The sequence below is a fragment of the Tursiops truncatus genome, chromosome 5 (genome assembly GCF_011762595.2).
Source record: "Tursiops truncatus isolate mTurTru1 chromosome 5, mTurTru1.mat.Y, whole genome shotgun sequence".
Classification (NCBI taxonomy): domain Eukaryota; kingdom Metazoa; phylum Chordata; class Mammalia; order Artiodactyla; family Delphinidae; genus Tursiops; species Tursiops truncatus.
This window is the reverse complement of record NC_047038.1, coordinates 120,183,354-120,244,301: the sequence shown is the minus strand read 5'-3', so window position 1 is coordinate 120,244,301 and position 60,948 is coordinate 120,183,354. Positions and strand designations below refer to the sequence as shown.

The 60,948-nt window shown below is 37.2% G+C and overlaps 2 protein-coding genes across 6 annotated transcripts; both read right to left on the bottom strand.

Annotated features, from left to right (window-relative positions):
* Positions 1-686: 686 nt before the first annotated feature.
* Positions 687-42,328, bottom strand: DNAJB14 (DnaJ heat shock protein family (Hsp40) member B14). Of its 4 annotated transcripts, XM_019926466.3 has the most exons (9): positions 42,043-42,174; positions 26,799-26,874; positions 26,376-26,547; positions 20,625-20,770; positions 7,908-8,093; positions 6,054-6,148; positions 5,127-5,236; positions 4,071-4,243; positions 687-1,265 (listed from the first exon to the last, which is right to left on the bottom strand). In XM_019926466.3, the coding sequence occupies exons 3-9, from the start codon at positions 26,528-26,530 to the stop codon at positions 1,141-1,143; spliced, it is 990 nt and encodes a 329-aa protein (XP_019782025.1). In that variant the 5' UTR covers positions 26,531-26,547; positions 26,799-26,874; positions 42,043-42,174; the 3' UTR covers positions 687-1,140. The 4 variants fall into 4 exon arrangements, with proteins under 4 accessions (XP_019782025.1, XP_019782026.1, XP_073661670.1 ...); XM_019926467.3 differs by lacking the exon at positions 26,799-26,874 and having other exon boundaries at positions 42,043-42,284; XM_073805569.1 differs by lacking the exons at positions 26,799-26,874; positions 42,043-42,174 and adding an exon at positions 25,056-25,173 and having other exon boundaries at positions 26,376-26,530.
* Positions 42,329-43,761: 1,433 nt separating this feature from the next.
* H2AZ1 (H2A.Z variant histone 1) lies at positions 43,762-46,026 on the bottom strand. Of its 2 annotated transcripts, XM_019926470.2 has the most exons (5): positions 45,844-46,026; positions 45,323-45,400; positions 44,921-45,034; positions 44,441-44,570; positions 43,762-44,198 (listed from the first exon to the last, which is right to left on the bottom strand). In XM_019926470.2, exons 1-5 carry the CDS (start codon positions 45,844-45,846, stop codon positions 44,137-44,139), a joined length of 387 nt encoding a protein of 128 aa, XP_019782029.1. In that variant the 5' UTR covers positions 45,847-46,026; the 3' UTR covers positions 43,762-44,136. The 2 variants fall into 2 exon arrangements, with proteins under 2 accessions (XP_019782029.1, XP_019782030.1); XM_019926471.3 differs by lacking the exon at positions 45,323-45,400 and having other exon boundaries at positions 45,844-45,988.
* Between the last annotated feature and the right edge of the window lie 14,922 nt (positions 46,027-60,948).

The window sequence follows — 60,948 nt, the reverse complement described above, 5'->3', positions numbered from 1 at the left end:
AAATCACTATTCTACCTACTGCTATGTTTCTGCTCACTGCTGTATATGGCCAAACAGATCATGCTCTGATCAAGTAAGTCTCATGTTAATCTACCTATATGTTTACGAGTTGGCAATCAGGTTAAAAGGCACAAAGCTTCATTTCAGTAGTAATTTTTCCTATTACTTAGACAATATTAAGAACTCATTTAGTTTCGGATCCTGTTTACTAAGGATCCTGATCACTAAGAAGAAACTGCAAATTTCCATGGGGGGTAAAACAGGTAGGCCCTTTTCTTCATAAATTTTAGCAGCCTTCAAAGATGTATATATATGAGCATTTGGGGGCCTTTTAGTTACTGGAATTGCAAATGACATAACTGCAATTTACTGTTGAAGACCCTTTTTGGTTAATGTTTATATAGCCATTTCCTCATATTTTCTTTAAAATCTATCAGTATAGCATTTCATTTCTATGCATGGCTTAGCAATTCATAAAACTAAATAAATAGCAAACTGATACTTTACACCAGTTCATTTATCTCAATATATAATTTAGAATATAATGGCAATATTAAAAATATCGATTCCCTCTACGCTGATAATGCTACAAGATTTTACACGAAGTTAAACAACTTTTGTTTTTTCTTTTCTTTTTGATAAAGTTTCATTGCAACCTCCACACACTGGACACCTGACAAGGAAAATGTAATTTCGTCATAAAACATTTATTCCATCACTTTAAACTAAAGTGTCTCATGGAGCTAAACACCAAAAGAATTTAAATAAAAAGGCAATAACCTGTATATACAGAAAATGATCATTCCATAAATATTTACATGACAAGGGAAAAAAATTGAGAATCTAAAACCAGAAATGGCTACAGGTGTGATAATCCTTTCTCAAGACATTTTTAGTTAGGAATCATATAAGCTTTTAAAGTGAAAATAATTGCAGAAGCATAACTAAAATATTAATTTTAGTTTTCAGTTTCTTACTATTTAAAGGAGCCAGTAGGTCATAAACAGTCCAAGATTTCAGGGACCAACTATTCAGTTTAGTTTTCAACATCAAATCTTTTTCTTTAGCTCTCATGATGAAACTAAACTTACTTACAGAAAAAATAGAGAGTACTCTAAAAGGTATAAATAAAATTCCAGTTCATCCTCCTTTATAAATACTGGTCAGCCGCTCCAATTCTTTACAGTTGTCCATGCTCAAGGCATCTGCCTTCCTTCGGAGTCGTTCATCATGGTATACTTTTGCTGCATACTGCATATCTGTTTCTGTTAACAACAACCAAAAAATTTTCTAAGTAAATAGTAATTAGATCAACTAGTTGTTTAAACTCAAAGATGTTTTCATATAAGTCCTTCAATATATTTCTATTAACTGTTTGTTTGTTTTAAAGAAATCCAAGTACTAGACCTAAAAGCCATTTGGAATCCTACCACGTGAAACAAACACAGAGGGACTTCCGTGGTGGTGCAGTGGTTAAGAATCCACCTGCCAATGCAGGGTTCACAAGTTCGAGCCCTGGTCTGGGAAGATCCCATGTGCTGCAGAGCAACTAAGCCTGTGCGCCACAACTACAGAGCCCATGTGCCACAACTACTGAAGCCCTCGTGCGCTAGGGCCCACGTGCCGCAACTACTAAGCCCAAGTGCTGCAACTACTGAAGCCAGCATGCCTGGAGCCGGTGCTCCGCAACAAGAAGCCCGCGCACTGCAACAAAAGAGTAAGCCCCGCTCCACTGAATTTGTTGAACTGTATATTGAAAATTTTAAACATACACAAGTTGAGTACCACAATAAACACTCTAAAACCCCTCACCTTGATTGACCAATTCTTCACATTTTGTGAAACTATTGATATTGATCTTGTCGGATTGTTAAAAGATTAATCTAAATTATGCCAGAAAAACTACTTGGCTTATGCTAGGGATGGAGTAAAAAAAAATAATAATAAAAAATAATAATATAGAATACTTATGTACTTATGGGTACAAGACATTACGCTAAGTGTTACCATATATTATCTGTTATGGTCCATATTTTAATGACAAGATAACTAAGATTTAGAGAGGTTAAGTAACTAGGTAATGTGTTGGTGAAGACAGGATCTTGCAAGGCAGTCCCAGAGCCGGCACTTTAAACATAACATTACACTCCTTCATAAACATGAATATCTTTCCTTCTTTCTTTCTGTTTATGCAGTCAATTCCCAATTTTTATTTAAGGTAATAGAATGTAAGTATGCATAACCCCCAAATCACCCGTATTTGGCTGGGGACTAGGACTTGTATTTGAAAATGAGATATCTAATGTGCTCATCATTCTCTTAGCACAAAATAAGCAGGTCTTTCATACATTCATTCATATGAATTCATTAATCATTCATCCAACTGTTCATATATCCATCAAAAATTTACTCTGCCTATGTTGTACCAACAATTGTGCAAGGTGCTACAGATCAAAAAATTAGGTGAAATAAAATTAAATAAGTAAAATTTGGGAAATACTTCCCTTAAGACCTTTGGCTAATGCACGGTTGCCCCAACCTCAACAATACTGGCATTTGGGGCTAGATAATTCTTGGTGTGGAGGTTGTCCTGTGCATCCTAGAATGTTAGGCAGCATCCCTGGCCTTAACCCATCAGATGCCAGTAGCAATCCCTTCCACTCCAACCCCGTGTTGACGCTCACAGTTTCCAGACATTACCAAATGTCCCCTGGGAGGCAGGGGCAAATCATTCCCAGCTAAAAAACCACTGGTCTTATGTAACCTTCTCCACTTTGAGAACATACTGATTCACAGACTCAGAGACTTAGAAACCAAGGAGGTTTCTCCTCTAACTATCAGTATATAGATGAAGAAACCAATGCCAGAGATAAGAACTCTCTTAGAAGTATACAATGGTTATGTTTTATCAAATTTTCTCTAGTGGATAAGAGGTGATAATTGCTCCCATTTTCTGAGTATTTACTACATGTGAAACACTTCAACTATTGCCTGATTTAATTTTCACAACAAGCCCATAAAGTTAGGTATTAGAGAGAAGACTGTGAAGCACAGTGCCTAGATTATGAAAGCAAATTGGTTTTGAATCACAGATCACCTCAATGACCTTGGGCAAGTTACTAATTAATCTCTCTATGCCTCAGTTTCCTCATATGTAGAGTGGGTATAATCGCCTCACAGTGTCATTGTGGAGCTTAAATGAGTTAATATATATAAAGGGCTTGGGACAATGACTGAAAAAATAGGCATTATATAAATTATAGTTACTTCCTGTACCCACTCATCATCATCATCATCCATTTTATACACGAGGGAATAAATTCATAGAGGTTAGAATATTCGGCCTTAATCACTCAGCTAAAAATTTCAGACCTAGGATTCAACTTTAGCCTGTTTAATTCCAATGTCTACACTATATGGTCTATATTATTATCTGGAACAGTAAGAAAAACAAAAAACTATAATAACAGTTCACATGGAGCATCTCAGCAGATTCTTATGGTCAATAGTCAATCTTTTTATAGATATAACTGCTTAAATTAAGGAAGCTGAGGCTGGAAGAGGCTAAACAAATTAAGTGTTCACAAGAACTTCTCTACCTACAAAATAACTAAAGGAAAGTGGAATGTCAACAAAACTCATTGTACATTAAGTGTTACCTGTTGAAGCTAAATTGATGAAGAGTTTCAAATTTAATTCTGAAACAGGATACATATTAAAACTGATGACATAGTTTATACCAGGATTTTTTTCTTTCTTAGTGGTACATAAAATAATGTTGCATGTTACAACTGACAACATCTTAAATACAATGAAATTTGATATTATCTACTTATTCCATCAAATGTTTATTAAGAACAATAACATAAATACCATTTATTAAGTTCTTGCCATGTGCCAAATATTCTTATAAGACCACATGTACATTAAAACATATTGTCTCATTTAAGTACTGGGCTCCGAGTATGTGCCAGGCAATTCTAGAACATTCCTTGAGTAGGGAAATCTACAGTAATCAATTCCAAAGACTCTGAATAAGTTTTTAAATGTTAAATATTTGATAAACTTACTTTGTTGTCTTTCTTTCCAGCAATTATTTCGAATATTAGTCACATAATCTTCTTCCACACTCTTTTCTACCTTTTGTAATAACATTCCTTTATATTCATTTTTAAAGTCTTTGTTGACATAATAAACGACACCCAAGTTTTCTGTCTGCATTTTAATCGTTTGCCCTGATCCACTGTAAAAGAAATGCTTGATCATTATTTTTTAATTAAAATTGTACATTCTGATCTGCTTCTACAAATCAAGCTAATAAAAATTATTAAAAAGTCAATATTGGTAATCAAATATTTAATATCTCAAATTACCTAAAACCACCATTTATGTCATAAAAAAGTAATCATATTTTAATACATTATGTTCCTATAAGTTCTCTCAATTTTTAGTTAATAAAAAACTTATTTGGAAAAAATAAATCACTTCTTATTTTTAGACCAATCTGTTTTTAATACTATATAATCACTAGCAATATGATTTTACAAAGTTTCCATTATATTCATTGTATTACCACTAAAGTTTTTTGGAAGGTATGCTGCATTAAATTTGCTATATGTCCTGATCGCTTATATATAAAGTATATTGTGGAAAAATACCTCACATAACAAAAAAGTAATATTTGCTTTTATTTAATCAATATTTTATAAACAGAAGAGTGAAGTCATATCCTCTTTAACGACACAAATCCTATGTGAGATCAATCACAACTCTATTTTTGTCTTTAAAGTCGTTTTGTCTTCTAAAGCTTTTTGTCTTTGATGTCAACACATTACCTATTACATTAAATTGCCATCAAGTTCGACAGATGTAACACTTCTGTGTTTTGTCTATTCAACAAAGTAACACTTCTGTCTTTATCCACAATAGAACAGAAATGTAAACTAACATAATACAAACTTATTGCATAAGTAAACTACCTTTAAAACTAGACATTTTAAAATCAGGTACACATGTAGTAATAGAATATTTGGCACTTCAAAGTTTAAAAGAGCACAAGGCCCTTTAAAGTTAGTTAGGTAAGAAACAAGAGTTCTTTTTTTGTAAAACTTCACTGAGCTACTTACGATCTGGGATATAAGGAATAAGGAGGATTAGAGACCATCAATTGGCTTAATAATGACACGAGGATCAATACAATAATGGGCATCAGCTGGATAAACACAGAAAAACCTCCCTACAAAAAAATCATCAAAGAATAACAAATTGTAATATAACTTTAGTTGTCAATAATCCAACAATTGTCAAACATTTTTAGAGGAAGAAAGGACATTTGAGATAATTGGTTCAGTGCTTCCAAATCCGCCTGATCATACCAACGTCCTGGGGTGATTCTTAAAAATACAACTTTTTAGGTGCTTCACCTAGAGATCCTGATCATGATTTGGAAAACATTGGTATAACCTGATCTCATTTTACAGATGAGGAAGTTCTCTGTCTCCCTCTTTTTCTTCGTACAGAGACTCTATCAATACGCAGCAGGTTGCAAAACTATTTTTATCATGGATTTGAGGGTGGAACATGGACACTGATGAGAGTGGCACAGCTGGGGACCAGACCTTTTAATTTCTGGTCCAGTGCCCTTTCCATTTACCTTTCTCCTTCACGTAATTTAACAGCTATATGCAATTAGGTATAACTGCATTAGAATAAGGCAAGTTACTTCTAATTTAATTTTTTCAGTATTAATTCTAAATTATTTAGAACCAACAATAAGAATTTACGTTCAGAACATGCACACTGCAAGTTTACCTTCATTAGAATCATAGAATACCAAATGTGAAGGTGTCATATTGCCCAACCACCCCTCACCTTGACTTCTACTCCTGCTCCCACAATATCCCTAAGGATTCTCTAGTCTCTATTGAACACCTCTGGTAAAAGAAAACTCATCACTTCCTTTTAAAACAACTTGCCCTATTTTCAGACAACTCTATGCTCTTCCTGAGCTGAAATTTGCCATTTTCTGATTTCTAATCATATCATAAACATACATCTCCTCTTTCTTCTTCTCTTTCATGTCCACTATGTTGATGCTGATGTTGACTGCTATAGCCAGCTCGTCCATTTGAAAATGAATGTACACTACCTAGAAAATTAAAAGCAAGGTTAAATTAGGGAGAACAATTATCATCAGAAAAATCATATTTTCCTTTATATTTTTATTTATTTTTAATTACTAAAACAATGCATGTTTGAGTAATGAATGCTTATTGCCCTCTCCTCTTGTGAGTGAAGGGTGGACAAAACCAGGAATGATTCTTCTTTGCTTCCCTTAAACTAAGGAGAAGCTCTTTCTTGATGAAAACTTGAATGAGAGGTCCTTCCTAATACTGCATACAGAGAGGACTTTTGCTGTGGTTGGTTGATTTTACAAACCTTGGATCATTAATCTGAAACTCTGCTTTCTGCATTTATCAATGAATCACAAGTACTTCTAGAAATCAAAAGCTCGTGCTCTAATTCATTTTTTAAAAAACAGCTGTATAATATACTATGGTACAGGTGGACCACAATTTTCAAACATTTTCTTGTTGATGGATATTCAAGTTGTTTTCAAAAAAGGTGACCAGGGGCTTCCCTGGTGGCGCAGTGGTTGAGAGTCCGCCTGCCGATGCAGGGGACACGGGTTCGTGCCCCGGTCCGGGAGGATCCCACGTGCCGCGGAGCGTCTGGGCCCGTGAGCCATGGCCGCTGAGCCTGCGCGTCCGGAGCCTGTGCTCCGCAGCGGGAGAGGCCACAACAGTTAGAGGCCCGCGTACCGCAAAAAATAAAAAGGTGACCAACCAGAAATGGCTATCACTGATAAAGTAAACTGTGTTATAACAAGCAAAAGAACTGCAAATCAACTATCAGAAAAATTCACTATTGTCTGAAAGATTTCTAATTGTTCCCAGCATATTTTTAGTCAAAATTATTAGTCTGAATAATTTTTTTGTGAGAGGTAATTATGTATCCTAGTATGTCAAAATGCAGGTTATATTTTCAGTCATTAATTTGTATTTACACATCCTCTTTCTTTCAAGGATGCTTTACAAAATGCCTTATCAATGATCACAATCTTTCTAAATAATATCCAGACAGGACTACCAGGCCAAATTATATTGCTACATTCATAAAGACTATCCTAATTTTGAATGGGATGTTAAACTTAGCACCTTTTGTTACTGCTGTAAACAAGACTGGAGCTATAATTTTAAACACCTTAGAGAAGCTACTCTTAAAGAAAATTAATTTCCACACAAGCAACTTACAGTAAATGTAAGTAAAACACAGTACTACTTATGCTGGTACTAAAAATCTATTCATTTAGTAGTACTTCTACAGTATTTCACTTTGATAGCGTAGTTCAAGAAATTATTTCTATCTTAATGTAATTTTTTAAAACCCACTTACTTTATATGTAACTTATGATTCAGACATTTCAATGGACAGTACCTCCACATACATCCATATTAACAATCTACAATATTATTAATGAAATCTATAAAGATCTTCAAAGAACCAATGTCAAATAGTCTTTCAAGGTACAGGTTACTTCCTACAATTGTATTGGCACTTAACTAATGCATTGCCACTGGATTTCCTACTTACAGATCCTTTCTTCAGCTCTATGTAAAATACACAACATCTTTTAAAAAATAAAGTATGTTCTAGGAAAAAGACAGACTTACAATAAAGGTAATAAGTCTAACAATTTTCTCCTATCTTTATGAAAAACCATCACAGGATCATAATACTATAAGAAAATGTCAGGGAGAAGGTACATAAATCTCTAAATAGCCTAACTGGAGGTGATGATCTCTAGCTTCATAAAGTACAAATATTTATAACTAACATTAAAATACCTGAAGGAAATCCACCACCAAAGAATATATTAAACAAGTCTTCTGGAGTTATATCAGCTTCACAACCTCTATGGAAATTAAATCTACCATTGTTCTGCTGATTACATGCTTGTTCTTCATTGCCTGTGAGGTCATACTGCTTTCGTTTTTCTGGATTGCTTAAAACTGCATAAGCATTTCCAATCTCTGAAAAAGTAATGAGCAAAAGTTGATAAGCAAAGCTTTTATATTATAAAAGACTGCCCCATATAAAGGCTACTTGTCAAACAACAACAAAAAATGACTTGAGGTTAATCAAAAAAATAATAAGACAGTAACAATTTCTTTTAAAGGTATTATACATTGCTTACAATTACACATATTACCTCCCAGTACAATTTTTTATATTATCCAGGCAAGTCTCCCTACTGCCTTGAACATAAAGGAATGCTCATCTTGCTTTCTTACCATTGTGCTCCCCTAACTTCCTGCTTCTTTTCTTGAGTATCTCAATCTAGTCATTCATTACTGCCCTTCAAACCAATAATAATAGCAGTAGCCACCAACTACCAGGCTCTGACCCCAATATCTTATTACTTTATCCATTAGTATCTCAACTTTACAGATGAGCACCCTGAGGTTCAAAAAGGTTAGGAAACTTGTTCAAGATCAAACTTATTTTAGGATAGTAAGTAAACTCTATGCAACCTACACCATAAACCTTTTTTTGCACACTCCAGCCCAGAGTAAGCTATTCTTCGTTTTATTCCTGAACAATTTTATTTCTCTTAAACTGTCAACTCCATGAGGGTAGGGACTGTATCTAAGTTTTCACTGCAATATCCCCATGGTAGAGCATAGAGACTGAATTTGTTTTGAATGAATCCATATATCCGTATCTCTAGTCCTCCTATCTCACTTTGCTACTTTCATGATATTCATAAAGAATTCTATTGCCTACCTCATACTCCCATGTCCAAAAGAGTACATTAATTACCAAAATGTCTTCTCGAGGTAATTTACAAAAGCTGTAATGCTTTAATCTAAATGCAAGAATTACTCTATTCACATTCTGAAACATCTAATAATTAATCATTTTATAAGAACAGCTTACTTCTTAAACTGGATCATAAACCTCTTGCATATGGGATTATTTTAAAAATACGTTTGAGATCCCATGTGGTGGCTGCCATAGGCACTGTGCAAGCAAATACATGCTCATTAGGTAGCTGTTTCTGGAGGACTACATAGCACACTGAAATTAATCATATACAGATACTCTAGACCCTTTCTTCTGAACGAGAGATAGCTTTCAGGTGGTCTGTGAACCCTATGGTATGAAAAATTAGGAGGATGGTCCATTTATCTCAGGAGATGGTCCAAAACCTTCTTCAGATTTGCAAATAGATCCGTGACTCAGAAATATAGCAATCATTTATAATGCTGCTCCAATGGAGGAGCATAATCAGAGATCCCAGCAATGTACTTACAAACACCATCGAGGTATTAACACATACCTAAAAAAGAAGTATATCTTTCAATATCTGCCAAAGTTGTACTTCCAGTAATAATATCAGTTTTGGGATTTAACCTCTATGCACTAAAAGGACTATTTCAGGTTCATAATGCTATTACTTTTTATATTAATAATATATTGGCAACCCAATTCTATCTTTAAAGCTTTGCTTTTTAAAAAAATGACTTCCAAACATTATGATGTTTTAGAAAATATTTGTGAAAGATTGTCATAATTCATAATTGTATATGTAAGACAATTTATTCTATCTACTGTGACTAATTTTCTATTCACTTACTTTGTGCTATACCTATAATCAAGATTTTTTTTTCAGGTCCTTATTATCTTACAAATTAAAACCAAAATTTATTTTGGTATTCAAAAGCCTCACAAAATACATTTCCATCTCAGTGTTATTTACTTCACTAAAAGATACCTTCTGCTTTATTCATTTTTCCTTAATCACACTTTTTATATCTTGAGGTTAACTTTAGATTCACATGAAGTTGTAAAAAATATTACAAAGAGATCCCTTCTACCTGTTACCTAATTTCCCCAATGATAATATCTTATAAAATTATATATAAAATATCACAGATAGGATACTGACATTGATATAATCAGGATATAGAACATTTCCATCACCGTCTCAGGTTGCCTTTTAAACCACACCCACTTCCTTCCCCTCCATCCCCTCTTCAAATCCCCACAACAACTAACCACTCTATTCTCTATTTCTAAAATCTTGGCATTTCAAGAATGTTATATCAATGGAATAATACAGTATATAAATAGAATGACACCTCCCAGATTGGCTTTTTTCAATCAGCATAATTCTTTGGAGATGGATCCAAGCTGTTATGTAAGCCATTCATTCCTTTTTTATTGTTTTCCATGGTATGGATGTTTGTTTCACTAATAACCCAGTGAACATCATCTGGGCTGTTTCTAGTTTGGGGTTATTACAAATAAAACTGCTACATAGGGACTTCCCTGGTGGTGCAGTGGTTAAGAATCCGCCTGCCAATGCAGGGGACTCGGGTTCAAGCCCTGGTCTGGGAAGATCCCACATGCCGTGGAGCAACTAAGCCTGTGTGCCACAGCTACTGAGCCTGCCCTCTAGAGCCCGTGAGCCACAACTATTGAGCCCATGTGCTGCAACTACTGAAGCCCACACACCTAGAGCCCATGCTCCGCAACAAAAGAAGCCACCGCAATGAAGAGTAGCCCCTGCTCGCCACAACTAGAGAACGCCTGCGCACAACAACGAGGACCCAACGCAGCCAAAAATAAATAAATTAAAAAAAAAAAAAAAAACTGCGGGCCCCCCTGGTGGCGCAGTGGTTGAGAGTCCGCCTGCCGATGCAGGGGACACAGGTTCGTGCCCCAGTCCGGGAAAATCCCACATGCCGCAGAGCGGCTGGGTCCGTGAGCCATGGCCGCTGAGCCTGCGCGTCCGGAGCCTATGCTCCACAACGGGAGAGGCCACAACAGTGAGAGGTCCACATACCGCAAAAAACAACAACAACAACAAAAAACTGCTACGTACATTCATGTACGTGTAAACATAAATTTTTATTTCTGGGATAAATTCCCAGAAATGCAATTGCTGGGCTGTCTATTAGTTGAATACTTAGTTTTGTGAGAAACTGCTAAACTGTTTTACAGAGTGACTGTGTCATTTCATATTCCATCAGCAACGTATAAGTGATCCAGTTACTCTGCATCCATACCAGTATTTGGTGTTCTTACTAATTTTTACTTTAACCATTCTGATAGGTGTGTAGTGATATCTCATTTTGGTTTTACTTTGCATTATCCCTAATGGCTAATGAATGTATTAAAAAACCTTTTCACATGCTTATTTACCATGTGTATATAATCTTTTGTGGAATGTCTCTTCATGTCTCTTAACCAATTTCTAATCGGGTTGTCTGCTTTTTTAATTTGGGGTTTGGGGAGTTCTTTATATAACCTAGACACTAGTCCTTTGTCAGATATGTGCTTGGCAAATATTTTCTCCTATCTTGTTGCTTGTCTTTTCTGTTACTTCATAGCATCTTTGCAGAGCAAACAAAAAATTTTTTGATGAAGTCCAACTTATCCACTTTTTGTTTTATAAACTGTCTAGGTTAAGTCTAAGAAGTCACTGCATAGCCTAAGATTCTAAAGTTTTGCTTCCATGATTTTTTGCTAAAAGTTAAAGTGTTGTTTTATATTTATATTCAAGATTCATGTCAAATTCATTCTTATATAAAGCATGAGATTTAGGTCAAGGTTAAATTTTGTTGTTGTTGTTTTACCTATGAATGTCCAATTGCTCCAAAACCATTTGCTGAAAAGGCTATCTCTTCTCCACTGAATTATTTTGCACCTTTGTCATACTGTATGGGTTCCCTGCCCTGTTCCATTGATCTATGTGTCTATCCCTCTCCCAATATTACACTGTTTTGCTAACTGTAGCTATAAAGTAAGCCCTAAAATCAGGTACACTAATTACTCCTACTCCTTACCTTTAATGAACCATTTTTATTTATTCAGGTTCTTTGTATTTCCATATGAGTTTTAGAATAAACTTGCTCTTATCTACAAAGTCTTGTTAGGATTTTGACAGGAACTGTATTAAATGTGTTTATCAACTTGGGGAGTCTTGACATCTTTACTACCATGTCCTTCAATCCATGAACATGATATATAGTTCCATTTATTTAGATACTCTGATTTCTTTCATTAGTATTGTATAGCTTTCAACATACAAATCTTATACAAGTTTTGTTAAATTTACAGCTAAGTATTTCTTGTGTGTGTGTGATTGTAAACAGTAATGTATTTTTAATTTCAGTGTCTACATGTTCACTACTAGTATATAGAAATATGCTAAATAGAAATTGATTTTTGTATGTTTATCTTGTACCCTGAAATCTTGCAGGATTCACTTATTAGTTCTAGGAGTTTTTTTTTTTTTTTTGGTACATTCCATGGGTATTTTATACATGATCATGTTATTTGCAAATAGGGACAGTTTGATCTCTTCCTTTCCAATCTGTGTGCCTTTTATTTCCTTCTCTCACCTTAATGCACTGACTAGAATTTCCAACACTATGTTGATTAAGAGTGGTGAAAGGGGACATTCTTGTTTGTTCCCAGTGTTAGGGGGAAAGCATTAAGTCTTTCACTGTTAAGTATACTGTTAACTGTAGGTTTTCCATAGTTGCTCTTTTATCAATTTGAGGCAGTTTCCTTTGGAATTACTATTTTTCTATCAGTGTTTTATTTCCTGTCAGTTTTACCATGAATGAGTGGAGAAATTTTTCAAATGCTTTTACTGCACTGACTGATAAAATAAGATTTTTCTTATTTAGCCTATTAACACAGTGGATCACACTGATTGATATTCAAATAGTGAACCAGCTTTGCATCCTTGGAATAAACTCTACTTGGTCAGGATGTATAATTTTTTTAAAAGATTGTTTGTTTTGTTTTTTTAATAAATTTATTTATTTTTGGCTGCATTGGGTCTTTGTTGCTGTGTGCGGTCTTTCTCTAGTTGCGGCAAGCGGGGGCTACTCTTCGTTGCGGTGCGCGGGCTTCTCACTGCAGTGGCTTCTCTTGTTGTGCAGCACGGGCTCTAGGCGCGCAGGCTCAGTAGCTGTGGCTCGCGGGCTCTAGAGCACAGGCTCGGTAGTTGTGACGCACGGGCTTAGTTGCTCCGCGGCATGTGGGATCCTCCCAGACCAGGGTTTGAACCCGTGTCCCCTGCATTGGCAGGCAGATTCTTACCCACTGCACCACCAGGGAAGCCCTTAAAAGATTGTTGAATTCTGATATTTTATTAAGGATATTTGGGTTTATTCCATGAAGGATATTAGCCTGTAGTTTTCTTTTTTTGCAGTGTCTTTGACTAGTTTTGATAGCAGCGTAATAATTATTTTGTGAAATGGACTGGGAAATATTTCCTTCTCTTCTATTTTCAGGAAGAGACTGTAGAATTGGTTTTAACTCTTCTTGAAAAGTTTCATAGAATTCTCCAATAAAGACATCTGAGCCTGGAGATTTCCTTTTGGGAGTTTCCTAATTACAAGTTTACTTAACAGTTATAGGGCTGTTCATATTACCTACTTCAAAGTGAGTGAGTTCTGATCATTTTCAATTTTCAAAAAATTGGTTGTAAATTTATGTGTGTGGAGCTGTTCATAGTATTCTCTTACCCTTTTGATGTTTGCTGAGTTTGTATCCTTGTTTCTGATACTATTTTTGATAATAGTAAATTGTCTTCTTTTTTCCCTTTGTCTGTCTGTCAATTTTATTGATCTTTTCAAACAACTAGTTCTTTTGTTTCACTGTTTTCAATTTTACTGATTTTCACTATTGTTTTTCTGTTTTCAATTTTATTGATCTCCACTCTCACCTTTATTTCCTTCCTTCTTCTTGCTTTAGGTTTACTTTGCTTTTCTTTTTCTAGTTTCATGAGGAGAAGCCTAGATGACTAAGGCTGTTCCTCTCTTCTAACACGTGCACTAAGTGTTATGTTTCCTCTTAGTGTTGCTTTAGCTGGTTCCCTCGAATTTTTGATATGTTGAATTTTTATTCAGTTTAATGTATTTTTTAGAAATTCTCTTTGAGATTTCTTTTACCCATAGATTATTTGGAAGTGTGGTGTTCAGTTTCCAAGTGATTGAACATTTTCCAATTATCTTTCTGTTATTGACTCTATTTTGATTTCATTGTGGTCAAAGAACACACTCTGTATGATTTCAGTTTTTTAACTTGGTAGAAATTTATTTTATGATCCAGGACATGGTCTAACTTGGAGTATGTTCTGAGCACTTGAAAAGATTTTAGAGTCTGCTGTTGGGTGGAGTGTTCTATAAATGTTGATTAAATCTTCTTGGGTAATAGTGGTGTTTAATTCTTTTATATTCTTGCTGATTTTCTGTCTTTTTGTTCTATCAAGTGTTGAGAGAGAGCTGCTAAGGTTTCCAACTACAATTGTGAATTTGCCTATTTCTCTTTCCAGTCATATTAGTTTTTGACTTACATATTTTGCATCTGTTTTTTGGTGCATACACATTTATATTGTTATATCCCCTTGAAGGATTGTCCCTTTATCATAACATAATATCTGTGGTAATTTTTTTAGTCTAAATTCTACTTTTTCTAGTATTAATACAGCCATTCCACTTTCTTTTGATTAATGTTTACATGATATATCATTTTTCATTTCTTTACTTTCAGCCTGTCTATATTGTTATAAATGCAGTGAGTTTCTTATAGGTAACATATAGTCAAGTCATATATTTTTAATTCACTCGGCCGATCTGTCTTTTAATTGCTATATTCAGATCATTTACATTTATATGTAACTACTGATAAGTTAGAGCTTATGTCTACCATTTTATTTTTTGTTTTCTGTTCTGTTTTCTTTTCCCTGACTTCCTGGGAGTTATGTGAACATGCTTTTTGGAATTCCATTTTGATTTATCTAGTGTTTTCTGACTCTATCTCTTTGTACAGTTTTTCAGTGGTTGTTCTAGATATTACATTATATATACATAACTTACCACAGCCTACTAATATCATCACTTTGCTAATTCAAGTGTACTGTGAAATCCTTACTTCTACTTCTCTTTACTTTCCTTTGTTCTTCCCCATTTATAATGTAACTGCCTTATGTATTTTCTCTACATACATTGAGAACCACATCAGATTAAAATTTTTGCTTCAAATGTCAAACATAATTTAGAAATTCAAGAGAAGCAAAGTATATTGCATTTACCCATATTTTTGCTTATGCTGTCCTTTCTTCCTTCTTGATATTTCAGATTCCTTTTTTTTATTATTTCCTTTTGTTTAGAAATTTTCCTTTAGCTATTCTTTGTCTGCTAATGACAAATTCTATTACTTTTCCTTCATCTGAAAATATCTTGATTTCCCCTTCATTCCTGAAAGATATTTTTGCTGGGTATAGAATTCTGGGTTGATAGTTTCTTTTCTTTCAGTATTGAAAACTGTGCCACTTCTTCCTGGCCTGCATGATTTCAGATGTGAAATCCACTGTCATTTGAATTGCTTTGCCCCTATAGGTAAGGTGTCACTTCTCTTTTGCTGCTTTCAAGGTTTTTTCTTTATCTTCAGTTTTCAGAAATTTGACTATGATGTGTCTTGGTGTGGATTTCACTGGGCTTATCTTTTTGGAGTTCACTCAACTTCTTAAATTATGGAAGTTTATATCTTTTGTCAAGTATTTGAAGTTTTCAACCTTTATTTTTTTTTAGTACTTTTTCAGCTATGCCCTCTTTCTCCTCTTCTTCTAGGAAACATATAAGAATGTGAAATCTTTTGTTATAGTCTCACTTGTACGTGAGGTTATGTTCCTTTTTTCTCTTTCAGTCTATTTTCTCCACTGTTCAGACTGAATAATGTCCATTTTTCTATTTTCCAGTTCACTGATTTTTTTTCCTCTGTTATTCTGCTGTTTATGCTATTCATTGCTAGTTTCATTTTGGTTTTGCAGTTTTAATTTACAGAATTTCTATTTGATTCTTTATACCTTTTGTTTATTTGCTCTGACTTTCTATTTCTTTGCTGAGACTTTTATTCTAAATGTTTCAAGCATATCTGTAATTGCTCATTGAAGCATTTTTATGATGGATGCTTTAAAGCCTTTGTTAGGCAATTCTAACTCTTCTGTCTTCTTCATGTGCATTTCTGTTGATTGACTTTTTAAATTTGATTTGAAGTGTTCCTAATGTTTAGTATGGTAAGTGATTTTCAATTGATTTGTGATCATTTGAGGTATTATCTTATAAAGCTGTCGACCTTTCTAAAGCTTCTGTTTTAATTGTCCTGTTTGGTACAGGAAGTGAGGATACCATCTTGTTACTCCAAGGTGGGAGCAGAAGTTGAGGTTTCCCCCTTGGCCTCTGATGACGTCTGAAAGAAGAGGCTCCTCATCACTGATGGGCAGGGATGGGATTTCCAGTCCCCAATCAAGCCTCCACTGATATCTCTTTGGCTGGAAAGAGGAGGGGTGCCTCATTATTGCTCCCCAGGTGGCTTTAATGACACCACAATGATATGGCTTTGCTTACCTCTGGATGGCAGTGAAATTCCAGGCCACTTATAACACTACCCCGGGTGGTGGGGGAGAGGAAGGGATACCTTGTTACTGCTGGTAGCAGTGGAAGTAACAGCTCCCTACTCAATCTTCTATGTTACCACCCCAGTTGGGAGGGTAGAGCATCTCATTACAGCCTGGAGAGGGTGACAGTATAGGTTCTCAGCCTCCGCTGGTGTGGGTGTGGGTGGGGCCACAGTTTTTTCTGTGGTATTTGGCTGCGGTAGAACGGCTACTGCTTAAAAGTTTTCTGTCTTGCTATGTTGCCCCTTTCCGGGTTGTCTGGCTAGAGACAGCAGGCCTTTCTTGGGAATTGTTTGTCTGTGCTCATTGGTGTTTCTGGGTTATCTGCTTCTCCCGCACCCAGTCTAAGACATAAAAGGCAAAATGCAACCCAAGCAACACACTGCCATGTTGTTCTTTGGGTCCCAAGGTCCTTAGCTGGTCTACCTTCTTCCCTCTATGTTTCAGTTTTCTTATGTTTGTTTTATTTTATAACTAATATCCAATTGCACTTTAGTGTGAGGAAGAGGGAAAAGTATATCTCTTCCATCTTCCTGAAAGTGGACGTTGTCACTGACTTTTTTTTTTTTTTTTTTTTTTTGCGGTACACGGGCCTCTCACTGCTGTGGCCTCTCCCATTGCGGAGCACAGGCTCCGGACGCGCAGGCTCAGCGGCCATGGCTCACGGGCCCAGCCGCTCCACGGCATGTGGGATCTTCCCGGACCGGGGCACGAACCCGTGTCCCCTGCATTGGCAGGCGGACTCTCAACCACTGCGCCACCAGGGAAGCCCGTCACTGACTTTTAAATCACTTCCCTCATTCTCATATCCAAGTTTCTGTCATCTTCTCTCTTCACTAACCATAGAAATCATACACATCTTGTGTAAACTCTTAATTCTCACCAATTATATGACGGCTTCTCCAATTACTCATTATAATTCTACTTTATCTTTCTGACTTTTCTTCAGACATCTTTATTCTATGTTTTGAATTTAATTACATTCAGTCTTCTGGGAGATCCTGGGTAAATCAGTTAATCTCTCTGAGCCTCAATTTTCTTATTTGTGAAAGAATGACACTGGTTCCCATCTATTTCAGAAGATTGTTAATAAGCATTAAATTTTTAAAAATAAGAATGAAAAAACTATAAAATGCTTGTCAAATGTTAGGTATTACCATTATTCCAAATGTTCTGTGTGAGTCTTGTCTCCTCTTCAAAAATTACACATTCTTTGAGTAAGAGGATATCTCATATTTTCTTACTGTATATCTCTCAGAATTAGCCCACAGGGTAGAACTGATATCTCTGTTCTTATAGATTCACTCTAGATGTTAAGAATATTGAACTACCAAACCTAACACAGGCAGTAGCATCTGATCCATTATTATTTATCAAGCAAACATATAAACAGCTAATCAATGCCCTTGTCATTATATTCAAGTATATGTAAACAGGCACATGTACTATTCAAATAGACTGTGAAATACTTGGGAGTCTTTGAAGGTCAAGGTAGACTGGACATGTTTTGAAGATATCCACATCAGACAGAAGAAAAGGGATCCATTTGATTCAAATATTTTTTTAAGGTACGTTTATATATACTATGCAAGTCACTGTCTATATGTAAATAAAATATTCTCTGCTTTGAGAAACTCACAAACCTAACTAAAGAACAAAGAAAGAGCTACATGAAGTTAAGAGTTCATTTAGTCTACTCTCTTTTTTTTTTTTTTTGTGGTACGCGGGCCTCTCACTGCTGTGGCCTCTCCCACTGCGGAGCACAGGCTCCGGACGCGCAGGCTCAGCGGCCATGGCTCACGGGCCCAGCTGCTCCGCAGCATGTGGGATCCTCCTGGGCCGGAGCACGAACCTGTGTCCCCCGCATTGGCAGGCGGACTCTCAACCACTGCACCACCAGGGAAGCCCCTAGTCTACTCTCTTTAATAGTAAACTTTTATTTTTAAAGTTTTACAAAACACACAAATGAAAATATCTCTTCTATCTAATTTAATTCCGTAACCAATTATCTCCTCTTTTTCTATTCTTGAAAGATATAAAAAACAAGTGGTTTCCATTTTCTGTAAAAAGTATTTTGGCAATTACAGAGCAATAAATCTATACTTACCTCTCATATAAACAAAAAACTATAGTCTTTACTTAGAATAAACAGCTTGGTATCCCAAACACAGAAATTTAGATCAAATGCTTAAAAATAAAATAAGACGATTCAGAAGGTAATGAAAAGGTCCTATGTGTTGAATGAATGAAACCTGCCATTTCTGTGTGCTGACACACTAACAGTAATATTTTCTAATTAACTACCTTTGCTCACCAAGCATCTCTGGCTTACAATTTGGGTTTTCTTTTCTTTATTTTTTTTAGCCATGCCACGCGGCACGTGGAATTCACAGACCAGGGATCAAACCCGGGCCCCCTGCAGTGGAAGCGTGGAGTCTTAACCACTGGACTGCCAGGGAAGTCCCAACAATCTTGGTTTTCTATGTCGTTTCCACTCAATGAAATATGGGTTCATCAACCACCACCCTATTATGATCCTCTTTGGAGTTAATAAATTGGCATTCTGACTTACAAATAACCCCCTATGTATTGAATAATGTGCGCCTTTCCTCTAGAGATGAATCACCGCCAAGCATGTTGATAAATATTAAGTTTCTAGTTTTGCAAAGTGTAGTATTAGACTCTGAAATGTACCACACCAAAGAACAATCACCTTTGTTAAACTCCTCTAAGTGTCTGTGTGGGGTGACATATATGTTGCTCACCTCTTCAAAACACAACACAGGCTGTAAAATATTGGTAGGTTCACTTACTGTTATTCTAAGACCGATAATGCTAACATGACTTCAGTACAGAAATGGGAGAAAGAAGCAGTTAAATGTCCTTGACATTAATGAAGAATTAATACTGAAATCATCTAACAGATCACAAACATGCAAATAACTCACTGCCAAATGTGTTTAGACATCTTAAAAACACAAAAAATTTTAAATTAAACGATTTTAATTCAGAAAGTGAAAAAAAGGTGTTTAACTTTGGGGGGGAATATGTGCTAAAGTTAGTGTTTTTGAGTAAAGCAGCTTTTCCTATGCTTTCAACACACCACTTCTAATCTAAGGAGACAGAGAAGGCTCTCACTGTCACAGGGATAGTCTACTTTCACCAGCACCACTTTGGCAGCTGCTTCTGCTGGAAACTATTAATAATCCCCAAATGTATTTTGCTTGCCAACTTCTTTTAAAAAATAAAACTGTTTTGCAAACAATGTTAACAGTATTTTTATGAATGACAATTGAGTCGTCTATCTTTTAGGAACATTTAAAATGATTATCTCCTTCCTGTTATTCCAAGACCCCAGCATTTCACTGTAAACATCATACATTGGTTTTATGAATGCCAAATTCACGAGAACAAATAATCGCAAATTTAAGCATTTTCCTATGAATCAGAAATTAACTATTATGAATAAATTGTAATAAACATGAATTATAAAATCAGTTCTCTCACACTTATTTACTAAATTGGCAAAAAAACTGAAATAATAAGAAAGAAAATGAAGAAAATATTAGCCAAGAGAAAAGAAACATTCTTGAAAAAAAAATCACAGTAGTTAGAACTACATATAAAATATGCAAAAATTGGCCAGAGTTAACAGAAATAGAAGAATACTGGACAAATAGTGATTCCAAGTAATTTCTCAATTCTAGACAGTCTCTAATATCTTAAAAACTCATAAAAAATATATTGCTTTTAGTTCTTTTAGAACCAGCTGGTAACATGCTAGAAGCTCATGCATAATCATCACACGACTTGTGTGTAGTAAACTAGAAGGCATGCACGGGTATCTAGAAAAGTTACTTAGAACTTTGCCAAAGCTGACATGTTGCTTTTGTGAAGCCAAACAGCATTTGTTTGGCTCTTGGTATAACAAGTTAACAGTGAAGTTTTAAAGGATTTTGAGGAGGCTTGCTTATGCTGGCCTCTAAATGCACCAGTCTAAAGGCAGAATTTAATATTCTAAAACACTGTAAAACGGATTCTGAAAAGGGCTTAGAAAATCGCTTTAAAAGGTTTACTTTACTTTTAAAAGCATCTGTTGCTCCAGGTGCATGGTTTTTGTCTGGATGAAACTTCAAAGCAAGCTTTCTATAAGCTTTTTTCAAATCTTCATCACCAGCATCTTTGGTAACTCCAAGTACTTCATAGTAATTTTTACACTTGTTTATGCTGTGAACAAGAGAATGTGTTACATTGTAAGTAAACTTCAACGAAGAGCTTCGAGTAATACCTCTATTTTTTAATTTACTAGAATAGTATAAAGAACTGTCTGTGGACTGTTTTCTCGACATCAAGTTATAGTTTATCCATTAAGGGTTATTGCTCCATTCTCTTTTTCAATCACAGACCATTTTTCCAACCTCTCCCAATCTAAGAAGAATTGACCATAAGAATGTCCTTGGTGCAATTTATCACAACTACAGAGAAGTAAAGCAAAGCTCATAATAAATGTGGATGAAGGACAGAGCACACACTGTAACTAAAAGGAGAGAGTAAGAACAATTTTATAGTACTCTTAAGTGCATAAATAAATTCCAAAACTCCTCGCAAGTATGTCACAGCTAAAGATTAATGTGCATTGCATTCCAAGAGTTTTATTGTTGCATAATGTAACCTAACCAAATATCAAAGCAACAGTTTAGTGCATGTAGGCAATTACAGTACCCTATGGCTTCAATGTCAAGGCAAGTTAATTCAGCTAGGCAATGATAAAGAAAATTCATTTGTGTCAGTCTCTATGAAAGATAAAATCTCATAATAAAATACATCATGGACTCAAAAATATTTGTTACACCTGATTTTCATTATGATGAACATACTCTTAATGATTACTTACATGTTTATAACCCTAAATATGGGTTTATAACCCTAAAAACATGTTTATAATCCTAAATATATTTAAGCCCAGAGTCTTTGAAGTATGTTAGGAAAAGAAATACTCTGAATGGAGCAGAGAATACTAATCCTTTTGTATGCTAACACTGTCCCATGGCCTAAAAATTTTTCTTCACTAAAATACAGCTACATTTTAAATATTTTTTGTTGAGTACTATATAACTTTAAATGTGTTCCATGTATGAGAGCCCTGATGACAGAAGTAGTAAGAAGTAAAAGGATCTGAGGCACAATTGTTCCCTGACAGCTAAAGAACTGCAAAGGCTGACTTGAAATTTTCAGAGAAAAGAGACAAGATTGATCTTATTTCGCTACTAAACCTATTAGCCATCACAGTGCTTGGTACATGATGGGTTCTCAGTAAATATTTATGGAGTAAATGAACCTTAGCTCTCCTTTCATAATGAAAGCATTCATCATTTGTTATATGAACAAGGGGAAAAAAAGAACACACTGAAAATATTATAGAATTTTTTAATAATCACAACAAAAATCTGTTAGGCAGTCTTCTTCAGAGTAATAATTAAAATTAGATTTTTCTACTTTAGATACTTAATAAATATGAACACAAGTCAATATTATTTCATAAACATGACATTTCCTTTATTTAGTCAATAATATTTATTGAGCATGAACTACGTCCCAGGGCACTTGAGATCTGTTAGAGAACAAAACAGAGAACGATCACTGCCTGTGTAGAGACTCATTCTCCTAGATATGTTAAGAAACTATGTGATAGAAAAAAAGAGAAGAACGACATGTACAGAACACCTACTGTGTGTCAGGCACATATCCACAACCCCATATCCATGTTCCAACATCCATAAAGTTCTGAAAAATGGAAGTTATTCTATAACTAACTTGACTGCAAAAACCTGACTTGGAAACTGTCAGAAGCAAAATTTCAAAGGCAAAACTGAACTGATGTGAAGCTGCTATAGAGTCTTCATTTATCACATTTAAGTGTAATATTTGTACCTTTTGCTGCAGGAATGGCACTATTAGGTTAGGGCTGCTTACCAGACCCTGCTAAGACATTATGTAATCTATAACATATGCTCCTTATTACTTTTCGAAAATATGAAGATCTCGAGTTCCAAACTACATCTGGTCCACAAAAATTTCACGTAAAGAATCGTAGAATCTTATTATGCTGATTATTTTATACAAATTATCTCATTTACTCATTAGGTAGATACTATTCCTATTTAACCAATGAGGAAATCAAGGCTTCGAGTGGTTATGTAAATTGCCAAATGTCATATAACCAAGTAACAGATGGAAACCAGAATTTATTTCTTCAACAAAAATTTACTGAATATCCACTTTCTGCTAGATGCTGTTTCAGACACTATAGTGGTAAATAAAGCAGTCAAAAATTCCCTCCTCACATTAAATTTACAATTGGGAGAGAGACAAGCAATTAACAAATATAGAAGTAAAATACGAAGTACATCATATGACATCATATGGTGATAATATATTTAGAGAAAAATGAAGTGGCAAAGGGAAAGAGTGAATGGAAAGAGAGGCCTGCTATTTTAAATAGGGTGATTAGGAAAGGCCTCACAAGTGAAGCTTCAATCCTCAGTTTGTCTGACTTGAAAATCCTGCTGTCTCAGAATCAGAATGAAGAAGAAAAGGAGCCCATTCAGACTCCAGACCAACCACTTCCTTCTATTTGCTCTTCTAATCAGTGTTTAAACAGATTCTCTGTTGGTTTTGGTGCCCCAAACATGCCTTCTCTGCCTCTCTTCTTGTTTAGTTAGTTTCTACAATGTCTTCAGACCTCAGCTGAGCTCTTCCGTTTCTCAAGAACTCAGATTCCTCAAGACTAAGTTTGGTGACCCTCTTATATTCTCCCAAAGCTCTCTGAACTTAGCCCTATCCCAGCAATTATCTTAAATGTACCACAGCTATCAGTTTACAGGTTCGCCTACTTTTCCAGACTATTAGGCCCCTTGAAGGCAGGGATTGTGTCTTGTTCACTGTATGTGTTGAATGGATGGATGACTAGTACAATTTGAGGGCAGAAATGGTGAAGATCTAAAAGTCATTTTTGGACCAAAGATAGTAAGTGCTGTAAGAAAAATATAGTTGGCACCAAAAAATCAATTTGGAATAGAAGACTGTGGGACAAGGACCAGAGCTAAAAATATGACAGACACTATCTGAACACAAAAGACAAAAGGCAGTGATAAACAAAACACTGAACAATCCTGAAGTCATTACTACTTGCTTTGAATGTGTAAGATGTTTCCTTATGTACCAGATTAATCCTATAAAATTATTTTGTTGATTATTTCCTGAGCACAAAAGGCTAGGCAATAGAAAAAGGCAGTCTAGGAGAGGGCTGCTGGATAGTATAGGGAAATTAGGTTGGAATTCACCTTCTAGAGATTCACCAGTCTTCTAGAGATGGGTCATAAAGCTAAGTACTGTCACAAAGAGAAAAAAGGTAGGAAAAACAATTATTTCACTAACTCTTAGCTGTATCTAGCTCTACCATATCTTCCTTGCACTGAATTTTTCATCTGTAATTTTCATCTGTAATTTTCAACTGTAATTAAAATAATATTAGAGAAGAAATTCTTTGAGAAGCTAGCAGAGAGGTATAAAGTCAACATTACCAATGGACAAGCTGTAGAGTACGTATCTCAAGTAACGCTACAAATATACTCATTTACTTAATTTTTCACACCTAAATGAGAAATTACCATTCACAAATTAATTTTATTCTATATATTGTTCATTATACTCCTGTTCACCAACTAACTGCTTTGTCACATTTTTTTATAGTTCGCTCCTTACTGAAAGATTCAAACCTTCTTCACCATCCTCACCAAAGAATAAAAAAAGAAGGAAGGAAGGAAGGAAGGAAGGAAAGAAGGAAGGAAGGAAGGAAGGAGGAAAGAAAAAAGAAAAGAAAAAAGAGGTAATCTATTACCTGCCCTGGAAGAAAATACTGTGTAAAAAGGCCAGAAAGATATGTCTGGGAGCTCAACAGGGGAGATGTATGCATGGCTCAACTTTTATGTCTTCCTTTATGTGTGAGAAAGCATTCTGGCCGTGGAAGGAGGGGTCTCTTTCTATTCTTTTTTTCATATATTATAGATGATTTTTAAATAAACTTCAAATTTAATTGGTGTTTAGGAAAATAATTCTTTACTCCTGAGACAAAGGATTATTTATTTTATAAATTTAGCACAATGGTTTATTTTCTTTTCATTTAAAGAACTACAGCTTAAATCCAACCCTAAGGAAATCCCCATAATTCAAATAATTTTAACAGTTATACAGAAGTGTTCCTAATTGATAAATATAATGACGGCCAGTTAATGATTTCTCACTGATCTTGTAAATTTTTAAAATAAAAGATGGGCTTTTTTTCTATGAGATATTAAAAGTCTCTTTAAATTAGATCCAGTAATTTAATTTGCTCTGTAATTTTTCAATATATTTCAATGTAAAGACAACAAACAGTGCTTAGTTTCACAGAATATGAGTTTTTACAAAGTTACACACTTTTTCTTCAGTCTTACTGTAACCTAGCTCTTACTTATGCAATGGATGCAGTATTATTGCATGGCTTCTCCCATTGAGCCAAACTGTCACTGGGCAACTTGTTTGCATAATCGTGCTAACCAAGATAACATGGCTTTCTTCAGAAAAATCCCCTGTGTATAGGTAAAACAAAAACAAAAACATACAGCATGTAAGTGTTTGCTGGTGATCTGTTACCTCACTAAAGTGACACTTACAAAGGCTAATATAACGAGTAAGTGTTACATGATTAGCTAAGCAACTCTTATTCAGTATAAGGTACCAAGAGAAATACTGTGAATAACTTAGGGGTTCTATTAAAGAATGTTCTGATCATATTTATCCCCAAAGGACAAAAACTTCATTTATTTAATTTAAAAAAGGTATGCTAAAATTATTGATTAGATAAGATTAATAAGATTAAAAGAGAAATAGGTAAGAAAGGGCAAAAGAGAAAGAAAACTAGCTTTACCTACTTTTCACTTAAGCTAGTTCACTGTACTATTCACTCTCTATGTTGAATTATCCGATTAATCACTGTTCAGAGTCCTTCATCCTTATACTTTAGTTTCCTTAGAGAGCAATTTCAGTACAACATCAATACAGTTTCCTTAAGCTACAGCAGGAGACCATAACAGTATTTTCTCTAGTGTTTCATATTCAGAAGTTCATTTTCTTTCCAGAAAATCTTTTCTTAATTATAAAATTAATAAAGTCAATCTCCAAAACCCAGTTCATAATTTTCCAATTCTACCTAATTCTTCTGCTTTAAGTAGAAGTGTATCATGAAGTAAAACTAAAACACTGAGACAGAATGATCAGAGTAAGAAAAATATTAAAAGGAGAGGACGTTATAGTGTTTGCATATGTATAAAGATAGCCTTAAAGAAAGAATATAAACAGAAAAAAAAACTATCCTTCATTAATATAAGTAGGAAATTGAAAATGCTGCTGCAGTTGCCCTCAATCTTCTTCTCATATGAAATTCTCCTGCTTTCATATATATACATATATATATCACAAAACAATTCTTTATCCTCTTTCAATATTGTTATCTAAACACTGTACTGTGTCAAAAATTGAAACAATTTGCCTCAAAAATTTTCTTTCTGTAAGTAGCTTTGTGGCTTATAGTTACTTTAAAAGATGGAAACTTCCAGAGTTGGTAATTTACAGACTGATTTTATAAAGAATATAAAGCATAAGACACCCAGAGTTCAATTCCTCAATGTCTGTTCTGCTACTGAATTATAATCCAAACCCATTTTTTAGGTGTTACGACATTAAACTTATATTAGTATCAGTTATAATGGACACATAAGTTATTTATTCCTACCTGAGAACTCCATCTACTTGGTCTTTGGTGTAGCCTTTTCCACTTTCACCACTACCAGAGTAGCTGTCCTTTGTGCAGTTAGGCTTGCTTTGATCACTACTACCTGACGGTTTTCGGCAATGAGGGCTATTTCCAGCAGTGCTTCCATTTTTCATAATTATTTCCAATAGCGCTGTGGAAAGATACAGAAAGCATACTATCTCTATCTCTGTTTACATACACATGGTCTTGAGAAAAAAGTTTTAAAGCTGACAAATTGTGTACTTCAGAAAGATACACCATAGGGTCTTTTAAAATAAATAGCAAGCATTCCCTTATGTACTTAGCTGTTGACAGACTACTGATCACCATTTAGAAGTAGAATATTAAGAAGTTTAATGTTAGTAACTCAAAATTACTATCATCCAATAACTTATGACATACTTTTATTTGTCACATCATGGTGAAACTGCAGAATACCAAAGAAAAAGATAGTCCTTAAAGTAGCCAATGAGATTACCTAAAAAGAAACAGAAATTAGACTTCCTATTTATTTCTCAGCAGCAACAATGGCAGCTAAGTGAGTAATATCTTCAAAATACTTAGGGAGAATAACTATCAACTTGAGTTCTGCATTAATTTTCTGAAAATTAGATAAGATTAAAATAAAAACATTTTCAAACAAACAAAAACTGAGAAAATTTACCACTAAGATTTCACTAGAAGATACTTAAAATACTAAATACTAAAATATTTTGAACAAAAGGAAAATGCTTGCAGACAGGCTGAGATGTAAAAGGGAATGGACATAATGAGGTCCAAATACTGTGGAGCAAACACTGTGGTAATGTGTGAGTAAATCTAAACTGAGTCCATAAAGCAACAGTATATGTCTAGGATCTCCTAGAAAATACTGGAGAGGCACAGAAGAGGGTAGAGAGAATATATGAAATAAGAATGGCCATGTATATTCATAATGATTAAAGATGGGAGGGTGGGAGGGATTGATTAAACTATTTTCTCTCCTTTTGGGTATGCTTGAAACTTCCCACAATGAGTTAAAACTAAACATTGAAAAAATAAAATCAACAGAACTAAAAGGAAAAAACAGAGAAACCCACCTTGACAGTAAAAGATTTTAACACACTTTTAATCCAAAACTGACACTGGGTCGATTAAATAATTACTAAGGATACAAATGAGATAAACTTCTAATTTATCAAGTTTGATCTAAGAAACATAAAGTAATTATATACAACAAATGTGAATATTCATTCTTTACAGGCACACAAGGAATGAAAATTGACTACATTATAACTAGACCATAATATTATCCTCTTCAAATCTCAAATAATTAGTATTATAATATACTACAATCTCTGAGCAAAATGCATTTAAGTGAGAAATCAATTACAAAAATGTAACTAGATCACAAATGGGTTGGAAAGGAGAAGAGTCTAGAAAAACTCATGTATCAGAGAAACAATCATAATATAAACAAGAAAGTGGAATTGAAGAAAAATGAACATACTACATATCAGATTTTGTGGGTCATCAAATGGTGCTGGCACAACTGGAGAGCTAAATGAAAAACAATGAATCTGGACCCCTTCTTCACACCATACACAAAAATTAACTCAAAATAGATCACACACCTATATGTAAGAGCTAAAACTATAAAACTCTTAGAAGAAACTATAGGAGTAGATCTTTGTGACTTTGATTTAGTCCAAAATTCTTAGATTTGACAAATTAAGTAAAGTGGCAAAAGAAAAAACAGAGAAACTGGACCTTATCAAAATTGAAAACTTTTGCCCCTCAGAGAATATCATCAATAAAGTAAAAAGACAATCCACAGAATGTGAAAAAATATTTACAAAATCATATATCTGAAAGAGACATATATCTAGAATATATAAAGGATTCTTACAATTCAATAGTAAAAGGACCAAAAACTCAATTAAAAATGGGTAAAGGATCTGAATAGACATTCTCCAAAATAGATATACAAGTGATTAATAAGTACATGAAAAGTTGCACAACAATATCCACTAGGCAAATGAAAATTAAAACTACAACGAGATACCACTTTACATCCATAGGATGACTATCATCAACAAGATGGACAATAACAAGTGTTGACAAGAATATGGAAAAATGGGAACCCTTATACATTGCTGGTGGTAATGTAAAATGCTATGTCCACTTTGAAAAATCACCTGGTAGTTCTTTAAAAGATTAAACATATAGTTACTATTTGACCCAACAATCTTATCCCTGGGTGTATACCCAAGAGAAATGAAAACATACATGTATACAAAAACTGGTTCACAAATGTTCATAAGAGTATTGCCAATAATAGAAAAAAGTTGAAACAATTGAAATGTCCATCAAATTATGAACAGATAAATAAAATGTGATATGTCCATATAATGGAATATTATTTGACAATTTAAAAAATGAACTATTGATATATGCTACAACATGGATGAACCTTGAAAACATGCTAAGTGAAAAAAGCCAGTCACAAAAGACCACATATTGTATGATTCCATTTATATGGAATGTATAGAATAGGCAAATCTACAGAGACAGAAAGATCAGTTGTTGCCAAGGGTTACTGGGGAGGGAAGGATAGAATTGGGGAGAAATGAGGAGTCATTGCTAGTGAGTATGAGGTTTCTTTCTGTGATGAAGAAAATGTTCTAAAATTAATTGCTGTTATGGTTGCACAACTCTGTGAACCCACTGAATGGTATACTTTAATTGAATGAATTGTAAGGTATGTGAGTTACATCTCAGTAAAGCTGTTATATATATATATTTTAAAATCCAGCATTGTCATTGCCACACGGCTTGTGGGATCTCAGTTCCCCGACAAAGGACTAAACCCAGGCCACAGCAGTGAAACTGCTGAATCCTAACCACTAGACCACCAGGGAACTCCCGATAATTATTCTTAATATTTTACATATGAGAAATTTCTTCCATATCTTTTTCCTAGCTAACGCATTCAAGAGGTCACCAAAGACATACGATATTCAGTTTTTATAACAATCTAGCTGTAGATGGTACAGAAAGGCTCTTAATTAGACACCAATCTAGTAGTTATTAACAATATAAGAATAACATATAGTTAACTTTTAACTATAGTTTAGATCATATTTAATGCAATCACATTAACCTTGAGAGCAGAAGCCAGCACGGTCTAGTGGGTAGTAGTTCACAACTTTTTAATATGAAAAATTTTGTGGAAATTCTGGGAAGACAACAGCTTACTTTTTTTTTTTTTTTTTTTTAGCGGTACGCCGGCCTCTCACTATTGCGGCCTTTCCCGTTGCGGAGTACAGGCTCCGGACGCACAGGCTCAGCGGCCATGGCTCACGGGCCCAGCCGCTCCGCGGCATGTGGGATCTTCCCGGACCGGGGCACGAACCTGTGTCCCCTGCATCAGCAGGCGGACTCTCAACCACTGCGCCACCAGGGAAGCCCCAGCTTACATTTTAAACCTCATAAATTAGAGCAATTAGACAGCAAAATCAAAACCTCATGTACAAAATCCCAAAATACAAGAAGGTGGGGACAAGCCACCAATAGTTACAAGATCTATGTGGGTAGTATCATCTGTGCAGGAAAAAGCAGAGGACAGTAACAGGGCATTTTACCAGTCCACAGAACAAAATAACTGCAAAATAGCCAACAGGGACTCTCTATGAAGCAGAGCAGGCGAAAATGAGAAAAGTGAATAAAAAGGAATGGGTTTTGCTCACTACAATAGCATATGATTGAAAGGGTTCACAATAAACTCTTAAGGGCATCCAGTCACTACAATTCTCAAAACTAATCAGTCAAAGTTCTCCTCCAGAACAAAGTCACACCAAGGAGAAACTGCTGGGAACAGGATCCAAACTGAAGAGACGAGAGGCAATAGAAAAAAAAGAAAAGCAAAATTCTAGATAAAGTGGGGAAGGAGAAAGGAGTGAGGAGATCTTATATAGCAAGGTGACATACTTTCAAACATTACACAGAAACTGGAGAAGATCTCTGTGTATTTAGAAAGGCTAACTAACTTCACATAAAAATGAATAAAAGAAAATGATAGAAGTGAAATCTGATACAAAGTTACATTAAAAAAAAAAAGAACAGGATAAATCTCTGAACACAATGAAAGCACACCACAAAGACTTGCCAACAAAATAGGTAAACACTATAACCTACTATTTCTAAACAAGCTGAAAAGACTTTTAAAAATTATTCACAATACAAAAGAACAACATAAATTAGAATTAACCCCCCCTCAAATTATCTACCCATAGCTTCGGTGATAAAACTCAGGAGACAAAAAGAAATGGAAAAATCAATTCAAAAAAGAATTAAACTAGAACAAAGAGTTAATAAACACAACAGAACTGCTGTGTAAATGAAAGAGAACATAAAAAGTACAATTTTTTAACTAAAACAAATGAAAAAGGCAAAAAATTAGAAAGAAAATGGCAAATATCAACGATAGTTAAAGAAGATCCAACATACATATAATGAATGAGTCCTGAAGAAGAAAAATACAGGAAATTAAACCAATATAACAATAATTGGAGAAAACTTTTCTGATATAAAAATAAAAACATCTGAAACCACATAATGAAAGGGCCAATCATGTACCTAAGAATACTGACCCAGAAAAACCAACATTAAGATATACTCTACTAAAATTAATTGAGCATCTAGTCAAAAAGATCAAATGGCTTATTCTCTTATAAAGAAAATCAGATTGTCATCAGACTTTGCTCATCAGTAGTACTTGCATAAAACAATAGAAATATATATTTAGATACCCAAAGAAAGAAAATTTGAATCAAGGATTTTGTATCCCTCACTAACTTCAAGCATTAAGACCCACAGCTGAACTGTTTTCCACATTCCAGAACTTAGGGAGCATAGTTCCCACAAGGCCTTCCTAGAAATCTACTAGAGAACAGGCTTTAGAAATCCAAAATTAGACATACAATGACATAAGGACTGATGGTGAACATTAAATGTACAGTGACCTATTGAGTTAAAACTGAACTACAATTAAAAGAGAGCACATAGTATGTAGTAATAATATGCTCTGACACTGTAGATAGGTTCAAATATTTTTTAAATGGTAGGATTCCTCTGTCTTTCCTTTTACTTGTAAAAAAAAAAGATCATTTGTCTTCTCTTCCTTTCATTTTCATTTGGCAGCTGAAGCCTGGACCAAAGGAACTTATTGGGACCAAGGAAGCACTCATAGCCAAAAGCATGGCTAAGCTTGGTAGGCCTGCACCAATGGGATCAAAAATGCAACTCATTACATACGGGGGGAAAAATGAACAAATGAGTAAATTGGTAATAATGGGAGCCACATTTCTTACTCTCAGAAAATGGAATTACAGGGGGCTTCCTTAGTGGCACAGTGGTTGGGAGTCCGCCAGCCTATGCAGGGGACGTGGGTTCGAGCCCTTGTCCACGAGGATCCCACATGCCATGGAGCTGCTAGGCCCATGCACCACAACTACTGAGGCTGCACTCTGGAGCCTGCAAGCCACAACTACTGAGCCCGTGCACCACAACTGCTGAAGCCTGTGTGCCTATAGTTCGTGCTCTGCAGCAGGAGAGGCCACCGCAGTGAGAGGCATGCACGTCACAGCGAGCAGTGGCCCCCGCTCGCCACAGCTGGAGAGGGCCCACACACGGAAGCAAAGACCCAACACAGCCAAAAATAAATAAATAAAATAAAATTTTAAAAAAACAAAGAAAATGGAATTACAAATATGAAAACAGAAGGTTAGAATGAACCCTGTGGACTTCAAACGGAGGTGTGTGAATCTTTGCACAGACTGCAAAATTAATATAGATTAAATTACTACAGGCATGCGTATACCCACAAACACATATAACACAGAGATACACATACATACATGCAACATACACACACATACATGCATTCATACATACATAATTTTCTTTTTTTAAGATTTATTTATTATTATTATTATTTTTGGCAGCATTGGGTCTTCATTGCTGCACGCCGGCTTTCTCTAGTTGTGGCGAGAGGGGGCTACTCTTTGTTGTGGAGCGCAGACTTGTCACTGCAGTGGCTTCTCTTGTTGCAGAGCACAGGTTCTAGGCGCGTGGGCTCAGTAATTGTGGCTCACAGGCTCTAGAGTGCAGGCTCAGTCGTTGTGGTGCATGGGTTTAGTTGCTCCATGGCATGTGGGATCTTCCCAGATCAGGGATCAAACCCGTGTCCCCTGCATTGGCAGGTGGATTCTTAACCACTGTGCCACCAGGAAGTCCCCATACATATATTTCTTAGCTCTACCAAAAGGACCTAGAGACAATGACATACCTGTAGCAACGAGCTTATCAAGTGTCTATATCTTAGTTTCTAAGTACCATTATCCTCTAAAAAGAATCAGGACTCCTGGGGAGAGAACTGATTCCCAGGGCAGAGAAAGTAAAACAAAACGTAAGCCTGAAAACTTTTTTGTGCCAGAAAGTAAGGAAGTTCAAAGAATGATGAGGACATGTCAAAAAGACATAGCAGCCAGCCTGAAGGGGCTCCTACTGACTAAATCTGAGGCAATCTGAGCATCAAAATGAATAACGATAATAATGGATTAAATAGGAATCCATGAATCCATACTAATAAATAAAGTTAAGTGCCAACTAATAAACTGCAGAAGAAATAATGGAATAAAAAACCAACATGTGGCAACCATCAGAAATTTATTCTGAAAAGAATCATCAATGGATGCTAAAAGGAGTTAGTGAAAGTTTGTTGTGGAACAGGACATTTACAGTTTCAAAGTATTTTCCCACAAAATATTTATTAATTACAAGAGGGGGGAATAAAAGTAAGTTTAGAGTGGAGAAACCTGGTAATCACCAACTTCACCAAGTGATCAAAGTTAACCTCACCAGTAAGGACGAAATCAACATAACATGTCTCCTGATAAGTTACACTAAGAACATGGTATGCCTGCCAAAGATTCATAAGAGGAAATGTCAGCCAAACCCAAATTGAGGGAAATTCTATTAAATATCTGGTCTGCACTCATCAAAAATGCCAAGATCAAGAAAGAAAAGAGAGGGGATGTAAATTGGTACAGCTGCTATGGAGAACGGTATGGAGGTTCCTCAAGAAACTAATAATAGAGCTACCGTATGATCCAGCAATCCCACTCCCACTCCTGGGCATATATCCAGAGAAAAACATGGTTCAAAAGGATACATGCACCCCAATGTTCATTGCAGCACTGTTTACAATAGCCAAGACACGGAAGCAACCTAAATGTACATTGCTAGATGAATGGATAAAGAAGATGTGGTACATATATACAATGGAATATTACTCAGCCATTAAAAAAGAATGAAGTAATGTCATTTGCAGCAACATGGATGGACCTGGAGATTATCATACTAAGTGAAGTAAGTCAGACAGAGAAAGACAAATATAATGTGATATCACTTACATGCGAAATCTAAAAAAGATGATACAAATGAGCTTATTTACAAAACAGAAACAAACTCACAGACTTAGAGAATGAACTTATGGTTTGGTTACGAGGGGCTGGGGTTGGGGAGGGATGGATTGAGAGTTTGGGATTGACATGTATACATGCCTATATTTAGAATAGATCACCAACAAGGACCTACTGCATAGCACAGGGAACTCTGCTCAATACTCTGTAATAACCTAAATGGGAAAAGAATTTGAAAAAAGAATAGATACACGTATATGTATAAATAAATCACTTTGCTCTACACCTGAAACTAACACAATGTTGTTAATTGTTTGATTAAACAAGCAATTCTTAGTCAACTATACTCCAATATAAAAAAAAAAGAAAAAAGATATCTAGAGAACAAAATATGCCAAATAAATGCAACATATGTCCTTTTTGCTATCAAAAACATAACTGGGAGAACTGGCAGAATTTGAATGAGGTACATGCATTAATTTCATGAATCTGATGGTTATACTGTTGTTATGTAAGTGTCCTTGTCTTAAAAAACATACACTGAATTATTTAGGGGTAACAGGACATCATGTCTACAACTTACTCTTAATTGGTTCAGGAAAAAATATAATAAGAACAAATTGTGTATGTGTGTGGGTGGGGGAGAGATAGCAGGGAGAGAGAGGGAGGGCACGATAAAGCAAATGCAGTAAAATTTTATCAAATAGGAAGCCTGAGTGAAATGTACATAGGGAAGTCCACACTACTTTTAAGACTTTTCTATAAATTGGAAAGTATTTCAGAATTTTTAAAAAGCTAAAATATGGAGGGAAAATAGAGAGAGTATATGAAAAGAAAATATAACTGTTTTCAGTAATTTTTATCAGTGAGGTAGTATTGGTAATATTACACTGAAACTATTATGTATATGATGTGGCATAAAGCAAATAAATAATCATGACACAGTCTACCATCTGCCATGGCCTTGAAAACCAGGATTACTACTGTGGAAGGAAAAAAACAGAAACAGAAGTGAGAAAAGTTTAAACATCCCAAAGTGCTTAACTTGAATTGGACTTACTAGTATAAACTTATTAAGCTGTTTTAACTTAAAAAAAAAAATTCCCTAGTCTGTACACTGAAAAGGCCCAGAAACAATGAACAATCTATTAGCCACAGCATCCTTAGTACCAGATTGTGATACTGAAACACCATTTTCCACTAAAAGAAACCAGGGCTTACTGGAGATATGGTTGATTCCAGGTCTAGTATAGGGAATATATAAGAGGAACCTGAAACTTTCCGTTATACCAGAGAAAGGAAACTATTAAAGACTATTGTGAATGTGTCTATAGGACTCAGGAGCTAACCTAAAGGTGTTCCCACTGGCCAGATCTAAAAAATAATATTATCTGCCTTTGGAAAAGGGGAGCCAACTCCTTTTCTTGAAAACTGATAAAAGCAGTCAAGCACTTATCATATCCTGCCTTTCCTATATGAACTGCAACACTGTGTAACCCTAAGACAGGTGAGGGGAAAGTGTCTCTTTATAGAAGTATTTCAGCCAATAAAAGAAAAATTATTTTTTAAAAATGGTTAAAGCCAGATGTGAAAGTGGTTATATGTGTTTATATTTGCAGGTGGCCACAAAGTCCCTATGCATGCTAATTAGGAGTTATCTGTACATTCCCTTTCATTCTTAGCACGAACAGATTCTCATGGACATCTTCCATGTTAAAAGCTAGATGCTAGATGTTGTTAAAGCAGGATCATACAGTTGCTTTAAATTTTCAAGTTATTATGATACTGAAAATCTTTCTACAATTTCATGCATAGGAGCTGTGCTTAACAATGGCTGTGTGTATACATGCACTCACGCCAAGCACTCTTTGGCTCCAGAAGAGTGAAAATTTGGACAAGTTCCATTACCTCTGGGTCTCACTATCCAGTTTTATCATCTTAAAAATGGAATCAGCAAGGTTTTCTGGATTAACAATCACTGGAACCAATGCCTGAGAAGGTAATGGATTCAGTTTCAAATACTGCCAGAATTTAGAACACACTGCCCTTTTCTGATTTATTACATGTCTTAGCTATCATAGGAGATCTCAGTTACCACAATAATGTACAGTATTACAAATATTAATTGGGCAGATACAGTACTTATAAACCAGAGTACATTTACTTTTGGTTTTAAAACTATGCAACCTTATTTTATGTGTTCACTTTCCAGACAAACAGCCTTGCTTGTGGTTTTAATGTAATTTGTACTTACTTTAAGTATACTCTGTATTAAGGACCAGTGGAAAAGTAAATATAGTATTAAAAATGGTTATGTGGATAATCCAAAAGTGAAAAACCAAGATCTGTTTTTATTTCATAAGGTTCTGCTGCACACCTGTTATATATAATGTCCATCACTAATAAAACCTAAAATAAGAACACATGATTTGAAAAAAGGATTTTTTTCCTTCCTCCTCACAAACTGGAAATAGCTTTTATTTGTGTGATTATAAAAGTAATGTTGTTCAGCTCATTAAAAAAGACATAACAAAGTGAAGATCACTTATAAATCCTACACAAGAAAAAAAATCACTCAACCATTTTGGTATATTTAACTCTAGTTACTCTAGTTGGCTAGCTGTCTAGCTTCTTATATATTCTGAAACAAAATGAGAATAATCTACATATGATTGTAGCCTACCTTTATTAAGTTCATAATTCAATGTATATATCACTTAAGAGCAATAAATCTAGGTCCACATCATCTTTATTTTTTAAGACCTTGTTCAGAACTATTGCAATAGGGGAGAGAGAGCAGGCTGAACTCTGAATTCATTAAGACAGCTGGGAATTTGTAGCCAATAAGCAGGGTGAGGTGGGTCAGTGGATGGAAAATTACTGAGGCACATCATCGTTTTTAATAGGTGCATAGTGTATGAATGCAATGCAATTTATTTAATCAATTCCCACTGATGGACTCTTTCCAAATTTTTGCTACAGTGACAACCCTTATACATACATTTTTGCACACTTGTCCGATCATGGAAAAACTTCACTTGTGAATATATTACCATGAAAAGGCTTACAGCTATAACTTTTTCATTTATTTATTTAACAAATTGTCTTCATTGATAAGGGAATAAAATTATATAAACAAGTATTATTCCAGAAAATCTAGGCTTTACAGATGCCACAAGTATATGCAAAACACTGTTAGACACCCTATGAGTAGAAAAGATGATTAACATTAAAATAGTTCCTGACAACAGAAGAGGAACAGCTATACACATAAATAATACAAGGAATAAGTGCAAGGCAAGGAGAACTACATGTTAACTAAGAAGGGAATGAGTAGTTGAATCCAAACAGAGATTAATCCTAATTTAAGGTAATTATTTTATGCTTAAATAGGTAATTAAAAAATGACAGAAAAGAGACGAACACTATATTGTTAACTCCAAGGCACCATCCAAATACTTTTGCCATAGTATTCAATAGTAATACATGAAATTCTTATAGCTCTTAATAAAATAACCTTATAATAATCCTGTGAAGACTACAGATAAAACTGCGGCCCAGGAAAGGAAAGGGGAATGACAGGAATTGAGCCATTTCTGTGTCCAGCAGATACTTCCTATTTCATTCTTCTAGAATGTAAGCTCCCAGAGAAGAAGAACTGTCTTATTGTTCACTGACTCCCTAGTTCCTAGAGCAGTGCCTGCCACAAAGAAGTATGGATTCAGTAAATATTTGTTGAATAAATATATTCCCATTTTATAGATGAGGAAATTGAGGATCAGAAAGACAGTTATGGATGTAGGGGCACAAAACCATTAAATTAAGGCTCAAACCAAATTCAGTATTCTTTCTTCAACTATAATGTCTGAAATAGTTTGGTTATTAGCTGAAATTTGGAGATCATTTTATAACACTTGGTGCTATCAAAATAACTGTTCTGAATGTATAATTTACACTTGTCACTAAATTTTGATTAAGTCAGAAACAGAAGAAAACGGAATTGTCTTGAAAGGAATAGGCTGCATACTACTACAGATGTGAAATGACAGTTTTAAAAGCTTTATTTTACCAATTTAAGTGTGACAAAGGAGGAGAGAACTTTGAATTTTTTATCAGATTTAAATTTAAAAATAATGCAGCAAAAAAAAAGAAGAAAAATCTACAAACATATGTCTCATCTGAGGGGAAAAATAAAAAGAGGACTATTTTTATTGCTATTGTGCTGATAGATGCTGCAAATTATACGTGAGTTATCCATTCAATAAAGTAGACACAGGATGGCCTTTTTTGAAGCTGGAGGCTGCCATTTGGTTCAAATTACTATGAACTTCTTGAAAACAATTAAAATGCTTTTCTCTGAAAAAAAAATCTATACTTCAAACTGCCTGCCAATTAGTATGAAACACTAAAGTATTAAAATACCAATGTAAAGAATTAAAACAGTGAGACTGTATCTCTGTAAAAATCCAAAACATATCAATAATCCAATAAATATACAGTTTAAGAAACTAAAATGCAATTTACTTTCGCATGCTGACATTACTTTTCCAGAATATTTATATGTCCTATGTAAGTAGACATATACATATATCAATCCTTTCAAACATAAACCAAACTCACAGTATGAAAATATTTGAAAGCTGTAAAATTCAATTTGCTTAGAAGTCCACTGCAATAAATAAACTGTAAAATAATATTCTCAACTAAATACTTAGAAAGCAACAATGTCCTAGACTCATTTGAAGATGCTTTTCCTCAAGGGAAACTCCTGCCAGCTTTTTAAAGTGGTTTATCAATCAGACTTCTCACCTGGCAAGAATAAAATGTAAAGAGGACAAAAATTCTAGAATTTAGCTAGAACTTAGTCTTACATCCTCTCATTCACTATATAAGAGAAATCAAAATGCAATGTTTTATTTTGCCTATCCTAGCATGAAAACACATTCATCAAAACTCTTTGTTACAAGGATTTGAGGGTAGTCTAGAATAGGTGAAATTCAGGTATAAAAAGTTTAAATTCCATTTTAACCAACAGCTTCAATTCCCTTCTACATGAAATATTTTATCAGAAACTTATACAAATGTTCTAGATCTTTCCCTCCCCTGAATTCTTAAATTATTCCAATAAACGTCTTCTGAGAACATTCTATGTAAAATACACTTTAAGTATTTGCATGTGACTTAGCTAATGTTCACATGGGCCCTGTGATGAAAATCTTCCTTTTACTCATAACTAAACAAGGCTTGGCAACGTTAAGCAACTCATCCCTGGTTACAAAGCTGTCAGAGGCAAAGTCTGCACCTGAATAAGGTCTTCAGACTACACCACAACTGTAATCAACCACTTTATTTGGTAATCACATATTGCCATACAATACACTGTACTATTAACTTTCACTGTTATTTTCTTAATTTTCCCTATGTTCATGACTTTAAGAGCAATGTGCTGTGCTTTGATATCTTACAGTATCTTTAGTATTAGCAGATTGATTCAAGTTGCTTGTATGATAGAATTACAGACTACAAGTTTAAAAATTCTCAAAGCCTCACACTTGTTAAATGGAAATGATACCAAAATAATTGAGTGCTGTTAAATGCCTTCCATGTATTAACTCATCTAATTCTCATAAAAGCCCTATAAAATCGGTACCTTATTGTCCCATTTTGCAGACAAAAATGCTAAAAGCTAGAAAGGTTATCTAACTTGCCCAAGATTAAGGTTACAAGTTAGTTTTGGGCAAGGCTTCAAAAGCCAAGGTATCATCTCGAGTGGTTACATGCTCAATGTTAAAACTGTCCCTCTAAGACTAGACAATGACTAAATGAAATCATGTGGTCATACAGTTGAGAAATTCAAAAAATTTTAACTCTGGGCAATGATTTCTTGGATATGAAACCAAAAAGCACAGGCAATAAAAGCAAAAATAGACAAATGGCCCTATATCAAACTTAAAAAACTCCTGTACATCAAAGGAAACAACAGAATGAAAGACAACCTACAAAATGGGAGAAAAAAATCTGCAAATCACATATCTGATAAGGAGTTAATATCCAGAATATATAAAGAACTCCTACAACTCGACAACAAAAAAATAACCTAATTTAAAAATGAGCAAAGGACTTGAATAGATATTTCTCAAAAGATGATATAAAAATGGCCAAAAAGCAAATAAAAAGATACTCAACATCACTAATTGTTAGAGAAATGCAAATCAAAACCACAATGAGATATCACCATACATTTGCCAGGATGGCTACTATCAAAAACCAAAATGCAAACAAACAGAAAATAACAAGTGTTGGTGAGGATGTGGAGAAACTGGAACTCTTGTGCACTGTTGGCAGGAATGTAAAATGGCATTAACTGCTATGGAAAACAGTATGGCAGTTCCTCAAAAAAAGTGAAAACAGAATTACCAATATGATCCAGCAATTCCATTTCTGGGTATATATCCAAAAGAAGTGAAAGCAGGATCACAAAGAGGTATTTGCACACCCATGTTCATAGCAGCATTATTCACAGTAGCTAAGATATGGAAACTACAATCTATTCATAGATGATGAATGGATGCCGAAAATGTGGTGCATATATATGCAACAGAATATTACACAGCCTTCAAAAAGGAACTCCTGGTATATTTATGCTACAACATGGATGAACTTCAGGGACACTATGCTAAGTTAAATAAGCCAGTCAAAAAAGGCAAGTACTATATAATTCCACTTATATAAGTTATCTATAGTAGCCAAATTTTTAAATGAAATTACAGTGGGGGTTGCCAGGGGCTGGGTGGGTAGGGAAATGGGGAATCGTTTAATTGGCATAAAGTTTTAGTTTTGTAAGACAAAATTTTGGAGATCTGTTGTACCACAATGTGAAAATGGTTAACACGACTGAACTATACACTTAAAAATGGTTAAGTTGGTAAATTTTGTTGTGTTTTTGCCACACTAAAAACAAAAAATCACTTTCTTTTCTTTCATTGCCCTCTCCTGTCCTTCCTGGTACAGTACTTAGCAGCAGTGTAATGAAAAGGATAGAGAAAAGTACGGAATGCAAGGGCTTTAACAATGTAGAAAAGAATTAAAACAACAACAACAAAATGAAACAGGTCTCCCCACATTCTTACTGACTTACTGATAATTTTTTTCTTAACCTGGAAATATCTTGAACCTCAAGTGAAAACAGTATCCTATCGGCCAGACAATGGAGTGTAGTGGTGAAGGGCCTTTTGGAGCTAGAGAGCTCAAGTAGTATTCTGACTTTGTTACTAATTACTGTCTGACCTTGGGTAAGTTATTTTCATTCATTTACTCATTCATTCATTCATCAAAAAGTCTGTTTCCCTATGAGTAAACCTGGTCAAATGAATCCTAGGATTGTTCTGGGGAGTAAATGAAACAATTCATGTAAAACACTAGACACTCTGTAAGCACTCAATACATGCTGGCTATAATTACTTTATAGCCTAGAAAGCAGGACAAGAACAGGACTTCGACTAAAGGAAGTCCAGTACTCTATTCCTAAACATGTGCCTCATTTGCCGATAATTATGGTGCTATCGAATCGGATACTATTTAGCAAATCATTCCTGACTCTTATCATTCTTGTGCTCCTCTCTTCTAAAGAACTCTCTCTCGGAAAAGCAATGTCATCTCAGGTGTTCGAAAACGTTTGCTTTGGCAACAGTGTTTCCTACCCCAGAGGCGGTGGAACCAGGGACCTGTACATTAACCACCAAGAGTTCCCCGTTCCTCTCACTTCATTAGGGGCCTAGACCTTATTTGGGGGTGAAGATGAGGAGGGAGGGGGCCACACACCCACACACCCAGATATAAAGCCCCACTCTGGTAAGACAGGACCAGACGAATCTCCTGGAAGAATGACAGCTGGACATTTACGAAAACCGACCAGGGAACCGGCAACTCTTGCCTGCCGGCTGAGAGCCGGCATCTCGCAGGCAAGCTGGCGCGGAGGGAGTCTCGGGCGGTCCACAGCGGGCCCGGCTGGGTCGGTCAGGGCCGGGGCGGGGGTGTGTCGGGGAGGACCGTCCGGGGGGCCGGGCGGGCGGGGTCGTGGGGCCCGGGGGCCCTGCGGCTCCCAGAGGGGCGATGGTGGGGCGGGGGCGGGTTGCGCGGCGGCCCGGGGACCGGCCGGGGAAGAAGGGGACCGAGGGCCTCACCGCGGGCCGAGGGCAGTGGGTAGAGCTTCTCGGCCTTCTGCAGGAAGCGCTGGGCCTTCTCGCGGTTGCCGGCGTTCAGGGCCTCCCGGGCGATCTCGACACATTTCTCCGCCTCATCCCGGTTCCCCTCCATGGCTTGCGCCTTCTTCCGTTTCCTGCGGGAGCGCAGCGATGAGAGGCGGAAGCCGCCGTCGCCGAGGAGGCGAGGCTGGCCGGGGTTGGGGGCGTGCGGAGGCGAGCGGGGAGGAGCGCAGGCGACCGCGGCGGCGGGGCCCCGGCGCGCTGGCGGGCTTGCGGCTCCGCCTCCTCTCGGCGGCCTCCCCGCCCCCCGTGGGCCGCTACGGCTCGAGCCGCATCCCTCCCGGCCCCCGGGCTGACCTCCCGGGTCCGACCGCCCGAGCCGACTCGGCGGTCCCTGCCTGGCGCGGCCCGGCTCGGGGCCGACCGACCTGGAGGCCGGGGGTGCGGGCGATACCGGGCCGGCTGACCGCCGGGGGGTTCCGCCGAGGCGGGGACCCGGCCGCCTGCAGCGGCAGTGACGTGCCCCCTGACCTCCCGGGGCGGCCCGCTCGGGCGGCAGCCCGCCTTCCTATAGCGGCCAGGCGACGGGTCGGGGTGGGGACGTCCGTTTTCAGGAAGATTCCCAGGGATCGAAGGCCCCGCCTCTGGGTCCCCAGCCTCGGCAGGATTCTGTCAGGTGAGGACCGCGCTTCCGGCACAGGTGTTCAGGAAGCCCAGGAGAGCTTAGTTTGACCCTCACTCCTGTTTCATTGCCGTATTTCAGCGATACACCATTTTTCTGACCCAGATGCCATTAAACTTAGTACATCCAAGAGGTACAAAGCAAACGCTTACATAATTTGTAGTTTGCACTTATTCTGGTGAAAACCACAACCATAATAAGGCTTCATGACCGAAACAGGACGGAAATCAGCTCTTTGAGAGCGTATTACCATCACATAAGTAAACTTGTTGGGTTTTCTCCCTTCTTCCATTTTAACATCACCCCTTGTGAAATGATGTACCATGTCATGTTGGTCTCCTCGGTGAAGGGAAAGGGCCCACTTTTTGCTTGGTAATGTCCTCTTCCAAATTTCAAAAATTAAGAACTTGCCAGGAACCAAGTGTCGAAATGATCCGTACTACAAAATAACCATTTTCACACAATGCTCAGTAGAGATATTAGCCATGCCAGCAAATATGAACTCAGGACTTGCATAAAAATCCTGATTCCTCTCTGTAAAACGGGAATAGCACGTCCCCCAAAGATGTTACCGTGTATTGAACAATTTAATTCAAGTAGCCTTCAAAACAGCCTGCAGCACACAGGAAACACTACTCTCAGTCTAAACTGGAAGTTCCTTCCGTGGAGAGAGCTACGTACAGGACTCCCCTACCTGCTCCCCACCTCTCCCACCCAACTCCACCACAGTGCTCTGGCGTAGGGCTGCTGTCACTAACAGCAAACACAGCTAACAAACGGAGATGGTCAAACTTAACCTAGAAAACAGCAACCTGTCCCATGTTCCGGCTCCTGCTGAAGTTTTAACAGTTCATTACATAGTAAAAATAAATTATACTTGTGCCTTCTGACTCTGATGTACAGAATTAAGAGTTTAATTTCAAGGAAAGAAATGTGCTTAGGTTATTGCTGGATAAGATACCTATTCAAAACAAAGCTGTTCCTATTACAATCAAGCAGATTTTATACACAACTAGTTTGGGATATGACCTTTATTGAGCTTATCCACCGGAGTGGAAATAATGTCTGTACAAAACCAAATGTTTGTTACTATAACTTCTGCATCACAATTAAAATCCAAACAGTTTTTTAAAAACAGTCAACTCAATCAAAACCCACTACTTCAGAATCAATAGCTTCTTTGAAGCCACAGTAACACTTAAATATGGTTAAGACTCGAATGCAGAAATTTGGTTGGTTGGAAAGCTAATTAAACTTCCAACTTGCTCAAATAGAATTACAAAAAGGCAAAATTGTGTTTTTCACAGAGATACAGTCCACTGGAATCACCAACACTGGACAGCTGTTAAGAGTATTTAGAGTCCTGAGATAATAAGGAATCCAGGCATCCTTTAGACAGTCTTCTGTTGTCCTTTCTTCCCAATCAGAGATTTGTGGATGTGTGGAATGACACCTGGAAGAAGGATAAAATAACATAGTACTTTAAAACCAAAATAGTTTAATGTTCAACTTGGAAGACGTCTTTAAATGTGAGTAAAAATTCAGAAATACATACAGATATCAAATTTCATGATGCAACCATACTACAGATCACTGAAACTATACTGTGTCCTCTTCTAGACTGAAAATTACTAGTAGGAATTAAAGCAAAGAACTCTTTTCTCTAAAGCAATTAAAATTTTAGTATTTACATACCACCACCAGCAATTGTAGCCTTGATGAGAGAGTCCAATTCCTCATCTCCACGAATAGCAAGTTGCAAGTGACGAGGGGTAATACGTTTTACCTTCAAGTCTTTTGATGCATTTCCTGCCAATTCAAGTACCTAGAAGACAGAATGTAATCAATCTCCTTCCCGCTTTCCTTATCTTCAAGATCCTGACAAGAATCAAAGCCTCATGAACGTGTATCTACCAAGTGTCATCTCCCCCACTACCTGAATGGCAAGATACGCAAAACCTGTAAAGGGGGAACGCAATTTTATTTCCTGAAGCCGCAAACTCAAGCCCAGCGGGAACCCATCGTGAACACCAGCCCCCTCTAGCGTTGTCAGAAGCTTCTCGCCGCGTTTAGAGCCTGGGAGTTTTCTTGCATCACTTTCCTCCTTCCCTCCCGCCGCCTCCCCCCACCCCACCCCCCCAATCTTTCCCAGATTATAGGCGTACACCCATTTACCTCTGCGGTGAGGTACTCCAGGATGGCTGCGCTGTACACAGCGGCAGTCGCGCCCACACGTCCATGGCTGGTCGTCCTAGATTTCAGGTGTCGATGAATACGGCCCACCGGGAACTTTATTTTTAGCATACACAAACATAAATGCACAAAGGTAGACGGGCCAAAGACGGTAAAATTATACGCGCGCCAAAGCAAGGGGAACGGACGCTGGTGCAGCAACGCGCCCCAGCACCCACACACGTGATCGCCCCCCTCCCTGATATTTATTGTATCGGTAAGCCAAGTCGCGACACCATCACCCACGCAAAGACGAAACGCTCATCTAGAGTGATGATAAACAAGAGAGGAAAAGGAAAGAAAAACGCCACGATTCCCAGACTGCACGAACCACCACTGACTGACCTGCAAACCGGCTCTCTGCGAGCGGGAAACCGCCTTTGTCTTGGCCTTTCCGGAGTCCTTCCCAGCCTTACCGCCAGCCTGCGGCGCGCACACGCCCGCGAGCGAAGAAGGAACGCAGAATATAGGATTACCAGGGCGGCGCGCCCCTCCCCCACCGCGGCGCGGCCCGGGCGCGAGCGCGGCCCCGTGCCCAGCCGGGGTCTTCGGCCCGCCGCGCGCCGCAAGGGCGACCCCGCCCGCCCGACCCGCGCTGCGCGCCCGCCGCGGCCGCGCGCCGCCGTCCACCCGCTCGCCGCCCGCCGGCCCCCAGCGGCGCTGCGCGCGCCACCCAACCGTCGCCGCCCGCCGCGAGATCGGAGGCTGCTCCGCTCGCCGCCGACAAAACACCTCCCCCCGCTCTTCCAAATCCTGTCTCCGCGCGTTCCCAGCCGTTGCCGCTTCAAACCCATCTCCGTTTGTAACGGGTTTTTCTCCCGCCGGCAAAAACCCGCGGAGTCTTCGAGCGCCTCCACCAAGTTTACCATTTCAAATTCTGCTGAAGCTCAAACAAGCAAGGCAGAGAGAGGACTAGTCAAACACCCAGCGAGAACCTGCCACCTACTCCTTCGTCGCACCGCGATTCAAACTGCGCTGTCTCCCGCCTTCCCCGCTCCCTTTATACTGCAGAATGTTCCCTCATCCGGGAACTCGGATTGCTCATCCCACCAATGGCTGCTACCCGCCCTCGGGACGCGTCCTTGAAGCCCCAGCCAATGAGCAAGCGAAGAAAAGGGCGGAGGGGCGGGCGCTTCGCAGCTCGAGCCGCTATTGGGGCGTGGGGAAGGTGGTGGGGGAGGGCAGAGGGATGGGAACTGGGGAGAAGAAGGGCACGGCGGCGGGAGGGAAGAAACAGAGCGAGCTACGCTGCGGGAGCAAGGGGACCCGCCGGCTGTGGTCACGTGCTTGGGAGGAGGGGCTGAGAGGCTTAGGGGAGGGGCATGCAGTACCGAGCACCGCCCCCCTCCCCCCCCCACTCACGTCACCCGCTCAGCCTTCTTCTCCTAGCCTGGTTCCAGAGACCACGTGAAGTCTCCGCGGGGTCTAGCGCGCCCTCCTTCCCGCCCTGCCTCCCCCCGCAAGAGTACCTCGCAGGCGGAGACCCACCAGTCCTCATCCTTCTTCCGGGGCCCGGGGTACCCTCCTCCCCGGTCCCCTCTGCATCGCTGCGGCTCCTCCGGTCTGACAGGTAGCGCGAACGCGTACAGTGAGAGGAGCCCCGAGTTCATCGCGAACCACAGCCTTGATAGTGATGCCGCGTTCCTTCCCCCTAGGCGAGTCCCGAGCCACCGACTGATCAGGACCCACTGTTGCAACTTCATTTTCAGCTGAATGTCCCTACTCTTCTTTCCTCACGACTTGTGACTCCCCTACCTCCCCTACCCCACCCCAACGGGATAGTTTCACAGGAAATTCAGTGAGGCAAAGTCACCTCGTTGGTCACAAAAGACGTTTTGGTCTACCCATAGAGGGCTTGGGGTGAGGCGGTTATCTTTTCTTAAATCATAAGCCATGTTTTTCTGGAAATTACATGTCAATGGGTTGTACCTATAGCCTGGTGTCTAAAGTTGATTTAGTGAAACCTTAAAGCTATTATGTGTCAACTTGTATGCTAAACAGTTTGCTACATGACAAATGTTCGGTAAATGTCAGTGGGGTAACTCCCAGCATGATTCACAGACAGTTACAGATGGTCCGTGTAATCAATTGCAAATGGTGGGCTTAAAAAATAGTACTGTACACACACAGTACGATCCTAATGCCAGCTACCTAGTCTTCCAACTAATAGATTAATAACACCTGTATACATGTCCAGCTGCTTGAAGAAAGTAGTGATCTAAATCTTTAACATTTATAGTATTTAATAGTGTATTACATTTTAAACATATTTCAGTATTTCTGACGTCAAGAAATTTTGAAATACATACTTTTAAATACTGTAGTTCGGGTTTCAATTTGAAAGATTTTATCAAATTAGAGGACTTCTCTATTTCTAGGAGTTAAGTTCCAAGATTCCCAACAATTTGACACGAAGGCTTCTTATTTTCTTCCCCTTGCAACTGAGATTTCTTAGGATGTAATCAATAGCAAGAGTTAATCAGTTCTCCCACTGAATTGATATAATGACATTAAAAGCTATGAAACCTGATGTAATAGTTAACCTGAGCTCCACTGAGGCTTCCTGATATATAACTCACAAACCTACATTAATACCTTTTCTAGTTTGGAGACTATATATGTACTCTTTGCCATGAGGCCCAGCTAAAGGAATTCCCTGTTGCCTCACTGAATAGTGGTTAAGAGAATGAGTCAGGAGCAGGTAGACAAGAATTCTGCTCTGCTTCCTTCTCAATGTGTCACCTTAGTTACTTTTTGGAGCTTCAAGTTCCTCTTCTATGAAAACGGTATGGGAACACCTATTTTCACATGGTTGTTGAAAGATTAAAGGAGAAGGTATGTGATGTATGCGCTAACGTGTTTATCACACAGCAAGCCCTTGATGATAACTATGGTATCTTCTACACTGGATGTTGGGGAGGGATGAAATAAGGTATCTTTGATTCCTAAATCTTTTTCCCTGTCTAGTGCATTGTTGTCCTTTGACATGAAAGCAGCAAGCCTGAAACCTACCCGAAGTATATGCAACCAAGTCATCCAACATCCAGACTAAAATCCAAAATTGGTTTAATGCTTTCAATAGTTTTCCTCATCCTTTGGAGAATAGGAGAATATCAGTTTCAACACTTTTCACAGCAGTTTTGTGAAGGTTTCCTACTCGCTTTGCTGCCCTGGAAACAGCATGGTAAAAATGTGTTAATATTCTTGGTTTCTCCTCAACTTGGGTTTATACTAATACATGTAATACACGTGTGTATATATATAGCCAGAGCTATATAATTCTTTTTGTTCAATGCCATACCCAGTCAGCTACTTAGTAAGTGCTCTCTTATCATAGGAAACTAAACTAATATGAGGTAGATGGCTCCACTGTTATTGACTTTCTCCTTAGTAGTCTTTTCCTAACTCAGCCACACTTTCTATGACCAATTATTATCCCCTCTCAAACACTAGTATGAATGTTAACTTCTATTCTTGACTTTTTGAGAGATGGTCTCACCCTGGGGAATCTCAAATTTCTCAAGTATATCTTACTTTGAACACCTGTTTTTTAAGCAAATGCAAACAGACTTCCCAGTTATTTCAAAGGATATCAGCCTACCACTGGTAGTGGTTTCTGGCCTGTTAGGAACCCGGGCCGCACAGCAGGAGGTAAGCAGCGGGGGAGCGAGCAAAGCTTCATCAGTACTTATAGCCGCTCCCATCACTCGCATTACTGCCTGAGCTCCGGCTCCTGTCAGCATTATGGTGAGTTGTATAATTATTTCACTATATATTTGAATGTAATAATAATAGAAATAAAGTGCACAATAAATGTAATGTGCTTGAATCATCCCCAAACCACCCCCCTGCCCCCGGTCTGTGGAAAAATTGTCTTCCCAGAACCCGGTCCCTGGTGCCAAAAAGGTTGGGGACCACTGGCCTAGATAGATAATGGCAGAATTCTTTTGGTTAGATAATCCACATTAGAATCTTGGCATCCACCTAGGGCATCCGGGAAAGAAAGTGCCCTCAAGGGCTCACTCAGTTGTCGATAACTGAGTCCCGCTGCAGTATAATACAAAATATTGAGCTAGAGTAAAAGAACTGGGAATGATTCTGGGCAGCCAGCCACTTACTAACTATATGGCCCTGAGTAGGTTGAACTCTAAGCCACAGTTTCTTCATTTTTTATAGAGGGATTCGCAGCACTAGATAAGCCAACCTCATAGAATTGTGAAAGGATTTCATGAAGTGTGAGGAATGTACTCCATATATTCTAATATGATGTACTAATATTTGTGGCACAAAGGCCATAGTTCTCCCTGAATTCTTCACGTAAGTGTGATTATGTTAAGAGAAGCCTCTGTATTTAACTCAGTGTTGATGAAACAAAGACCATGGATTTAAATTCCAAATTTCCCAGTTATACACCTCCCATGACCACAGATTTCACACACTTAATTCACAAATACAGGGCATAAGTAAAGAGGATCAGCTGAATCTACTCTACCTGATCCATTGCCATTTCAAGAAAAACAATTCAAAGATCATGGGACCCAATATCTCTTTTAATACAGCACTAAGTTATTTTTTCTGTATGTTAACAGTCCTCAAAATTTTTGGAAATTTGCTGTTAATTTTAAAATTAAAAAAATTGAGGGTCTTTTCTTCTCATATTATCCTTTCATTGTCTATTATTGATCTTTAGGATTTGCTGGGTAGAGAGAGGGAGTCTATGTGTTGATATTGTTTTCCTAAATAATATTTCACCTATATTGGTATTTAATTACTTATCCCTCCAGCTAAATTGTACATTCACTTGCATAATAATGTCCCTATCATACGTTTTTAACATAATTTCAAGGAGATTGTTATTGACAGTTAACACATTTTTATTATTGTATTGTCTTCTTTGTCTTTATATATACAACTGAAATGGAATACAATACTGTACACCACAACATATGATATATAATCCCTCCCTAATAAAGGAATAGATGTGATATATTCCAGTTTGGTGCTCTTAGCCTGTTAGATAAACTAGAACACAACCATTAAATTGTACCAGGCAACAGGCCAAGCAATAGCAGTTGGGAGATGGGATGTATAAGGCTCAGGTTCTTCCCTCCATCTAGCTGAGAGGATTAGACAAGGAAGAAAATTTAAACAATGCTCTAATCATTAAGGCCACATTTCTAAGGCTGTTACAAAATAAGTACCTGATTGGCTGCCAAATCGACAGTTCCTCTAGCTTGAAGGACAGAAAAAAACATGGGCTGAAGTGTCTTGAAGAATTTCTGTTTAAATGGACAAGGGGAGAGATTGACTACAATGACAGGTTAACGTAAGGAAGTAGCAGTTAGAAGGTAAGTGTGGCAGTGATTCCTGGTTATAACCCTGTGTCTATTTTCCCATCTTCCTCAGTACTGGAACTTCAAATTTTTAGTGGGACACTTGGTCATGAGAATATAAGTACATTTGGCCGTGGAAATAAGTTTTGACCAAAGGGTGTAAGCAGCAATGGTAGGCACAAAAAAGATCTAGGAAATTTCCTTAAAAGAGACAAGCCCTTTTCTTTTCCATTTCTTCTTCTCACTGACTGGAATAAAGACAAAGTTGGAAAGCCATTTTGGACCATGAAATAAACTTGGGAATGCAGGCCACATGTAAAGGAAATCAGATAGAATGAGCAAGAGTCTTTGATACTATGGAGTTTCAAACCTGCCCTGGATCTCTTTGAACTTTTACATCTATTTCGTTTGAGCCACTTTTATATTGGATTGTCTATCACTTGCTGAACCTGATCTTAACCATTACAGTAAGTCAACACCCTAAATCTTAAGGAAAGATAGCACCGTTTACCCTGAGGCACCAAGAAACCAATCAATATTTCTGAGAAGGGGTTCCTTGATTTTAGGATACTAATCTAGCATGGGGTACAAGGCAAATGGCAAAAGGGAAAATTTTTGTTCGAAGGCTGGTAAAGCTGATGTATGTCATTTAGGTATAAACCCTAAAACCAGTATAACACTGAAACCAAGACAAGGATGTAAAACATCTTGAAGGAAGACTCAATAAGATTTAGTAGCTAGGTGTGACATTTAGGAAGGTATAGGAAGTGGAAATGGATAAATGAGAGAGGGCGTGGAAGAAGATACTCAGGTTTTTAGATTGGTGGTCTAAGATATGAAGTAGCATCTATAGAAATGGGGATGCCAAAAGGGTAGACACGCATGGGCAGAGGAGAGAAAAAAGAGGAAAGTCAGGAAAGTTCTGAAATATTTAAGTTGACATTTGGGGAATTCAAGTGGAATTTTCTAGTAAGTATGTTGGCAATAAGGGCAGGAGCTTCTGAAAGAAGTTTCAAAAATATATCCCAAGAAGGATTCCCAACAAAAACATTAGGCGATGATGTCAGAACTGTTGAAAGATAAACTGAGGCATATTTAAAAGTTTTAAGAGTTTATTTGAGCAAAAATCAGTTGGAATCAGGCAGCGCAAGTTGGAAGTGGTTAGGAGCATTCCGCCAAGAGGAGGTGGGGGGTGGGGGTGGGGAGACTTCTGTAGAGAAGATCTGGAAGAAAAGAAAGGAAATAATTTGACTGGCTATAGCTTAAAGCAATTGGTTGTCTTTAGGTTTTGATTTCATAACCCTGAGGCATTTACAGGCTTAGATTTTAGGCTGCCATAGCATTAAAGCCACTTCAATCTAATAACCTGGTTCTTTAATTAATTTGACATCACAGATGACAATAGCAAGGAAAAGAGTGAATACAATTGAAAGCTGAAGAGCAGCCAAAGAAAAAGATCCAGAGAAGTAAAGCGTAGTGTCTCAGTAGGCATAACGATTCCGTACTAAACTAGAAATCTCCTGTAGTTACAACATCTGGCAAGATGATGTTCATCATGTGTGTATTGTTGCTCTGGGTAAAGAATAATCTGTTTGATCTTTACTACTCTCTTCTGTTTACCAAAGATGATGAGGTTGCCACAAATTCTGAGACTAAATCTCGTTTTATCAAAACTCTTGGTTATTAAGTAAATCATTTATGCCCAATGTTATAAAGCAATGAGAAAAGCCCACTGGCTAAATTCTGTAAATTTGAAATTCCACATTCCTATCTTAGTACTAGTGGGAATCCAAATACCACCTTCATCCTGAGGAGGAAAGGGAGCATCACAAAAAAAAAGGCAAGAGTCTAAAACCATGCAATGTATACTTCACACCCCTCTGCAGACTTTGGCCCCAGGGCCAAAACCATATAAACGTTGTGGTCATCGCACCTATTGTTTTTTTTTACATCTTTATTGGAGTATAATTGCTTTACAATGGTGTGTTAGTTTCTGCTTTATAACAAAGTGAATCAGTTATACATATACATATGTTCCCATATCTCCTCCCTCTTGCATCTCTCTCCCTCCGACCCTCCCTATCCCACCCCTCCAGGCGGTCACAAAGCACCGAGCTGATCTCCCTGTGCTACGCGGCTGCTTCCCACTAGCTATCTACCTTATGTTTGGTAGTGTATATATATCCATGCCTCTCTCTCGCTTTGTCCCAGCTTACCCTTCCCCCTCCCCATATCCTCAAGTCCATTCTCTAGTAGGTCTGTGTCTTTATTCCTGTCTTACCCCTAGGTTCTTCATGACATTTTTTTCCTTAAATTCCATATATATGTGTTAGCATACGGTATTTGTCTTTCTCTTTCTGACTTACTTCACTCTGTATGACAGACTCTAGGTCTATCCACCTCACTACAAATAGCTCAGTTTCATTTCTTTTTATGGCTGAATAATATTCCATTGTATATATGTGCCACATCTTCTTTATCCATTCATCCGATGATGGACACTTAGGTTGTTTCCATCTCTGGGCTATTGTAAATAGAGGTGCAATGAACATTTTGGTACATGACTCTTTTTGAATTATGGTTTTCTCAGGGTATATGCCCAGTTGTGGGATTGCTGGGTCATATGGTAGTTCTATTTGTAGTTTTTTAAGGAACCTCTATACTGTTCTCCATAGTGGCTGTACCAATTCACATTCCCACCAACCAGTAGTGCAAGAGTGTTCCCTTTTCTCCACACCCTCTCCAGCATTTATTGTTTCTAGATTTTTTGATGATGGCCATTCTGAGATAAATGTGACTCCCTAGTCCTCTCAATTGGGTGGACATAGCTCAGAGAAGAATCTAAAGGTTTTTCCACACCCTTACACTTTCCCAACTTCATTTTGTGTGTGTGGTATGTATGTTTGTGTGTGTATGTAGGAGTGGGAGTGGTTGTTTGGAATTATGTTTTAGCACAGAATAACCTGGTGAAAGCTAACTAATCCAGCTAACAATCTATCTGAAAATCACCTTGTTAACTATTGTAACTGCTTTAAGGAGTTTTTCCCAGTTTGCTATAGAATTATTCTCATCGAGATTTCATACCGTCTGGACCCAGGCAGAGAAAGAAAGAGCAATGCTTTTGCTTATAGGAGTAGATAAGGCTTTCAGAACATGATTAATGAGTCACTAGGTTTAGGATACTTGAGACATGATATTAAGCAAGATCAGTTGCTCAAAATACTTCCTACTGATTCTGTACATTTACAAGGCGCTTTATGAGTTTTCTATGGAATTTGACCTAGAGGTCCAATTCCCACCTAAAAATGTCTGAGGTAGACATGATCATGGCTTATCTTCATTTTAAAAGATAAAGAAGTAGACTTAGGGGGACATTCAGGGATAAAAGGACCTGATGTAAGTTCCCTATGCTCTTTCTATAGCTTCGTACTTCCGAGTTAAAAACCTTCTCGGAAGAGGATTTGATTAGTGCCCATGACCATACATACCTGTGATCTTCTCTGTCTTAAACGAAATAGATACAATCTCTAACTGAACAACTTTTAAGACATCAGTGTTTGTAGATGAATACTGTTTTCATTGCCTTCTAGTGTCCTGATGTTTCGTGAAATAGTCATTAATTTCTTCAATAAGCCTTCTCTACTGCTCAGAATCTCAACAGGAAACAGGCTGAGATGAACTCTTTCTCCATTAACAGATTAGTCTAACAAGACTAGGCAAGAGCTGGCCAGGTCATTTATCATATTTCACCACAGTATATGGAAATTTACATGCTGGCTCTTTGTTTAGATTTTTATTTCCTGTTTTAAAATTAAAACAGTGTACTCGTCTTAATTCTCAAAAATGAAACAAGTCATTTTTTTTCTCACAACTAAGCTGACAATTCAGGAATTTTACAAAAATCTGTAAGGAGAGGAAAAAGTGTTATTGTATATTATTATAATGTAGAACCTGTTTCACATCACTGATTTTGTAATGTAGTAAAACTTTGCTAATTTTACAGAAAGGACTTTTTCAAAATAATGAATATTATGAATTATAGAGCGCTTGAAAATAAATACACATATGATATGTATAAAAATAAACATGTAGAAAATTTATAATACTTTTACATGTGGACATATAACACTCCAAGTGACAAGGAAATAGTTTTGCCAAGAACAAATACTAGTAGATTTGCTTTAAAAAAGAATTTGTAATAGCATTATTTATTTGTAAATGTATCAAAGCTCAAGAACTTTTAAAATATATATTAGAAATTTTCTATACTTTCTGTTCTCTATTAAGTTGGTTTACAAACTTTCTTTATGGATGATTTAAACTATAGTTCAATTCCATTTCCAATGACAAATTCTCAGTGAATAGGATCTGGAATATTGAGGCTCTACTCTTGGTTGCCTGTGGCAATCTGATTGCCTCAAGGACTGGGAGATGAGACTTGAAACTGCATTTACAAAGCATCACATTTTTATTCAGACTGCATATTTTGGGGGTGGTCAAATCTCCTCAAGGCACTCCTAGGTGCTGAAACTTTGTCTTGAATGATAGCTCTTGTAAAAATACAGACATTTATAAGATTGCACCTGTCATAGGCTCCTTCGTTCCATTTGCTTCACACAGAACCAAAGGCTATTTTGCAAGTGGGACACAGTGCCTTTTCACTGACATGATCTTTATTTATCTGGGCTACAGATTCGTATATAAACATTGGAACAAATATATTGAAGAATATGAAGCCGATAACCAGAGCCCTGAAAGACCGATATTGACTCACTATTCACCAAAACCATTTTTTCTTCCTGAACATTCCACCAGAACTCCTGCTCCCTTGCAGGGAGGGGTGGGTCCTTGTCAAGGTGTGTGGAAGTAGCATGTGTCATTTTCATATCAAGGCTTTTAAAAAGTAAGTGTGTCTTCTCCACCCTCTTTTTCTCTGTTTGAGAGTTGTACACAAAGCAGGAGACTCCAAAGTAAGATAGGAGGTTAGAGCCTCAAGATCAATCATACAAAAGCCACCCACCAACCAGGAACACCAGACCAATACTTTTACTGTGTTAAGTCACCACAGTTCTGTTGTTTATTACAGCAGTTCGCCTTCCCTAACTAATCACCTAGTTTACAGACACAAAACAGTGAAGGTGAAGGTGTTTTTGAGAGGCCTGTTTGTGTGTAATCTATTATTATTAGGATGCTGGATTCATTTGCTAATACTATACAATAGAAGGAGAAGTTTTGGCAAACGTTCCCTAATAAAGAATCCTTGTTTTCATTGTTCCCTACTTTTAAAACCATTGTGCTTTGCAAAACTACAAAGGAACTTATGCACAGGTTACTTATTGTGGCAGTATTTGTAATAACAAAAGATTGGAAATAACCCAGAAAAGCATGAATAGAGAACTTATTAATAAACTACAGCACATCAACATAATGAACTCAGATGGAGCTGTAAAAGGGAATGATACGTACACATTGATAGATGGTGATCTGCAGGATATAGTATTCTGAAGTGAAAGAAAGAAAGTACAGAATAGGTTCTCTAACGTGTTATGTTTTGTATAAGTTGTATATTTGCTCATATTTGCAGAAAGAAATAATAGTAGATTGATAACCAAAAATTAATAAAAATTATAGTCAGAGGAAGGGTAGAGAGGACAGGGATGGAAGTAAAACTTCTTGTTTTATAGTTTTCACTTTGGTGTGTTGTAAGTGGTTTTTTTTTTTTTTTTTTTTTTGGGTACGCGGGCCTCTCACTGCTGTGGCCTCCCCCGTTGCGGAGCACAGGCTCCGGACGCGCAGGCTCAGCGGCCATGGCTCACCGGCCCAGCCGCTCCGCGGCATGTGGGATCTACCCGCACCGGGGCACGAACCCGTGTCCACTGCATCGGCAGGCGGACTCTCAACCACTGCGCCACCAGGGAAGCCCGTAAGTGTTTTTATATAATTAAAAAAACAAAAGTTTAATAAGCAATCTGTAAATATTAAAAGCAAATTGAATAAATTCAACCGGATTTATTCTAACAGAGGAAAGAAATTGTTCCAAGTAAACTTAGAAATAGTATTACTCTCAATCTGCAGTGGAATATACTATAAAGACACACACAAAAAAATACCAAGAAGTCTTACACTTTATTCAATAGTCAATGTTGGTAATAATATCAGTATTGTTATTTTTTAAATTATTACATGTATATAATAGGATAAAGCAAATTATTATGTTAATTTTCTTAAATATCAGTAAGTTAGCATAAGAAAAAGAGATATGAATATAAAATCAAAAATTTAAGACCCTTTAATTTTATATTTGAACAGAAATATCAGTGAGAACATATGACTTTGCCCCTCCTCTTAAAAAAACGTGTTTCTTAGCTCTGTCCAAGGAAAAGCCTTAGAAGCAATGACAACCTACTATCAGTAAATACTCCTAGCGGCAAGATCCTGGTCTCTAAATATCATTTCCTACTAAATGGAATCTATTGAGAAATGGCTGACTCGAGGGATGGGGCAGAAAATGTTCATGATGAGCTTGTGATATTATATTGTCCCAGAAAGTGACACTATCAAAGGTTGTGGAGTCTTGCAAAAAGGACGCAGAAAAAAGTTTGAAGATTCTCCCAGTGGCTAAAATGGGGTAATTTGAACATCGAAATAATGCCTCTAAGTTTAAGTCCAACACATTGAATTTAGAAAAAGCAATGAGTTCAAATTGAAAAGAAAAGAGAGGAGGAAAGAGGACAGGGGAGAGGAGGGGGGAGGGAGAAAGGAAGGAGTAGGAGGAGGAAGGAGAGAGAGAAACAGAGAGAAAAGAAAATCTATTGGATGCCATTGAAGTGTCCACAACACCAACTCACTACTCTAAAGATTGATAATTAAAGGGGAAGACGTGAACATTGATCTTGTCTCTCTGCAATGAATTATATTTCAGTTTATACTGAACTAACTGATGAGGAAAAATTCTTCTAAACAAAAGATTTCTGGCTAATAAATACAGAAGAAATAAGGGAATTAGAAAAAAAATCCCATTATGCAACCTTCACATGAATCATTTAAAGGTCATTAACTCTATGGTAAAACTATTTTTCTTTCTTCATAATATATTCCACTGAAGATTGAAAGTAATAATATTTCTAAGTTTACATGGAATAATCTTTTTAAAAGACTATTTTATAGATGGGGCTGTGTAGTTCATTTCATATCTATTCAAGTCTTTAGAACTAACTTCTTAGCCACTGGAAATCAAAGGACACCATACAGACAATGCAAGGGAGCATTATTAGCCACATGTAGAATGGGCAAATTGACCTGGTGTGCCCAAAAAGGAAATAGCACTGAGAAGAGAGGAAGGGGAAGAGAGAGGGAGAGACTGAGAGAGAGAGAAGAACCCTGTTTTAGATTGAAAGATTTTAAAAAAGCATTAAGAGACATTATAACCCAATAATGTGTGTGAACCTCCTATGGAAGCTGATGTTCCGTCCTTAGTTTTTTGTGGGTTTTTTATTTTTAAGTTTAGATAAGTGGGGAAATTTGAATATGAACTTAGCATTAGGTAATATTAAGGAATTATTGTTAATGTTATTAGATAAAATAATAACATTTAGTGATGTAAAGAAATGTCCCTTATTTTATTATTTGCAAAGAAATGTCCCTTATTTTTATTATTTGTCCCTTATTTTATTATTTGTAAAGATGCACACTGAAATATTTAGGGGAAAGATGAAAAAATGTTTGGAATTTGCTTTAAAACGTTCCAACCAAAATAAGAATTTTTTTTTTCAATGCAGGAGAGATAAACATGGCAAAACATTGATGATTGTTGCAACTGGGTATTTGTTCTGCAAATTTCAGGCAAAGTTCAAAAAACATTTTTTTTTTTTTTTGCCCTGCCGCAGGGCATGTGGGATCCTAGTTCTCAAACCAGGGATGGAACTAGTGCCCCCTGCAGTAGAAGCATGGAATCTTAACCACTGGACCGCTAGGGGAGTCCCAATTTTTTTTTCTGAATGTGATGAAACTGCTACAAATGGTATCTTCATGTAGGGAGGGAAAAAAATTGTAAACTTTGTAGTCATGAAAATTTCAAGTCCAATGCATTTGTGGCCCCCACTTTTTCAGGGGCTAAAACTATGTTTTGCATCATGGTTTGCCCTTAAAAGTGTTTTTTTATAAAGGGCAACCCCAATATCTGATTTGAACGGACCAGGATGGCTTCTCAGCCACTCTGGTTTCACCACGTAAAGGATACTTTATTGTTTGATGTTGTGCTCAGCTGTCTTTAGCAGACAAGTTTATCTATATAAATGTTTTTGTTGTTAATTTTGTTTTGCTTTGTCTATACTAAAATAACATGCGGGGAATTTGTATAAGAGTTCACAGCGTACCAATGTGGACCACAAATCATAAGGAGCAATGAGGCAGGAATAGAAAAAAAGAGGAAAATTGAATTCAGGCAATGTGGATTTGACACTGATACTTCCCAGCCAAGAGACGTTGGTCAAATCAACCTCTGTGAACACTACGCTTCTCTTGGGCAAAATGGGAATGGTAACGTGGTTATTATAAAGATTGCATGAGCTATGTGAGGTATTTTTCAGCTCTAAAGCATCATAACATTATTAGTATGAAGAATGAATACTGGCAATATTTCATATGAATATTTACTTTTACTTTCCAAAAGTGAAAAATTTTCTAAATTATCTTATTTAAAATAAAGCAAATAGAGCTTCCCTGGTGGCGCAGTGGTTGAGAGTCCGCCTGCCGATGCAGGGGACACGGGTTTGTGCCCCGGTCCGGGAAGATCCCACATGCCGCGGAGCGGCTGGACCCGTGAGCCATGGCCGCTGAGCCTGCGCGTCCGGAGCCTGTGCTCCGCAACGGGAAAGGCCACAACAGTGAGGGGCCCGGGTACCGCCAAAAAAATAAAAAAATTAAAAAAATAAAGCAAATAAACACACCAAAATTTTCCATTAAAGGATACCTGAGTAAAGAAATGATAACTTCATAATACAGAATATTACCCATTTTACTGTTTCATGCCTTATCTTTAATATATCAAGTTTGTGTGTTTGCTTTACTTCCGCACCTATTCAAAAACATAGGTAAATTTAGTACCATACTGAGGGGCAACAGGCAACATTAACTGTGACTTAGCTTGTTTTCAGTAATTTATAATTTCAATTTGCTGTCAATACTCAGTGTTGTTATGCCCTTGAACACAGCTTTTCTCTAAATTGTTTAAGGCACTTAAACATCTCGCATTAATGAAAAGTCGTTTTACAATATAATTGTGAATCATGAAAAGAGAATTGAAGAAAACGAAACCTTTTCCCCTATCATCTCTTCAGCAAAAGAGGCCACATGAAAGAACATGAATACCTCTTTAAAGTAATTAATGACTTAACGGCTACAAAGTACTTTAAAACAAAGAAACACAAAAGTATTTTTTTTCCTAATGAACAGCAGTAAGAAACATTTCATCTGATTTTCTATCAGTAGAAGGATTAGATCAGCTCAGCAGACACAGAGCTCCATGTTAGCTTTTTACTTTGTGCCTGCCAAGACTCATTTCACTACAGTGATGTTAGACCTTATGTAGTTAAACTAATATCCTGTTTCTTCAAGAGAAATGATAGAGAAAACAGACTGTATTCCTGTGGTTACTTTAGTACTTCTAATACCTTTATCAGCTGGCTCTTCCATGTTTCATGACCCTCACTTTTTACTATTCTTGTCTTTCAATCCAGATTGATCTTTTTAGATAAAAATTATCTATTTTTGAAAGGTTAAATGTTTACGTGTTTCAACAGTTTAAAAGGCTTTTAAAAAAAAGGTACATAGTGAAAATTCTCTCTCCCATCCCTGTCCTTCAGTTACCCAGAAGTATGTTTTCCCCATACTTTCCTTGATGACGTGCTTTTATTCACATTACTTCTTTTATCTGAAATTATTTCTTTTATCCTTTAAATATCTTTCAGTTTTTGCCCTTCACTTCTTCAGAATGTAGGTCACTACTTTCCTATAACGAGCTTTCCCTGAACCATTGTCTCTAAAACTGATCTCTTATTTCCCTTATTCTGCATAATTGAATATGGTTTGTACCTTGCTTTCTTTAATATATTTAAAATTGCTAATATTTCTAAATTACTTTCATATTTCCTGAGCAGAAGATTTCTGAACAGCTTATGGGTTTGTAGGCTCCTCGAAAGTAAGAAATGATTCCTATCTCTTTTGTTTTCCACGTAGCAGGTAGTCTGGACTTCAGCAAGTGGTTGATGCCTAATACCTTCTCTAGCCTCAAAAATCTTACCTGGTGGTTCTCAAAATTTGCTGCTATTAGAATCAGCTGGGCAGATGTGGAAACGCATAATCCTCTGGCTTCACCCCATACTGATCATATCAGAATCTCTGGGGGTGGATTCTACGCATAAGGACTATTTAAAACTTGCCGTATGACTGACTGCAACGTGCAGCTAAGGTTTTTTTTTTTTATTTTCTTATTTTATACAGCAGATTCTTATTAGTTATCCATTTGCAGCTAAGTTTAAGAATCAGTAACCTTAACCCACCTGCTCGCCCTCTGTCTCAATCCTTGAGCTCATTTCAGGAAACCATGCTCTTCCTACCAAGGTCGAGCGCAAGCCCTTG

Bases quoted from the DNA above. Each gene is read 5' to 3' on its own strand.
- DNAJB14 (XM_019926467.3), bottom strand. From the start codon at position 42,175: ATGGAGGGGAACCGGGATGAGGCGGAGAAATGTGTCGAGATCGCCCGG. The intron at 5,237-6,053 runs GTATGTTTATGA...ATTTTTTTGTAG, and splicing joins GAGAAGAAGAAAGAGGAGAT to GGAGGTTTTTCTGTGTTTAT. The intron at 4,244-5,126 runs GTAAGTAGCTCA...TTTCTTTTACAG, and splicing joins TATTCCTTATATCCCAGATC to TGGATCAGGGCAAACGATTA.
- H2AZ1 (XM_019926470.2), bottom strand. The intron at 45,035-45,322 runs GTCAGTCAGTGG...CTAAAAATAAAG, and splicing joins CGCAGAGAGCCGGTTTGCAG to TTCCCGGTGGGCCGTATTCA. The intron at 44,571-44,920 runs GTAAATGGGTGT...TCTGTCTTCTAG, and splicing joins TGGAGTACCTCACCGCAGAG to GTACTTGAATTGGCAGGAAA.